The sequence below is a fragment of the Mus musculus genome, chromosome 18 (assembly GCF_000001635.26).
Source record: "Mus musculus strain C57BL/6J chromosome 18, GRCm38.p6 C57BL/6J".
NCBI lineage: Eukaryota > Metazoa > Chordata > Mammalia > Rodentia > Muridae > Mus > Mus musculus.
Genome location: NC_000084.6, coordinates 54,416,369 through 54,488,457, shown reverse-complemented (window position 1 = coordinate 54,488,457; position 72,089 = coordinate 54,416,369). Strand labels below are relative to the sequence as shown.

Here is a 72,089-nt window from a genome sequence, read left to right as displayed (position 1 = left end):
CAAGTCCCCTTTCTATATTTTTTATCCTTTTTAAAGATTCTATACTTCAAGTTCACTAAGTTTCTCTTCTGTCATATCTAATTTGCCTGTAGGTGTCTGTATTATATTCTTTTATGCTTTTGTATTTTACCATGAAAATACTCATATATATACAAGTAGAAAGAATTTTATATGAACAATCACATACCTACCAACCAGACCACAGTAGTCATTTTGTAATACTTATATTTGTATTATCATGTACCCATACATCTGGTCATTTGTCACTCAATCTTACTTTTTGATGTATTTCCAATTATATTGCTAACATTGAATCGCTTCTCGCAAAATACTTCAGTACCATCTGAAATCCGATATTTCTATTAAGGAGTTGATTTTTTTTCAACATGACATTTTTATTGATTCTCTATGAATTTCACATCATGCACCCCTCTCTTCTTAGTTCTTCCATGTCTGCTTCCCCTACCCTTGTGACCTCCCCCCCTAAAAATAGAAAGAAAAGAGAGAAAAATAAAACTAAGCAAGTCTACTTTGTGTTATCTATAGACTCAATTGGAGAATGATCAAAGTCTCAGCAGCCTGCCAGTTAAATAGAACTGAGTCCCCATCCCTGTCCTCCCCAAAGCTCTCAACTCTGGAGCATCTTCAGTATCTCTATCACACTTTCTAAAAGTTCTCTTTGGTGGCCTTTTTAGGTTGTTTCTGGGGTGGGATGGGGTTGCATAAGCCTTCCATGTCCCTTCTCTCAACTGCGTGCAGTCATCCATATCACAGCAAAAGTAAGCTACTTGCTCTTCACAGTTAGCAGGAAAATGGATTATGGGCCTCCACATGTTCTCTGATGCTTGTTTAGACTCCAAACACAACCCCAGGGGTCAGTAGGACCATGGATCCCAACATGTCTCTCAGCAGCAGCAAGGGCCCAGACATCACCATGGCCCAGACATCACGGACCACAGGCATCCACATGACCTTCATTGGTAACACAGGCCAGCAACCCTGACCCTGAATGCAGTAGAACCACAGACCCATACATGGTGGCCCATGGCAGCAGCACAGGACTAGATATCATCATGGCTCATTTGGCAGTGGAGGCCACTCAAATCAGTATGGCTCCCCTCAACCGCATGACACACAGACATCATCGTAGCTTCAGGCAGCAGCACAGACTACGGACAGGACCTCCACACAGCCCTCAGTGGCAGCATAGGCCACAGACATAAACAGGGCCCGCAGTGGGGTGAGTGAGGGCCAGGCTGGCTTCTTGTGCTTGCCCAACAGAGTAGATTTTTTATTTAAAGGGAGAATTTACATACACTAAAATACATAGCTCCTAGTTTTCACTTTCAGAAGTTTGAAAATGCAAAAACGTGTGTATGTGCACCTTTTTCTGTGAGGACACTACGGAAACTTTAATAATAGAAGCCTTTGCACATAGAACTGAATCATTACATAGGCTTCCTTTCCTTAACCAATCACAATGTCTATACCCACCATGACTTCTTGCCCACAGAATACTTTAGTTTTTCTTGTAAAGTATATCACAGGTGGACATTCTCCCATGGAAGATGTGTTTACTTAATGTTATGCCTTTGGAATGGATTTGTGTTATTAAACACCTAGGTAGCTGCTCTGCTTTCTCAAAGTGTTTAAAACAGAGAATCACAAACTGGGCCAGCAGAGTATCAAAATCATTAGAAATCTGTTCCCCAAGGCTATAGGCCAGAAGCCTAAAATCAAGGTGTGAGTAAGACACTCTTTTCATCTTCTAGATTCTGGTATTTGCCATCACCCTTGGCATTGCTTGAGTTGTACAGTTGCATCATGGCCTATTCCCTGAATTCTACTTTCTATTTGCTCTATATCTATTGTTTGGTCTAAATTTCTATTTTTTTTTCTGCTTTGTTATTTCTATTGGGGATGTTTCTTTGGTTGTTGGTTTTGTTTGGAAATGGGTTTAAACTGAGGTGCAATTCCGACTTTTTATAGAGACATGGGTTTTAATGGCTTAAGACCTACCCCATAAGTGTCGGTCCTCATCAGCTGGTGTCGTTCTAGCTTCCTCCCTAGCAAGCAGGCTGGTAACTTATTGAAGTTCAACTGAATGTACGTGAATTTTATCTGAAGCCCATTCATATTTTAATTGAATTTTCAATTTCTCTGGGATCAGGCAACTCTCAAAATTCCTTAGAGTCTTACTCTCAGAGTGGCTTCTTGCTTTGCCCCTCCACCTTCAAACCTGCACTACTTGCTGGTGGGTGTGGGGGTGCACCTGTGTCATTTCTTCGAGCGTTTCTTACCAAAATCTTGGTCTGTCCAGCCTTGAGATTTATAAGATATGGATAATTAAAATATCTGAGGAAGATACAATGAATGAAACATAGACGAATTAAGATTCTACTGCGATCTAACTTGTGGATTATTCTTTAGTATAATCTTTTTTTGAAGTGATGTTGTAGTAAGTATGTATATCTTATGTTCACCCTGAGAACAAACAGAAAAGTAAGTACTGCTACAATGCCAACTAAGTACATAATATTGGAAAGTAAATATGGAATATAAATATTTATTAGCATAATATATAGATCCCCAAAGACGAGAGGCATGGATGAATACTGGAACAAATAATTGGTGGGAAACATAGAGAACAAATACCAATATATTAGGCTTAAATGGAACTTAATAAAGCCATGATTACCTTTAATATAAATGTTAAGCAGCTCGTTTGAAAGAAATTATAATTGAATAAAAAGGAAGATGCATCTACTTGCTGTTTATAAGAAATCTTCTATGACATCTAAACACACCAATAAATTAAATATAAGGTAGAAAAGCATGCACCATGCACAAAGCTAGTAATAAATGAAATATTCATCTAACCTCAGTATAATCTATTCAAATTGGAGGTATTCAGCTGGGAGAAATTAAAGCATATGTCCATAGGAAAACATAGATAATAATGGTCATAGCAAATCTTATCCTTCATATCAAAATATGAAAACAGTCAGGAGGTTTATTAGTGGAAAAGTAGGTAAGGAATTTGAATACTACACCACAATGAAAAGAAAGACATTTTGAAGATTTATTTTTTTATTTTACTTTATGTATACTAGTGTTTTTCCTGCATGGATTTGTGTGCACCAGAAGAATGCTTGGAGTCGGTGAAAAGGGAAACTGATGATCTGGAATTGGAATGGCAGATGGTTGTGAGCCACCATATGGATGCTCAGAACTGAACCTGGGCTCTCTGCAAGAGCATCAAGTGCTCTTAACCATTTGCACCATCTCAGCGACCCCAAAGCTATGATGTGTAAGCCACTTAATATCAAGAGTATTCATCCCTTAGAATCAAACTTTATTACAAAGGTAAAAATATTTCAATTAACTCATTTAATGATACATGATTGAAGTCTAAATATTAACTTAATCATTTAAACATTTTCTGATTATAGTAAAAGGAGTAAGATTTCACATATCACTTATCCCTGAATATATTTGTTATTTTTTATACTAAATATCAGTTTGGATGAAAAGGTGATTACACTTTAAATTTTTGTTTGACATACACAATTCAGTGTAAAGGTACAGAGAAGAAAACTGAACTCAGTGTAGGGATATGATTGGATATTTGATTAGAATAACTATCATACTTTAATATTAAGCTAAATATCTTACCTGAATAGAAGGGGTTTGAAATCGTAGCCCACTGGTCCATGGGCTATAGCTTTTAATGGCTCCTTTTTTAAAAGCATTCTCATGATTAACACTATTTCAGTATCTTTAATTTTTGAATAGCAAAAAATGCATAATTTTATATCTGAGTGCTTTTGATAGTTACACAAACTTCAGTGCTTGTGGCTTGAGCCTACATGTTTGAGTTGGAATGGTGATCTTCCAAATAAAATCTCAGTAAAATAACTGAGTTGGGGGTACATGTTCACATCACTGTACTTTCTCAAGTTTCCACCAGGGATGCTTGGCAAATTCCCATCACTGATGCTCTGCACCATTCAGGACAGAACTGGGGGCTTCAGTGTGAGCTGTTTTCCTGCTATCCCCAAACTCAGCACCACTCTCCAGACCAGAAACACCTTCTCAAAGTTTCCAGTGCTCTTCAGAAAGATGTCTAGCTTTTTGACCTGTCAGAACCTCTGAAGAGTTGCTGACCCATCCCTGTACCATTGATCTTGCTTCTTCCTCTCTGTACCCTGATCTTGGCCACACACACACACACACACACACACATACACATACACACACACACACACACACACACACACCAAAGTCATTCTGGAACTCACATCTTTTGAGCATGGTTTTCACAAGATTACAAGACTAGATGTTTCATAGTCCGATCTCCACTCAAATATGACTTCATTAGCGAAAAAAAAATCTCTAGAAGTTTCCTATAATGTGGCCCCTTTTTGATGCATAGTTATTGTTCTCAAAAAACAGTTGCGACTGGTATAAATTCAATACCCATGATTCCAGGGTACCCTGTATACCCTGGGCCATGTAGATAGTAATCTAGTTTATGGTACCATCTCTTACTTATGCCCCAGTGCAGTGCCTGGCACACAGGAGGTGCACCCAAAATATTGTTGGAAAACACAATCTGAGACTGTGATGAGACCCAAAGAATGTATTGGAGCTATAATATTTCCTACTTCCATTGCTTGGGTGACTTCTTAGGAGCGAAAACCTACAGAGAAAATGACTGAAGTCTTCATATGGAGACAAGCATCAATCACTTAAGGGAATTGCTTAAGACAGCAATGGCGGGAGCAGGACGTGCCCAGGTTATGAACACTTTAATTTTAATGGCTGCAGGAGGAATCTACATCTTTATCACTTCAATTAACACGCGGATCTGCATTTATGCATTAATCTTGAATAACTAATAGTTTACCAGTAGAGTGGGGTACCCATGTTTATAAATCTTTTGGGATAAGACCAATTTCTCAGATCATGTTTCATAGTAATTCGCAAGAGAAGAATATTCCCTGTTTTCAAATGTTAAATGTGCTACATTTAATGGTACATTTAAAAACAAAACTATGGCATTTCCTTAGAAAAATCTAAGCAAAACATAAAAAACCCCCATGTAGATAAGTGAAAAATCTGGATTTGTGAGCTAAATTTTGAAATAGGCAGAATTACAAAAATCTAAAATAGATTCTCTATTATGTGGCATACAGTTATCCACAGTCAGCACACTGATCCTGAATAAAATCCTTTCCCTTTCCAACGCTTCTAAGAAGCATTTAAGCTCTGTGGTATTACAGTTTTTCATTCTGACTTATCGTGAGACTCAGATATGAGTGGACACGATAGTCTCTGTCAAATTAGGGAGTACATGCTCTATCTGATCAGTGACTGAGCACACATTCATCTGTCCTGTTCCTTGGAATTGATGGGAACCATGGAGAGAGAGAGAGAGAGAGAGAGAGAGAGAGAGAGAGAGAGGGAGGAGAGAGACAACTCCTTTGCCTTCCAAAGCCATGTACAAAACATAAACGCTGCAGCTAGTGTGTTATAAAAAAAAAAAAAAAGCATCGCATTACACCATTACACCAGGGCCCCGCCTCCTTTTCTCCATGGTATCATTTGAAGTCTGCTTTTTAAAACAGAAGTTGAACAAATGAATCCTTCTGTCCTCACTTTCAGTTGTCAGCAGTGTTTCAGCATGAGATGAAGTGAATTGCCAAGCCCTTTCATCTTCTATAATCAGCTCTGCACAGCTGAGTACACCCACAGCCCTGCAGCCGCCTCTGCCAGCCTGGATTCTGTGCCGAACAGGAAGTCTTTGTTAGCGCCACGTTTCCACCGCTCTACCCTGGACAGGGTTTCCTTGGGTTCTCTCCTTCCTTTCTTGCTCCTAGGAGTCTTCAGCCTCCAAACCCTGTGCTGTGCATCTAGAGTATTTGATTTCCTGTAGAAAATAAGTGTTTAAGGGATAACATTATAAAAGAGTATATGCCTTATGTCTGGGTGTCTCCTTGCCTGTGTCGCAATCATCATTACCCCAGTCAGATTCACATCCACAAGATCTTTAAGTTGGAAATTGAAGTCACAAGCCACACCTCTTTCATGCCAGCGCACTTGAGTTATAAACGAAGGAAGCAAGTTGGAGTGTCCACAGAGGTTTATATCACTTCAATCCATGACACATACCACCTAGTGAAGAAGTCTTTAGACTCTATTAGAGGACAGAGGCAGAGCATGGTCGGTTGACCTAGAGCAGGAAAGCCTGCTGGTTAGTGCTGAGGTCTGCTGTTAACTGTTCTACCACATCCATTGAGTTCCTTCCAGACTAGTTTTCATTTACTCTTACCCCTATCAGGGTCATCCATCTCTCTTCTTATCATCTTCTGTCTCCTCACACCCTTACTCCAAATCCTCATGACCACGAAGGCTTGCTGAGGTGCTAAAGGGTGAACATTGTTCAGTACGTCTTACATGTACTAACTCAATAATTTCATGCAAAAATGATTATAAATTATGTGCAATTTATTGTTGCTAGGTAGCCCAGCTGACCTTGAACTGACAAGCCTCTTGTCTCAGCCTCCTGAGTGCTGAGGTTATAGATATGTATCACTAAGTCTGTCTTTAATTAGTCATTCTCTCCACTTCCCAGATTAAGAAATCAAAGCTGATTGGTTAGCTTCGTGTCACATGAGTAAGAGAGAAAAGAAAGAGCCACATCTGGGCACAGAGACTCCGGGATTTGTCTGCTGCAAGTCCTCACTAGAGTGCGGCTCTCTAGGTAAGAAACAGGCCTCTCACACAGTTCTCTCCACACAGAAGTTAGGACACGTGTCCCGCGAGAAGGAATTAGGGACCAGCAGAGAGGAGCACATTAAGAATCCCAGGATATCAGGGAGACAGTGTTCCTATGATTCACAGAGTGGAGCTCTGATGACATATTTTGAGTTCTGGTAAACCTGCCCCAGAATCCAATTTATCTCAATAGTTTTTTTTTTTTAAGTTTTAAAAGTTATTATTGTTTTATTCTATGCATATGAATGTTTTACTTATACATATGTCTGTGCACCACATTTGTGCCTGGCAACAGTGGCTAGTATAGGTGTCAAGGTTACTGGGTTTGGAGCTATGGATAGTTGTAAACCACCAGGTGGGTGCTGGGAATTGAACCTGGGTCTTCTGGAAAAGCAGCCAGTGCTCTTATCTGCTGAGCCATCTCTCCACCCCTTATTTTTAATGTACGCCTATAATTCTCCTTTGTTTACTCAAGCCAGCTGCATTTGGATCCATGCCGCAGAGAGAGGCAAAGTTAGTATTAAGGGAAAAAAGCAAATTTAAACAATTCCAAAGTCCCTCTTCAACCTGTGCCTGCTGTCAGGCAGTATTCAAAGGCAATTATCATTGTAAAACTGGTAGTGTGATTTAGCAAGCCACTGGCCTTCTAAAAATTAAAAAATAACAGCTTTTTTTTTAAAGATGAAAAGATATGTTGGCCTAGAAATGTATATGGATCTTTTAAATTTGAGCACATCAATTCAAATTTCATCTCAAGCAGGAAGGAGCAAGAAAGGAATTATTGTTTTCCAGCCACTTTCTGGTGAGAGGGATCAACAATACTTGAAAACCAATTACAACCACAACAGACTACAGAAAGCAATTCCCAGCGCCTGTTCTCCTCTGAGGGGCTGCTGGCCTTCAGATGAGAAGTTATTTCTCCTTAAGCTGTTATTCAAATTAATCCCTTCTTTAAGACCAAATTCTTCCCATTCCGAAAGCAACAAAAAAATCACACATCCATGCTACACAAATGGTTGGTACAAATCTGAAGTCTAAAATATGCATCCCGTGTCACTCCCTTTTAGCGGTAAGGCAGCTGGGATGGTGGGAAGGACCACATTCGAATCTCTTGCCTGACAGGCAGTTACATCATCTTCAGGGAGGGGATTGTGTTGTTCTCATCCTGAAAGCCCAACACCCAAACTGTCTGTCAGATCATAGTAAATTAGTGGACTGTCATTAGACATTTCTGTCTGACGCCTTTTAAAGGTCATTTGTGTGAGGTGTCTTCTTTAAGCTTATTTTGTCCTTTGTGATGGAATAACATCCCCATTTTTTAGATGAGAACATTGAGGCACACAGCTATGAACTAACTACAGTTATCACTTAGGCACGAAGTCAGCGAAACAAATGTATTAGGTATTCTGTTTACCTTTGCCTGGCTTTGTTAATCTTCTGGGGTGCGCCTACTAAATTGTGGGTGCCTGCCTTAAAGTTGTCGGATTTACATGTGGCCAGGCTTGCAAGAAAAGAGACCTTATGTGTGATAAAGATGTACATTATAACTCCAGGCTGTAAGAAGCAGACACTCAAAATTACCCAATCTCCTGAGGCATTGATTATGCCCAGATAACCTAAGGCTACAGAACTAGTTTGTCCCCAGCATAAATAATAAAATATTTCTTATGAAAATGAATGTGTTTAGAATGTTTAGCACGGGGCTGGCCATCAGTAGCTCCGTTCTTCACTGCAGGCCTCATGTGCTGCTCTACAGCTTGAAAACATCCTAACAGCTAATAACCTCGCTCCATAGATCCTGGCAGTTTTCAGATTTTGAAATTATAGCCGAAGACACCATTAATCATTCCTAAATTACGGAACTGCTTACTGCTGACCTCGAAGTTGTCTGGCTGATATTTACATTTGGGAAAAAGAATAAACACTTCCCCAGAGAGCTTTTTCTATACATAGCAGGTATGCACTGTACACTTGTGTATGCATTGGACACAGATTGCTGCATGATAAAAATTAAATCAACCATTACTACATGGTATATCTACATGGGGCTAGAGCTATGTACCTAGATAACTTGGGGGGAATTGTGAAGCAGACCCAAATAATGGCAGGATTCAATACTGACCCTGAATAGATAGATAATCAACATTTGAAAATACTGTTTATTTTATTTTTAAGTATTATATATTGAGAGATAGATGTCTAATTATGCATTCCTAGCAGTAAAATGTGCAGAATGATAGACTCTGGAATGAACCTCTATCTCAACTTGGGCTTTCCTTCAAAATATATATTAAAATAAGACAAAGTGGAAGATCCTCAAAAACTGTGAAAGGCGTTGTCGCCGCTCCATGTAAATGCATGGGAGAATGCCCTGAGCTCTCAGGGTAGAGGAGGATGGCATCAAATTTGCCTTTCTCAGACATTTGAATATGTCCACACTGCTGTGCGTGAAGTATTGGCTGACCTCAGTTTATGCAGAAATTGGGTCGCTCTGGTATCTTCTTCTGAGGTTACTTCTATGATTTTTAAAACCAGACTAAATATATGTATTTTTATCTGGCTAAATCTATATACTTGGAAAATCTCATGACCACTTTTATGACTCCTTTAAATTTAGTAGACTAAACATTACCAATGCCAGTTCCCTGCAAGTCGCTCTGCTCCGTGCTTTGAAGACTCAAAGGCAATTGGACATGGATTTTTCTGACTTGGGATTTTAACCAGGGAGGCAGACATGGATGGGCTCAATCATGAAACTTGTACATTCACAAAAGAGGTGAAAAGTCTGTTGGCAGCAAGGCTCTGGTATGGTTGCTCATGGATATGGCTAGAGTGTGTCATGTGTCATAACTGGATAGTCTCAGTCCTTGGAACTTTAGGTATGCACGATCCAATCTATGAATTCCAGGCTTATTCCCTCAAACTCGCCCACTCTCCTGCCCTGACATCTTGTAGTGTGATAGTGGGTCTGTAGATGAAGCAACTCCGAACCTGAAAGAAGGATTCAACAATGAATGTAGCCTTCCTTCTCCTGTGTCAAAGATGGACCCTGTTTCTACTCACAGTATATTTTAACTCAACGCTATTTTAGGCACAGTCTTTGTCTAACTTAGCAACTAGGCTAGTTTTTACTTTACCCAAGAATACTAAGATGCATGTAATTTAGTATGTTTAATCCATAACTACTATAAATACCTATTAGACCATTACAGTACTAATTTTATTTCCTATCAATGAGATAAAAAATGTAGGCATTGCAGAGGAACTTGGGCAGATACCTCTAGGTTTGTTGGTTTTCATTGCCTGGCTCTTTTGCTCTCCCAATTTTAAGACTCCAAAGATTCATTGTCCTTTGGGAAATTTTGTGTTTGTCCTATAGAGTTATGCTTTTCAACCTCTCACATAAAATTAGATTATTGAAACAATTGCTTTCATGAGAGTTTTATATCTATAATCTATATTTCTATATTATATATAGTCTATAATCTATATTTTTCATTGTAAAAATATATAATAGATAATATAATAGATATTTAATCTGCATAATCTATAATATGTATAATATAATCTAAATGTAATATATGTAATATATAATCTATATTTTCCATTGTAAAACTTTTCTAATAAATTATTGTTTATGCCTGGTGTGGTGGCTCACATCTGTCATCTTAATATCTGCCATCTTAGCACTCAGTGGTCAGAGGCAGGAGGATAATTTCAAGTTCAAGGTCAGATTGGTCTTTATATCAAGTACTCATCCTGGCAAGGCTAAAGGGTGAGACCTTATCTTAAATAAAATGTACACATTATTTATTTTATCAATAGAAGTGAATTTTGTTATTGGCACCAAAAAATAGTTTATAATAATAATAACAATAATAATAATAAATAATAGCTCATTGAAACTGGTGGAAGCACATCTGAATCCTTCCGTAGTCATCCTTCTAAGCATTAATCAGAAGGCCCAATTTTCCTGGTTATCTTGGAAGGCAACCTTACAGTTCTGCCGATAGCTTCATTTGCCACAGTAGAAGATAGGCCAAAGATGCGAGAAGATGCTCTGAGTTGAGTGTTCTGCCTCCAAACAGGGTAACAGTGATATATACTGAATCTTGCTATATGGGTAGGGCTACATCCAGGTGGAAAAGCTACAGCATTCGAATCTTGACTCTACACAAACAACACTAACTGTGTCTTTTATAACTTCCACACATGGTTCAGGAGGACTGATTAATACTTAGTGGGAAAAGTTAAACACAGCCCCTCATAATTAAGCAGCCCTTTATTTTAACATATTTTTCAATTAAATTAGTATGATCAGATAGTATGATCAGAGGAGAACATTTTTTTTTGTAATTCTTAATGTAGTCCCAAAAACACAGTTGAGAAAAACACTTACATGCCCACAGTTTCCTGTGACTTGTCCTTTCTGTGACTCTCTGAACCCACCTTTGTAGATTTCCAGCAGACAGTGGACCACACTTTCGAGATTCACATTTCTTAGCTGTCTTTGAATTATGGCAGCGTGCCTAGACGTTGGTACTTCACAACCACAGAAATGTATCTGCTTGCAATCTCATAAGTGAAAATATCTCAGGCAGCCAGTTTCCACTTCACTGCCTGGCACTGGATGAAAGTTTCACATCCACGCTGGAGACCTGCATTCAAAGACAGGAGCTACTTCAACGCTCACATTCACCCCACTTAACTAAAAATAACAGCAGAGGAATGCAGGGTGATGTGGGTTCCTGGAGGCATATCCTTTGTTGACACTTGGTCTTGGTTGTGCCCACCAGCCTGTCTGGAGTCCTTGGAGATATTTTGAAGAGCCTCTACAGATTGTAACATAATTAGAAGTCTAAAAACAAAAATCGCTGAAAAAAAAAACTGAACTGGTTGAACATAACAAAAGCTGTATTTGTTCAAAATTAAAGCAACCGAGTAAGAGAACAAATGTATAAAACATTGGAAATATAGAGTTATTTAGTACATTTTACTGCAATGTTCTTCAATTTTTTTTAAAGCCATCCTGGAGTGAGGGATATAAAGTCAACTACACAAATTAATAATTTGATATAACAAGAGTGTATACAACTGTCAGAAAGTTATGCACATACCCACCATCTCCACAAGTCACCTTTTGGGGGCGTGGAATGTGAGGAGCGGAAGCGGTCACCGCCCCAAGATGGCGCCTGGGATGGCTGCCAGGTCTTATGACCTGCGCCTGACTTCCTCATTACCTCAGACTTAGCCATATCCCAGCCACCTGCACTGCCTGACCCTGAGCCTCATCAGCTTGCCTGAGGTGTGAACCAATGGACTGCCATTACGTGACTGGGGTGATTGGGAGGAGTCAGTAGGGTATTTAAGGCACGCCCCCAGGGTTGTTCGGGGGGATTCCCGTTCCTGCATTGTAATATGAAGTGTTCCTGAATAAACCTGCTTGAAGAAGGACAACGTGGTGTTGCGTCTTTCCTGCTGGTCGAGGTGGATGCGAGTGGAATGCTTGTTATGTCCCCTTCTGCTCTATGGCCTCCCTTTCTCTGCTTCTCCAGAAACCAGCAACCTGCTTTCTGTCTGGACACTTTAGTCTATACATCCTAACATGCTATATAATAGAACAAAACGCATAGACCTTTATTGTTTGGTTGGTTTCTTGTGTTTTGTTTTGTTGTGTTGTGTTGTGTTGTGTTTTGTTTTGTTTTGTTTTGTTTGTTTTGTTTTGTTTTGTTTTGACACAGGGCTTCTCTGTGTAGCCCTGGCTGTCCTGGAACTCACTCTGTAGACCAGTCTGGCCTTGAACTCAGAGCCTCAGATATCCACCTGTCTCTGCATCCCAAGTGCTTGGATTAAAGGCGTGCGCCACCATTGCCCAGCACACATAAACCTTTTTGAGTACAGGCTTGGCTTCTTTCACTCAGCACAACTGCTTTGTAATTTATCGGTGTTGTAATAGGTATCACTGAACATAAGAAAAGGCTAATGTCTCTCATCTAAATACTATGTCACTCTTAGTATGGATTGTATGTTTACATTGGTATAAGCCATGCATATTAGTCTTACTTAAGCAATAATGAGCTGCAGGATCTTAAATGATGAGAAAAAAACCCCTGTATTTATATATTTCTAGTTTCTTTATTTGTTTAGCTATCTATTTTCATCAGCACTATTTTTTCTGCACCTACCTACAGATATCTCCTTAATGTTTTGGTGATTCCAGGAGGCAAGTATGAAGTCATTCAACTAAATTTCATTTTAAAGCTCTATTTCACCCATATTCTTTCAGGGTTTATTATTGAGTATTTATATACTTAGTTATTTGCACATACCAGTCCTTTTTCGGCCATGTAGCTTGCAAATATTGTCTCACGCTTTTTAGCTTTTGTTCCAAAATATCTCTGTGTACTTAGCACTTTTCGTGAACCACTTCAAATTCTAAAAATGAACTTATCATTTTTTTTATGAATCATGCTTTTAGTTGTAAGTTTTAAAACTCTTTTCCTAGCTATAAATCTGGAACATATTTTACAGGGTTTTTTTTTTTTTCTAAAAGTTTAACCACTTCTCATGTTATATTTTATCTAATTTTTGAATGATCTGTGATATGTAGGCTGACCAGCCCTTGTACTTTGCTTGTGGATACCTTACCACCCTGGCACAATGCTGGAAAGTCTATCCTTTGGCTGAATTACATTTGTACTTTTTATTTATTTATTTTTTAATGATCAGTTGTGGAAATTTATGTGAGCTTATTTATGGACTCTCATTGTGATTCTGCTCAGTGACTTACTATAACTATCTCTCTCTTGACAAATACCATTTAATTGTTGTTGCTATGGTGATATAAGGACTCAAGAAGAATCCTGTGTACTTTATTCTATTTTTCAATGGTTATAGCCATTATAAATAATTTGCTTCTCTCAATGAATCATAATAACTTTTCTGTTTCTATATAAAGTTTTACCTGATTTTTAGAGAAATTTGTGGTTCAATTTAAGAAGCATGCATTTTCTATCATTTACATCTAAATGCTCTGTTTGCATGCTTTCTTGTGTCTTCATGTTTATTGCTACATTACACAAGCATAATTGACTTTTGCGTGTTTATCTTGAGATCTTGTTAGTTCTTGAAATTTTCCTTTGCTTTGATTTTGTTTCTAACTCAAGACGACATCTAGAAAATTTGGGACACTATGGAAATAAAAACCTAGGAATAATAGATACAGAATAGGGTGAAAAATCCCAGTCCAAAGTTCCAGAAAATATCTTCAACAAAATCACAGAGGAAAACTTCTCAAACCTAAGGAAAGAAATGGCTATAAATGTATAAGAAGCTTACAAAACACCAAATAGATTTGACTAGAAAAGAAAATCTGCCCACCATATAATTATCAAAACACTAAATGTACAGAACAAAGAAAAAATATTAAAAAGTTTCAAGAGGAAAAGGCCAAGTAACATATGAAGGCAGACCTTTCAGAATTACACCTGACTTCTCAGCAGAGACTCTAAATGCCAGGAGATCCTGGACAGATGTCTTGCATACCCTAACAGACCACAGATGTCAGCCCAGACTCAGCAAGACACTCAATCACTATAGATGGAGAAATCAAGATCTTCCATGACAAAACCAAATTTAAATGACACCTTTCTACTAACTAGCTAAACAAGAATACTAGAAGGAAAATTCCAACAGAAGAATAATAAAGTAACTACACCTAAGAAAACACAAGAAATTAATCATCCCACAGCAAAACCAAAAAAAAAAAATCGCACACACACACACACACACACACACAGAGAGAGAGAGAGAGAGAGAGAGAGAGAGAGAGAGAGCAATACCTCCAACATCAAAGTATATGGAACTAATAGTCATTGGTTATTAATATCTCTCAACATCAATGAGTTCAATTCACCAATAAAAAGACACAGGCTAACAGACAGGATATATAAACAGGATCCATCATCATTCTGCTGCAAGAAACACACCTCAGCAACAAAGTTAGGTACTACCTTTGAGTAAAAGTCTGGAAAAAGGTTTTCCAAGCAAACAAACACAAGAAACAAGCCAGAGTAGCTATTCTAATACCCAATAAAATAGACTTTTAACCAAATGAAATGAAAAGAGATGGGAAAGGGCACTTCATACACATCAAAGGAAAAAATCCACCAAGATGATGTCTTAATTCTGAACACCTATGCCCCAAATGTAAAGGCACCCACATTCATCAAAGAAACTTTACTAAAACTCAAATCATACTTTGATCCCCACACAATAATAGTGGGAGACTTCAACACCCCACTCTGCAGTGAACAGGGTCATTGAAACAGAAAATAAACAGATAAACAATGAATCTAATAGAGGTTATTAACTAAATGAATTTAACAGATATCTACTGAACCTTTAAGCCCCAAACAAAAGAATATACCTTCTCTCAGCACCACACAGAACCTTTTGAAAACTGACCATATAGCTGGCCACAAAGCAAGCCTCAACAGACAGAAGAAGATTGAAATAACCCCTTGCATCATATCAGATCACTACAGATTAAGGCTGGACTTCGACAACAACAGAAACAACAGAAAGCCCATGGAAACTGAACAATTCCATACTCAATAATAACTTAGGGAAGAAATAAAGAAGAAATAAAAGACTGTCTAGGATTCAATGAAAATGAAGACACAACATACCCAAACTTATGGGATACAATGAAAGCAGTGCTAAGAGAAAAATTCATAGCACTAAATGCCTTCAAAAAAAAATTGGAAAGTTCTTATACTAACAACTTCACAGCACACCTGAAAACTCTAGGACAAAAAAACAAAACAAAACAAAACCTATAAAACAAAACAAAACAAAACCAAAACAAACAAAAAACAACAACAACAAAAACCTCTAAGATCAACAATTAATAAATGTGACCTCATGGATCTGCAAAGCTTATCCAGACAAAGGACACTTACTTAATAAGACAAAATATCAGCCTACAGAATGAGAAAATGTCTTCACTAACACTACAGCTGACAGAGGGCTAACATCCAAAATATATAAAGAACTCAAGAAGGTAGACTTCAATGAACCAAATAACCAAATAAAAAAATGGGGCACAGAGATAAACAGAATTCTTAACAAAGAAATTTCAAATGACCAAGAACCACTTAAACATCCTTAGTCATCAGAGAAATGCAGATCAAAATGACCTTGAGGTTCCATCTTAAACCAATCAAAATGGCAAAGACCAATAACTTTAGTGACAGAACATGCTAGCAAGGATATAGAGAAAGAAAAACACTCCTCCACTGCTGGCGGTATTGCAAACTTGTACAATCACTTTGGAAATCAATCTGGCAGTTTCTCAGAAAATTGGAAATGGTTCTACCTGACGACCCAGATGTATCACTCTCAGGCATATACCCAAAAGATGCTCTACTGTAAAACAAGACACATGCTACACTACATTCATATCATCTTTATTAATAATTGCTAGAAACTGGAAACAACCCAGATGTCCCTCAACTAAAGAATTGATCAGAAAATGTGTTTCATTTACACAATGGAATACTATTCAGGTATTTAAAACAAGAACATGATGAACTTTTCAGGCAAATGGATGGAACTAGAAAATATCATCCTGAGTGAGGTAACCCAGACCCAAAAGTATATGCATGGTACATATTCACTGAAAAGTGGATATTAATCAAAATGTATACAGAATATCTGTTATATAACCCACATATCTAAAGAGGTTAAACAAGAAAGACACCACAAGTGAGGATGCTTGAATCTCATTTAGACGGGGGAATAAAATAGTCATAAGAGGCAGAAGAAGGAAGGCAAGCTGAGTGAGAGGGGAGATGGGGGTGGGAGGTACAGAATTGGGTATGTGGAGGGACAATAGAGAGGGCCAGGGGAATAAGAAAAAGAATGAAAATCTGCAGCTGCTGGAGGTTTGGGGGTGGGGGTTAAGGTGAATCATCTAGTAAGCCCCCAGAGACCTGGGATGGGAGATGTCCCCAGGAGTCAAAGTGAATGACCTTAGCCTAACAGTGGGATGTGACACCAGTAGAGGCTACCTCCTGTAAGTAGGAAGGACCCAGTGGAGGAATAAAGACACAAATCCATCCACAAAGCCTTCGACCCAAAATTTGTCCTAGCTAAAGGCAATGCAGCAACAAGGATTGAGCAGAGACTGAAAGAATGGCCAACCAATAACTGGACCAACTTGAGACCCATCCCACTGGCAAGCATCAATCCCTGACACTATTAGTGATATTCTGTTATGCTTACAGACAAGAGCCTAGCATGGCTGTCCTCTGGGAAGCTCTATCCAGGGGCTAATACAGATACAGATACCCAAGGCCAAACATTAGATGGAGGTTGAGGACTCTTATGGAGAAGTTAGAGGAAGGATTGAAGGATCTGAGGGGAACGGGATCTTCATTGGAGGACCAGCAGAGTCAACTAGTCGGGACCCTTGGCAGCTCTCAGAGCCTGGGATGCCATCCAAAGAGCATACATGGGCTGGACAGAGTCCAACATAACATAAAGCTGACTTGTCAGGTCACAGTAGAAGATGTGTCTGGCCCTGAAGAGTCTTGGTGGGCCAGCGTAGGGGGATGAGGAAAGAGACTCATGGGGGGGGGGGGGGAGGCTGAGATGAGGAACAGCGTTTGAGATATGAATGAATAAATAAATTAAAAAAATGCTCAGGTCAGCCAGGCAGAGGTGGCACACGCCTTTAATCCCAGCACTTGGGAAGCAGAGGCAGGCGGATTCCTGAGTTCAAGGCCAGCCTGGTCTACAGAGTGAGTTCCAGGACAGCCAGGGCTACACAGAAAAACCCTGTCTAGAAAAAAAAAAAAAAAAAAAAAAAAGCAAAAAAAAAAAAAAAAAAAAGCTCAAATCAGACAAAAATAACTGTTTTTCTCTGATTTATTACAGATATTGGTCTGTCGTCTTATTGCTGTCATTATCTACTTTTGATAATGGGGTTAAAATTTGTTTTACAGTTTGAATCACAAGGGAACTTCTTTCATTTTCTGGGAAAGACTATATAGTGCCCTTAATTCTTCATTGACCATTTACAGTCCTCCAGTGAAATTTTCTAGGCCTAGAGATTTCTTCTTTAGGTTTAAGATTGTATATTTAGGGCCTGGTAGATCATCAGACAAAAGGTGTTTGTATGTAGACTGACAGCCTAAGTTTAAACCCATATCAGAAGGTAGAAGAGATTCCAAGAGTTGTCCTGACCATGACACAACCACATATGTGGGATGGCATGTCCTGATATTGATAATCATTTTTTTCTTTACCTCTCCTTTTCTGTATTTGTCTTGATGGAGATACCATTTGCTAAGCTTCAGCCATTTTTTCCTTGAGCATCAACTGTGACTTTTTCTCCCATTCTTCAGGGACCTGAGTGTTAGGTCTTCAGTGGCTGAGGGATTTCCATTCCGAATTTTTAGACTATTTTCCTTTGTAATCTAGATTATATAATTTCTATCTTCTAGTCTGCTGATTTAAAAAAAATCATCTATTCTACTTTTGATCTTATTACTAGATGTATTTCAGTTCTAAAGCATTATCTTTCTTTAAATTTATTTCCTTAGTGAAACTTTCTATTTGAGGAGTAATGGTTTCTGATTTTTTTCACTGGTAGTAAGTTTTTTTTTTTTCTTTTAAACCATCTAGAAAGATGGTTCAAGGATGAAGAGTAAGAGTGTCCATTGCTCTTCCTGGGAAACCATGCCTGGTTCCCAACACCTAGACTGTTCCTAAGAGCCTGCAATTTCAGTCTTTCAAGATCTGATAGCCTCTTCTGGCCTGTGTGGGGCATTCACACACATGTTCAAACATACATATACAAACACACACATATGAAAAATAAAACAGATTTGTGAATCTATTTGTAATTGATACCCAAGGGGAAAAAGAAACTAAGTTTTCTTCAATGAGACATCTCTGGGTACATTGCCCACAGTCCAGGGCAGGCCCCATGCCCAGGAGTAGTTGACCAAAACAAAACAGACTCTATGACTTGGTGAATGTGTTTTTGTTTTATTTTTGTGTTTGTGTTTGTTTGGTTTCCTTGTTTTTCTTTTTCTTTCCATTTTCATTTCTTTTGTTTACTTTTAGAGGAAGAAGAAGATGTTGAGTGGGTAGACAGGTTTGATAGATCTGGGCATAGTTCAGGGAGAAGAAAAAATATCATTAAAGTACATTGTCTGAAAACTTTTAAATAAAACTATTTTCATCTAGAGTACTTTATAATCTTACCTAGATAATTTACTCCCATTAGCATGCTATGATTTCCTTAACTTCATTCAACTGACAATTGTTCTTAGTGATTTTCAGTTAAAATTTGGATTTCTCATGTTGTTAGATTTTGATCATTATTTAAAGCTCCTGTTTTTTTGATGCTTTCTTTGGCACCCATCTGGCAGGAACCATACTACATCACCACCTGGGGAAGTGGGCTGTGTGGCTCTTCATTGTCTCTACTGATAATGTGGGGACATGGAGACTCATAACTAGTTTGCACTGATAAAGACGTGGCATTCTTCTTATCCTTTTCTGACACAACCACACAGCAATCTTGTGTAATAGCAAAGTCTCACAGGGGAAGAAATAAGGCTCCCTAAATGCTCTTTGCTGGAGTCAGGGTGAGGCTACGCTTTTATTCTGTGATGTCTGGCTCAAGTGTAATTGCCCTTTGCCAAGCATTTTCCATCTTGCTTTGCTACGTCCTCCCTGGTTCTTTAGACAGAGCAGGCTTTTGTTGCCACCATAGATTGATTTTTTTTTTTTTTTGCTTGCTTGTTCAGCTGCAAGTCTGGGATATATCAGACAAAGAGAACCCAGGAAACTCACCAATATATTATTCATTGAATCCTGAGGTCCTTAAGTGGTCTGCCATCCTCTCTGCCTTTTAGTCCCTGTATAAATGTTCTGTATATAAAGCCCAAGGTTTGTAATTGTCCACAGCAGGAGTAATGGGAAAAAGCCTATACAAGCTTTCATTGACTGTTTCTTATTATGGGTTATATTTTCCTGCTTCTTGATAATGCCTATTGCTTTATGTGCAGATGCCATAGAAATCATTCGGTGATTTCTAACCTCATGGCTGCCAGATACATTGCATTCTTGTTCTTATTCTTAAGCTTTGTCCTGGGACTTAGTTAAGCTGCTTTGAAAGAGTTTTAGTCTTTTTGGGTATTGCTTTCAAAATATTTTGGGCAGGAAGAGAGAGCTGCTTAGCCTAAGCTAATTACTTTATACTTGTGAGGAAGGCATTTTCTGTGTACTCTACCCACTGCCCATTAATTTTGATTTTTTTTCCCCTGTTCAAGCTCATGAGAAAGAGTTTAGTTCTGAGCTTTGTCTAAGTCTGTGTATTATTCTTTCTTATTCTTTTAGGTATTCTTTTCCCTAGCATTAGGCGGTTTCTTAATGTGCATGTATAGATAGTATTCAGTTATACTTTGGGGAATCTTATTCTGATCTCCAAAGTTCTATGTCTGTGCGCATTTTTATCTCATACTCTGGTCATCTTGACCTTGAAACTCTGCACTTACAGATCAAGAGTTCTGTGGTTTGACTGGGCTTCCCCTCTCTGCCTGGAACTCTTGTGAGGCAGGAAGGCTCTGTAAGCAAAGCTCACTTCTCATGGTTGCTCCTTTTTCATTGACTAATATCATAGTGAAAATTATTATTTTATATATTTCAAAATTAGTTTTAGCTGAGAGAGCAAACTGGGTTCCAGTCACCCTTTTATGGCTGGAAATTCATTTTATGTTTTTGATGTCTGCAAAATTATGTGACTGGAATAAACCACCTCTCTACCTTCTACCTCTAGAAGAAAATTATAGAAAAAAAACCCTCTGTAATTTGAAGTTCAAAGCTGTTGAGTGGTCATGATTTCACCTTCCTATATATGGAACACTTAGTCACAGGGCAGTCTTTTAAAAGCTAATACTTAAAGAGAATTGCTAAATGCTAGTTCGTGTTCAGAGTCCATAATCCCTTATCTGAAACTCTGGGAGACAATTTTGTGTTTTCCTGTTTTAGAAAGGTATATTATGCCCGTTATAGCTGTACATCCCATTATGCCCATTATAACTATATACATCCCAAGTCCAGTCTATGAGAACACTCTGAAATCAAATACATTTTATATTTCTGTAGCAAAACTATGAATATTAATACTTAGTATGTTAAACAAGGATTCTGCACAGCTTTATTTCAGTTCAGCTTTTGCTGCCAAATAGTTTGTCAGTTCATATCTACATAAGAGTGCAGAAACCCTTTCTACTTTCAACAGTTTTTGCTTAAGAGTTTTGCATGAGCGATTACATGAACATATTTTTTTCAGGCCTCCTAATCAACTTGAAATAGGCAAAACAATGAGGACCATTTTTCAAATGTGGAAATAAAGCACAGGAAGTTAACCAAGGGGCTGGGGCAATGGCTCAGTTGTTAAGCATATGCCCTTCAAGTTTGAGGGACCTGAGTTCAATCACCAGAACCCATGTAAATATCCTGGGTATGACAGCATAGGCTTGTAATCCCAACACTAAGGAGATGGAGACAGGAAGATTCCTTGGACTTACTGCCCAACCAATCTAGTCAAATCAAGCTCCAGGCCAATGAGAGATCCTATCTAAAAGGATCATTATTATTGGGGCTCATTCTTGAGGCTGTCCTCAGGCCTTTGCACTCATATTTTCCAACACATAGTCCCAAAATCATATGAACATACACGTGTACATAATACATGCCTGAACATATCCGTGCACAAAGAAGAGAAGAAAGTCAACTAAGTCATGCAACGTCTTGCAGTTGATAAGGGGCAAGTCTGGTGTTCTGTTGCCAATCTGGCCTTAGAATCCGAATTCTCATCCTTTGAGGCATTCTGCCTCTCATTGAGGAACCTCCAGACAGGACAGTCAAGGAAATCTAACTTGACCTTGTGTTTTTCGTGTCAAATGGCTTCTTTAGGAATAAGCTGGCTTTCCTGTTAATCTCTCTATGCTATCATCATTTGGATGTGTATATGTATCTGGCTTGATTCCTTGATAAATTCTTGCCTTCAGGGTGAAAAGTCCTCTATGATCTTCAGTTAAAAAGCAGGGTGCCATCACTGGAAAGAGAGGCCTATTGGACACGCAAACTGTATATGCCCCAGTACAGGGGAACGCCAGGGCCAAAAAAATGGGAATGGGTGGGTAGGGAAGTGGGGGAGAGGGTATGGGGGACTTTTGGGATAGCATTGGAAATGTAATTGAGGAAAATATGTAATAAAAATATTTTAAAAAAAGAAAAAAAAAGCAGGGTGCTGAAGGTTTTTGTGGTGGTTTGAATAGGCTTGGCCCACAGTAAATGCTATTATTAGGAGGTGTGACCTTGTTGGAGAAAGTTTATCACTGTGGGGGTGGGATTTTAGGCCCTGTGCTCAAGTTCCACCGAGTGCAGAAGAGGCCCTTCTCCTGTGAAAGGAGAGTCTTCTTTTGGCTGCCTTCAAGTCAAGATGTAGAACTTTCAACTCCTTCAGCACCATGTCTGCCTGCATGCTGCCATGCTTCCCTCCATGATGATAATGGACTAAACTTCTGAAACTGTAAGCCAACCCTAATTAAATGTTTGCTTTATAAGAGTTGCCTTGGTCATGGTGTCACTTCACAGCAATAAAACCCTAAGTAAAACAGTAGTCTAATGTCATCTGAACCTAAGTCTGACAAAGTCTCAGCTCTGTGTGTAATGTGCCAGATTACCTATTTGCTGTCTAACATGGAAGTAAGATACTTTAAATGGGTTTTCAGTATATTTTATTTGGAAGCTGGCTCCTGATTATCTGTAGTAAAGGTCCTGTTTGTCATCAATGGTATTTCAGATTCCCCTTTGAAATATACTCCTTTTCAAGTATACTCTTGGTTGAACAAGTTATATTCTATGGAGAATCTATGACTGACTGGTAGACTAATTATGAGCCAGAATTCTTTCACCCCAGAAATTGCTTGCAAGTACCCTCTAATGTACAAAACACTGACTATTGTGGAAAAGAAGTGGAACTTTACTGTAGTACCAGTACAAGAAGCTCATGAGTGATATATGGTTGATCCCATATTTGTCTGTTCTACGCCTACATTTTGGATGAAATTTTATGTGCCTCAACGAAAGCTCATAAAGAAAGCCCAAGCCCAAGGTGACTATTTTTAGAGAGTGTAAGGATGTAATGAGAGCTACATAAGATAATGAGGATGGGATTCTAATCTGACAGAACTGGTGTCCTTAAAAATAGGGAAATGAGATATTAAATTTATTCTCTTTTTGAGGAATCAGAGAGGATAGAGAGAGTAAAAGAGCAGCCCTCAGTTACTGAAGGCCTCACTGAAATCAACTTTGTCAACACCTTAGCCATTAGCTTTAGCCTTCAGAACTATAAACCTGCTTCAGAAATGCCCAGTTGGTGGTATTGTGTTACAGCCATCTGAGAATGCCGTTGTACACAGCTACCATGGAGGCAAGGTAGAATTACGCTGGCAGCAATTTCCCAAATACCTGCTGTCTGAGCACAAGAAATGTGGCAAAGTAAGAAAACTGTAAAAATTGTCCTATTTTCTTTTTAAAAATTGTCCTAATCAAGCTTATTTTGTGTCTTCTTTTATACTTGCTTTAAAAAAAAATCAAAGTAAACGTCAAGAAGAGTCTCATGTGACTTATTTCCGAAGGCCTAGGGCATTAATTACACTTTGTTGCTGCGATAAAATACCATGAGTGGAAGTGACTTCTGTAAGACATAGTTTATTGTGGCGTATGCTGAGTCCACAGTGGGAGAGGCATGGCAGCAAGTATCTGGAACAGGAAACTGAGAGAAGAAATCTTCAACAACAGACTCTGAGTAGGGAGAGTTAACTGGAAATGGATCAAGTCTATAAAACCCCAGAGCTCATCCCCAGAGAAATACTTCCTGCAGCAAGACCCCATTCCCTGGTGACCAAGTGTTCAAATACCAGAGCTAATGAGGCTCGTTTTACATTCAATCCACCACACCCATCTTCTCCACCAAGTTCTGGAACCTATTAATCACATTATTAGTTGCTAAAGCAAAAAGCACAGAAAATGTGGAAACAGCTACAATTTGTTTTTCTTTAGTGAGCTATTTTTACAAGTAACAGGTTTGGGGGAGCAATCTTTTCTTACTCATCTTTCAACGTTTTGAGTTATATCTCAGCACCTGTTGACCTTTCTCCTTCTACCACTGCTCAGAAATCTCTATTAGGCACCAGTTTTTGTTTTTTGTTTTCCATAGTTCTATGTTTATAGCCCACTTTCTTCCATCTAATCCCAGTTTTGTGTTGTTTATTCAGCAAATACGTATTTCTTATAATAGTCCGTTTTAGTAGTGCCTTTAAGTCCCATCCCTCTATCTTTCCTTTTGTTGTCTCTATGGCCATGCTGGGGTTGAGTCCAAGATCATGCATGTACTAAGTCAGTGTTCCATATAGAACTCTACTTGAGCTTTGTTTTCTGCAGGCTTCTCTCCTTCTAAGGTGGGAATGGATTACCAGGTAAAATTTGTCTTATTGTGGAATGGTCATAATCCCATATGCTATCCCCAAAGACCACATCATGTTCTTAGTAGAATTCTAGGTCTCCCCTCCCAGTTTGGACTTGATCCCTAAAGTCAGACCTGTCAGAACATTTACAGAATAAAGAAATATGGTGTGTGTTACACAGTGCCAGTGATAGCCAACAGTTTCAGTTAGAATGATCAGTTCTCATTGTCTTTATTTTACAACTTATTTGGAAAAGGTCTGTAGTGATTTGAAAAAAAAATTTTCTATAGTTTCAGGCATGTGAACACTTGGTCCCCAGTTGGTGGCATTGCTTGGGGAGGTTTAGGAGGTGTGGCCTTGCTGAAGAAAGTATATCAATGGGGGTGGGATTTGAGAGGTAACTCCTTGAATCACTTCCAATGTGCTCTTTCTGACTCACATTTATGAATCAAGAAGTAAGATATCAGCTTGCTCTTATAGCCCCCATGGTTGCTGCCTGCTGCCATACCCCCAACCAGGGACTCTAACTCTCTGAAACCTAAAGTCCAAAAAACTTCTTTCTTTCATAAGTTGCCTTGGTCATGGTGCTTTATCACAGCAATAGAAAAGTAATTAATACACAACTCTTAATAAAAATACTGAGGTGATGGTACCTTATTCAGCTATCATTAGAGAGGTGTCCTCCTGTAGCTTATGGGAACAACTACAGAAATCCACAGCCAGACATTATGCAAAGAGAGAAAGCCTATAACAGACAGCTCTAAATGAGATGTCTCCACCAAATCCCTTCCCTCAGAGCTCAGAGAACCCTGAGAAGAGGAGGCAGAAGGATTGGGAAGGCCAGAGATAAAAGATACCAGGACAACAAGGTTCTTTAAAACAACCGAGCAAAGCTCATATGAACTCAGAGACTGAACCAGCAACCACAGGGTCTACAAGGGCCTGTGCCTGGTCCTCTGCATATATACCACAGCTTCTAGTTTAGTACTGTTATGAGACTACTGAGTGTGTGAACTAGTGGATCTCTGATTCTTGTACCTTCTCCTGGGGATTTTTTTAATTTTTCATGTTGGCTTATCTTCTCCAAATTCAATATGATGGTTTTTTTCTTTTATCTTATTTATTTTATGCTATACTTTGTTGAGAGATGGAAAGGGAATAGAACGGGAGGAACTGGGAAGGGGTAGAGGGAGGGGAAACTGTACTCAGATTATATTGTATGGGAAAAGAATCCATATTTAATAAAAAGGGAAAACATACTAATTTGAGAGGTTGAGGACTTAGCTCACCACTAGAGTCCTTGTAGAGCAAATCCCTGATTTTAGTTCCCAGCCTAAAGACATGCAAAAATAACCAAGTAAAAAGGCAACAGATAGTTTAGCTGATCTGCCAAATGGCTGCAAGTTAAACCTAGCTTCCTAGGGTGACTGTCTTCCAGCTCAGGAGTATGGTGTCTTTGTGTTCTTCATAGCTCAATAAGCTAGGGAACAAGGCTTATAAATGTTTGAATTCCCTCTTGATGCATTAACGTGTAACTATTAGATACCACTAGTTAACGTAGTTTCTGAATTAACGTACTTTTATGATTTTTGTTGTCTTCAGGCTGAGCATTAGAGGTCTGTGAACTGCAGTCCTATGTAATTTGAACTGGAAAACATCCTTCATACTTTGCCACTATTGACAATGACAAAGAAATTTGCCTCTCTTTAATATGTTAGCATGGTAAGTGCAAGTGTTTGGGGGGCGGGAACAAACAGTTCTCTCTTCTAGACAACAATGTCTTGCCATAACCTTGACATGATGCACATTAATTTTACATTATGCCCTGTAGTCACAGAGAAAATTAAAGCTCCTGCTATTATCTCCCCAAAAGGGCTGATAACCTTCTGGCGCAGGTTCAGGCATGCCAAGCCTGTGCCTTCATCATCCGTCTCCTATTGATCTATGAACCATAGGGCCAGCACTTGAATTACAAAGCCCTAGCATATTTATCTCCATTTTAATGCCTGCTATTTAATGAGCATTTCTTTAGCTTTGGGTTATGGAACATTTCAGTAAAATCAGGGCTGAGAGACCCAGTTCTGGCTTAAACCTTATGACTTCTTAAATGCAGTCTCACATATGTCTAGGTTTAATTATAACTTAGGAAGCACACTGTAGGAAAAACCTGAGAAATCACAATGACCAGATTTCTAAGGTTCAGACTAAATTAATCAACTTTAAGAAAAAGAAAAGTTGATTAAGCTATGCTTAATTCACCAGAAACCAAAATACTAAAAAATGAAGGTAATCAGTATTTTTATCACACAAACCTAAGTCCAGGTGTGTATTGGAAAATAGCAACAGACACTGTTTAAAGAGAAACAGTTGATATTTTACAAAACCCCCAAATAATCAGTAGTTAAGAACATTATTGTGTGATGTAGTTTCCTCCACCCCATTATTCAAATTAGGCTTTCTTTGAGTGCCTGTTAGGATTCAAGTATTTCTGAATGGAACATGACATTTTACATGAACAGCCTAGTAATTTCTCTCAATGAAAGAGAAGTTTAAAAATATGGGCATTATGCAAACCATGTTTATCTGACTGATTCCAGTTGCAGGTTATGTGACAACCACATTTCTTTTGTCCTGTGTGTGTGTGTGTGTGTGTGTGTGTATTTGTGTTTGTGTATATATATGTATTTGTGTGCGTGTGTGTGTCTGTGTATTGGATGTTTGAATTTTAAATATGTACAGAAGTGTTGTATAATCTACCCAGGGGCCATGAGTTATAAGCATGACCAAAAGTGTTAGCCAAGGGGATTTTTGTTGTGTTTTTAGATTGAAAACAAGCCTAATGAAATGTACACCAAAAGAAACAAATGTAGTCTCTGCCTCAGAATGTAGTTCAGCCCTGGTGAGGTTCCTGGAGACACTTTATAGAGCGGAATCCTTTTTCCCATGGAAAGGCGTTCTTCCACTCCTTTTCTCAGCCTGAGGAGGTTGTTTGTGTCTGCACTGGATGTGCCAGATGGAAAGGTTTACTCATTAGAGGCAGCTGTTTTAGCAAATTACCTCACTGCAGCATAATGACAGAGCTCTAGAAGACCACTGAAGAAAAGCCTTTCTCTTCCCAGTGAGATCATGAAAACGAGAAACAATTTCAATGAGATTTTTTATTTACTTTGGAAAAGGTTCAGTTGGACACATGGGTGATAGGACCAGGTATTTTCCACATAGATTTCATTCAATATTTATACAGAACAGCAAAAAAAAAAACAAAAACAAAAACAAAAACCATAAGCTATAGATTGACAATTTGATTTCTCTTTCAACTAATGGATTCATTATCTTTGGCGGATGATCTCATTAGTTTCTTAACTATGAACAATTCTGCTGGGGAAGGTTTGCCCCTTTATAACACCCCATTTCAAATATCTGTATGTCCCATACTTGATTATAGAGGCACTGTTCATTTTGAAGCCACACAGCTATAGCACGCCTTCCTAAGATGCCGAGGGGAGCTCTCCCACTTTGTTTGCTCTCTTTAGAGAAAATTTCCTCAGCAAGATGCAATCAAGACACACTTGATAAAAATCCCTCTGCTACATGTGCAGAATTTGAGGATGCATATATGCCTGTATGCCTTTATAAGCATGTGTAATATACAATTTATAAAGCCTTCAATGTATGTATATGTGTATGTGTATATGTATAATATATATATATATATGTGTGTGTGTGTGTGTGTGTATACACACCTTATGCACATGGAATAATTATTCCCATTTAATAAGTAATATTTCAAGTTCATAAATATTTAACAATTCTTTAGATTAGGAAGTTTTAGATAGTAATCCTGGGGTGTCTTTTACAAATAACAATGCCTAGAGGCTTCTGATCTGGTTATAATACTTGGAAACATACAGCAGAAGTATGACATCCTAGAGCAAAACGAGGTACACATGTTGCTCCTGTGGGTATCAGGAAGACGGTACTTATAAGTATTCATGATTACAGTCCCTTTTTACTTCTACATCATCTTTTGGATGTCTGTGAGTAATAGTAACAAAGTTTAGAGGAGGACCTAAGGTCCTTGTGCCTTCCCTGAACAACTATTCTTCCCTTTTTCACGTGTAACACAGATTATACTTGTGACTTTTTGACTGAAATATAAATGGAAGATCATTATTCCTCCCCTAGTTCAATTACTATTGTAATGACTTAAGACTCTAACTTTAGTTACTATCTATGCTGGTATTTGGACAATGATAAATTTATAGATCATGTTTTGAGAAAAACTAAGTTTGTCTGATTGCCTTGGCTGGGGTTTTATTGCTACAGTGAAACACCATGACCAAAAAGCAAGTTGTGGAGGAAAGGGTTTATTCAGCTGCATCTATGTCATAGTTCATTGTCAAAGACACCAGGAAGGAACTCAGACACGGCAGGAACCAGGAGGCAGGAGCTGATGCAGAAGCCATGGAGGGGTTCTAGTCTCTGGGTTTCTCCACATGTCTTACTCAGCCTGCTTTGTTACAGCACTCAAGATCACTAGCTTAGAGGTGACCTCACCCACAATTGTCTGGGCTCTTGCCCATGACTCACTAGTTAAGAACATGACCTACGGGCTTGCCTACAGCCCTACCTTAGACAGTCATCTTCTTAACCTAGGTTTCTTCCTCTCAGGTGGCTTTGGCTTTCATAAAGTTGACATAAAACTGTAGCATTGTTATCGCTCTATAAAAATAACACAGCTAACAAGTTTTCATCTTTGTGGTCTCATCTCCTATAAGACTGTATGTATGTATATATGTATATGTATGCATATATACATATAAAATGCTAGGCAGAACATTTCTGCCTCTCTGCTATTTACAAGGTAGGAACTCTAATCTCTACTGGTATTTGGTGAATGGGTCTTTGTATTTTTATTAGGTAAAAAGAGTGAAGACCCCCTGATGGAATTGGTACCTTTATGAGAACAAACTGGAAAAAGACTGCTCTCTCTCTCTCTCTCTCTCTCTCTCTCTCTCTCTCTCTCTCTCTCTCTCTCTCCTTTCCAAGAGAGCAGGCTATTAACCCAATCATACTGGCATTTCACTTTCACGTTCCTGGCTTTTAGAACCATAAGAAACCAACGACTATGTTTAAGTTAAACAGTCTTCTTATAGAATCTTGACCTGACAAAAACTACATATGTCATGCAATGCAGTGTGTGTGTGTATGCATGCACTTGTATGCATTTGCATGTGAATACACACATGTAACCATATACAGTCTAAAGAACTGAAAGATGGGAGTGTTAAAATTCTATTATTTTTCCATTAATCTTTTCAATTCCTTTGTAAAGAAATAATTGGTGTTGTCCAGAAAGTACAGATCTCTTGCCATAACACACTGTCCAGGCTGTCAGCAATTAGAAGCAAGATTGGCTCACTGTACCTAGAGAAGCACAGGGGATCTGGCCACAGATGCTCTGAAAAGCAGATATGAGCAAGAGATCCCTACTCACTTCTGAATACTGCTTCTCCTGTATCATCTTCTCTTTCTAGACTTTAATATTTTCTTAAAATCCCAAATGTCTCTTAGCAAACAGTGTCAGGAGCCCACGGTGCTGTAATAAGGCCATTGCTGTACTTTATCTGCAACTGAGTGGAACAAAGAAAGAAAAGTGGCTTGTAGACCCGATGATCCCTAAGGTTAATAAAGGACAGTGGCATTCCTGCCCCTGTTGGCAAATGTTGGAGCTTGGGCCATGTTATGGTTTAGGTATGAAGAGCCCTCAAATGCTCTGGTGTTGAAGAGGCACTATTGAGAGGTGAGTGGATCATGACTGTGTTACCTTCATGATGAGTTCGTAGTGGGGTAGGATATGAAGAGTCGGGCCTAGGTGGAGCTAGTAGGTCACTGGGGTTTGCCTTTGAAGGGTGCATCTTGTCTCTGCTCCATCCTGGCTCCCACCTGACACTAGTGAGTATCCATGCTCCATCCTTTGCTTCAACCTTGATGTTCGGCCTCACCTTCCCTCACTCAGAAGTGACAAAGCCATGGTCGGAAACCTCTAAAATCGTGAACTAAGTCATCTTCCACTTTGAGTGGATTTCTCACGCATTTGGCTCCAGCAGCAGAATAAGTGATTAATGTTTCACATGTGGTTACACATTTGGGATTTTTTTTTTAAAGGAAAATCTCAAATGAAACGGAACCAAGTGGGTCATCCAATTCCTTGGTTCGAAATAGCTTAGAAATGTTAAGTGAACAGGAGCACACCTCTGAAGGCTTTTAGCCACATCTGGTTCCAGATACCACACGCCTAGGCACAAATTAGGAAAGCCAGAGGGATAAATTATGAGTTTGAGAGAGTCCCACGTGAGGGGAAAACTACAAGAAAATTGTCATGGAGAAGAGGCAATAGACACGGAGGCTTGGAAAAGTCTGGTCACAGCATCACTGGAACTGTTTTGTTTTTTTTTTCCCTATTCCAGATTGAGTACGTATTAATTTAGTACTGGCTGATTAACAAAATTATTCACAGCAATGCTCAGAGTCCTTAATCAAATTTAGTCTGCTCTTGAATATTCATAAAAAGATTCTTCCTGAATTAATGTGCTATCTCATTCTTTCTTTTCTTTCTGTTCTTTCTTCCTTTTAGAACCCAAGACGGTTCAATGTATCTTAGCTATTGTTTCTCTTCTTCATTTTCACAATTTTTTTTTCTAATCTTAGTTTGAGACATGGTTTTCTTAGGTTATCTTTCTACGGCAATCCACCATCTTCCTTAATCTTTCAATTTTGTCATCGACAAATTCAACTACTTGTCACCCTATCCATCTTCCAGTTTGTTAATAAATACACCAGACAATAGGAGCAGCAGTATTGATTGATCCCAAGAGTACCCTTCCATTAATCACTTCAATCTAAAAGTTGACCATTTATCCCTTTTTCTTATGTTCTCCTGACTAACTCTTCTGTATGTGGATTTTAAATATCCATCTCACAGGAATTTATTAAAAAAACAAAACAAAACAAAACAAAACAAAAACCTACTTAAACACTTCTTCTGACCTAGGGCATCTACAGTTGATTCTCATCCTGGGGTCTGAAATTATGCCTGTGTAGACTGGTTGACCTCCATGGCTTTATTCTAACATTCTCGGGTCTATTTTTGTCTCGGTGCATTATCAAACAAGTGCCTGGTCCCATCACAGAGAAGACTAATTAACGGCTCCATTAACTTAGGTGCCATTAACACATTTAGTGCTCATTCTAATCACAGGTAACAGAGCTCTACTCTCTGAAGTGACTGGTAGTAACTGGTAGCAGACTTGACTTGACATCCATCACACCCGCTGAGGGATAAGCCTTAGTCCTCTTTCACAGAGCACTCAGAAAACAAGTTGAAGGTTCTAAGCTGGCTGGTCAAAAATATGTACAAACAATAGAATCGCACAGCATGGAATTAAGGCATTTGGTGTTGCTGGGTTTGGTAAGTTCAAGTGTGGACTGTCTACTCGGTACTTTGCTTTTTTGGTTTGTCTGTTTTTTTATCTCATTTTTATTAATTAATTAATTAATTAATCAATCTAGAAGTACTTATTAAAGTACTTCTTTATTAGTGTCCCTGTAGAAGGGCAAGCTTCTTTGTAGTATTGGCACAGATCTTCAGAGAGACCAAATGCACACGTTAATAGAAGGTTAAGCCTGCTTTCCTATGCTCTATTTAGAGGCTTCTGCATAAAAGTCACATTGTTGCCAAGATGCACAAGAACTTTGTGCTATGGTGAAGCTATGACTTCCATCTGCAGAGATTCTCTGCTCCTGAGCCCCGGGGCCATAAGAAGCACAAATCAGAACTTCTGTTACTCAGCCAAGGAACAAGGGATCTCTTTGATCCAGGAGGTGTCATAGAGATTGCAAGAGTCAAAATATTGAAGGGTGGCTGGGGCCATGTGTGTTTGCAGTTCTGACCTGTTTATAATCTGAATAATATTCTATCCACTAACAGTAGCATTTGTGGTACTTTCAGTAAGTATGATAAATGCATCTGCTTGCCCTGATCTGCTCTGGATGGTCGGGCACCGTCTGCAGATGCCCCATAGTTATCCCGCTACAAAATCAAGAGCGGGTTTTATTACCTTGATATGAATCATCATAAAATATTGAGGTTTATGGGTCAGGCTTCTGGATATAAATTAAATATTACTAATAACAACTACATAAGCAAAGTTTTGATATTCTCATTATTTGCACTTGAGTCTAGGGAGGAATGGGAAGATTTATTAATGCATGCAAGGGCTGAACAATAGTTCTTGGTGGGGTGGGGCTGGAAGACACTGGACACTCTGTTCTTTTTGTTTGTTTGTTTGTTTTTTGTTTGTTTGTTTGTTTTTGTTTTTTTGAGACATGGTTTCTCTGTGTAACCCTGGCTGTCCTGGAACTTACTTTGTAGACCAGGCTGGCCTCGAACTCAGAAATCCGCCTGCCTCTGCCTCCCAAGTGCTAGGATTAAAGGCGTGCACCACCACCACCACCTGGCGGTCACTCTGTTCTTAAGTCATTCTAGGTAGAAAAGCCATTGACCTACTTTGAACTTTTAGAAAAATAAGAATTGATGAGATATAAGAAGCAGTATTGTTCATCTTTTCTTTCTGAACATATGATTAGAAAAGATGGCTGGCTGGAAGTTTCTAAAATATAGGACATACTGTCTTGTATCATGGAGCCAGCACTTCTCAGGACTTCCCCACAAACCTTTCTCCAGGCCTGCTGGAGAACATGGCTTTGAGACTAGCAAAATCTGGGCTTTGAAGCTAAGCTTACTGACTTACCCCTGGTGTGACCTGGACCAAGGATTTAACCTCCTGGAATCTCAATTCACTTATCTGTGGAAACTGGAAACAATGCGAGCAGTTCTGTGATGCTATTCTGACAAAGAAAGGAGATGATGTATGTCAAGCCCCAAGATGAAAATAACAATTACTCTCCATTATTGTCAATCTGAGCTACAGTGATTATTTCCATTTGCCTTATGGATTCTTTTGTTCTGAGACAGCAATACAAAGAATGTGCTTAAGTGTCTGGTGCCAGAAGTGGTCATGCTGAAATAGACAGTTGCTGATTGTTGGGCTGTCTGCTGAGTGGAAGCATCACCCACCCAGCAGAAAACGGGCAAGATTGCCCCTGGCTTCACCTACCCTCCAGCCTCATGTAGACAGCTTGGCCTAGAGGCAGCTGAAGAATTTCAGCCAAGACACTCAGGGCCTTGGGCTCCTCAATACACAGGTCATCTATGCAAAAACTTCAGGACCTACTATCCCTTCATAGGGATAGATCTGAGAGAGAGAGAGAGAGAGAGAGAGAGAGAGAGAGAGAGAGAGAGAGAGAGAGAGAGAGAGAGACTGGGGACCCGAGCAGAGTGTTCAGGTTTACGGTAGGCTTCTGAATCCATTAGGTCACCAATTCCTCCTGCTGCCCGAAGAGAGGATAGTGATCATTGCTCAAGTTGTATAACTGCAAAGAGGTACTTCAGGAACGGCAGGAGGGTCACTCTAAGCATTTCTATGATCTGTCCGTGTGGCTTGGGGTAAGAGACCATGTGTCACTTTCTTATGTTACAAAATGAGCAGAGCTGGATTGTGTCACTGCCTTGGGAGGAGAACATATACATAGGAGTACAAAAAAAAAAAAAAACAAAAAAAAAAAACAAAAAAAAACTCTAAAAATCATAATGCAGAGATCGTGCACGCCTCTAATTTCTTATGCTCCCTATTAGCACTGCCGTTTATTGCTGGGGTAGTTTCCTCAACTGTATTTTACAGGGTAAGAAAGAGAATCACAAGAATTTCAACGATTTGCTCAGGGTTGCATGAAGACTAAAGCTAGGGAACCCTGTTCAGTAGCAGCCATGTCTTAAACGGGAGGCTCTGCTTGCTCTGGCCGGAGCTTTGGAGGCCCCTGCGAACCCAGCCTTGCACCTCCAGTCACCTGGCCTGCTCCCTGTGGCCCCTTCCAGGGCATTCAGCTCCTTTGTGCTGCTAATGGGAGCCATTGCCCACACATATGTCTCTGTGAATCTCGCTGGGGACCTGTGCTGTCGCCCTCCCCTGATCTTTCATAAATAGCACCATGTCTGGATGTAATTGCCAGACCCTAACAGTCTCTTTGACTGTTGTATCTTCCCCTGTGTTAGCCTCTCTTTCCCACAGGGCACATGGTGGGAAAACCCACAGGTGACCTGCCTATGAGGCTATAGATAGCAGCAAGGTAATGGTTTGATTGCTTAACTCTCCCCCAGACACTCTCCAACTCATCTGTACTTCTTCTGTGAACGACACATTTTCACTTAATTTTAAAAAAAAAAATTTTTTTTTTTTGGAGAAGTTTTAGGTTCACGGTAAAACTGAACGGAAAGTACAGAGTTCCTATCTACCTTTACTCCGGTGTAGCCATCTTCTTCTTTTTTCTTTTTCTTTTTTTAGGCTTTTAATAAGGCTTTCCCAGATTTTTCTCTATGAGCTGCTACTTCTCAGTTGGATGGCCTGAGTGCCACACAATAAAGAATCTGTGACAATCGCTGCGGCACTGTACATTGCTATTCTAATCGTATATTTTATTGGACGCCGCGAGTACCTCTTCAAGCCGGCATTTCATTTGCCTTCCCTCGCCTTCTAGAAAAGCCTGCCGCTGTGAAGATGGGCGGAAGTAGAGCTAATGGGCTTTTCCAAATTCCTTCTGAGATTCAGAGCGAGAAAGAAGGTGTGAAAGAGAGAGTGAGAGCGAAATCACACAGTCATTTCCAGCCATTTGTGTTAAAACACAAAGAAAACAAGGCACATTCAAAACTGCTATGCCGGGCAGCCTCCATTAATATTTATTTTGGCATTAATATTGATAAGCAAGTACTTTGTAGCTGGGCTTTGTTGCCTCCCCCAATGTCCTTACACTCCCTGTTATTCAAGCTGGTGGCCATTAGCCTGCGTCTTTCTCTGCACCCGGAGCCTCAAAGGGGCTTGGCAGGTCTCCAGCTCACTTATGCTTAAATGGACACTCGAGCGCCGACAGACACACAGCTAAATAGAGGCCAATAATTCAATACAGTACGACTGTACTGGTGCTGCTAGTAAATCCATCAAGCAGTAAATATCATCTGAAGCCAATGCAAGCTTTTATCTTTCCAATTTTTTTTTTTTTTGAATGTCTGAGCGAGGCCCAAGCATTCGGCGAATCATGTAATTTATTCTGCAGTGCCGAGCCTGGGCTGTCTCAGACATCATATTGACTTTTTTTTTTTTTTCTTTCCATCTGTCAGGGGCCGTCAGCAGCTCAGCTATTGTGGGAACGCATCGCATTACATCTATTTATTTATTTATTTCCGCTGCTTCTTTGTAGCATGATTGGGCAAGAACACATTATCTCAGATCAACGGATACCAAGAAAAGCGACTGAACAGCCTCACGACAGCATGTTAAACATTTGTCCTCTCCAGTTTGTTAAATCAGCAAATGCATTCCGAGCAAATGCTTGTAATTGTTGTGAAAGGGCTCCCCACTGCAGGCTTTTACCAAGCTGAAAATATGGCCTGTTATTTTCTTCAGCTCTTTAGGTCAGTGGTGAAGCCAATATATTGTAAATAATGCTGAGCAGCTGGCGTGTTGACTTGATGGTTCTGGGAGCACAGCTCTCTGCACTCAGCAACGCACCTAGCAGTGGCTTTGAATATTGCATGTGCAGTTTGTGTGCGGGGCAATTGTTGTGTAGGTCCATTTAAAAAGAATGGCTTTCTGTGGACTAACTTCAGAGTCACTAACTACATTATACTTCACAATAGTTCGCCTCCAACTCAGTTAAGACTCTGAAGACTGGCAGCAGAGCTCTTTTTACTGCTGTTGTCTGTTTGAAGAGTTAAAAGGTATAGACCCCAGGTTTAAGCACTATTTGTGACTCTCTTGCTCTTCCCGCTATGTGAGTTTCCTGAGGAAGAATTTCCCCAAAGTCCTTGGCAAAGGAACTTGAGACTGCCATGGCCATGGTCAGACACACACTTTGCATTTTGAAGACATCCCCCAGGACATTAGCCAAAGCCGCCCGCCCTTTCTGAGAAGAAACCTGTATTCCCGGCATTTAGCGTGACTCTGAGCTCGCAAAATCAGAACTTGCTTAGCATCCCACGCTGAAAGCATACATTATGGAGTGAGTTTAGATGTAACTTTTCTCCTTTAAATACCCAGTAGATAAGCATTTGCGTATAATGTGTGAAGGGAGGGGGCTATGACCTACAGTCATCCTTGCCATTTGTTTAATGCATTAGAAACTGTGGTTAACGTTAAGTCGCAGCTTTCAATACATGGCTTTAAGTGAGGCTGTTAATGGTTCAAAAGGAAACAGAATCAACATTGTCTGAGGAACCTGATTTCTCTCTGTGCTGCATTAGTTTTTAAACTAATAGGGCCCCGTTTACTTGGGAGAATCGATTCTCTCTTGCAATAGATGACTTTTGGGTTCTATGGCACACGCAGCATCTTCCTACAGATGGATGACGGCATCTCATTCTTCATTATCAGTGATCCCTCTGAATGCATCCAGTGGGTTTCCACAGTGTTGGTCTGACCAGGAGAATCTGGGTGCGCATGATATTTTTTGAGGACTGGATGAAAATGTAGTTGGCATTCTGGGTGTAGAGTGAGGCTCATTCTTCCCTCCTATGAGGTGAAAAGCATCAATGCCTATGTTCAGTTTCACTTCATTAACCGCCCCCCCCCCGCCCCCACCCGTTAGAAAGTCCCACACAGTATGCACTGCTTTTAGAATTCCAAAGAGCAGCCACACTGTGTTTCTAAAGAAGCACATTGAAAAGCAGCTCACTGAGCCACTTTCTAACACCTGAGAGCAATTAATGTAGGCAAAGACAGGAAACATCATCAATTATTTAAAATAAAATGAATATGTAATGTTGACCTTCTCCAACGGCTGTCAGTTCCGTTCTTCCACCTGAATAAACTCACAACACACCCCTGTATTGCACTCTGTGGAGTCAGGCACTGACTGGCCACTCAGAGAAACTGCCTGGTGATTTCAGCTCAGCACTGAGTTGGAGGAGGGGACATCCTAGCTCCTGATGAAAAGAGGCGGGGTCCTGACTCCAGGAACACATCTTCACCTGTGACCAGCAGCTTCAAAGATGACCACTCACCCTAGTCTTTCCCAATTACTTTTACTTATTTCTAATTAGTTTATTTATTTTGTATTCTTTCCATCATAAGCAAAAGGGTTGACATTCTTGTCATCACAATCCTGAATGTTTATGTGTGTCTTATTTTTTTATGTCATATTTTATCTACTTATTGGTTTAAAGTCATTACCTTTCTTTCTCCTTATTTAGGGTTAGCCTTCTCAATCCTGGGGGAGGAGGCAGGATGGTGAATATAGGCCACAGTTGTGTGGAAAACACCAAAAGATGTGGTGAGACAGCTATGTTGTGGGAAATATTAAAAAGAACTCCATGTTCCCGCTCTACCACCAGGCATTGGCAACTCTGCCCAGTGGGGATGGCTGGCCATGCACTGGCAGACAATAGCCATCCTGTTATCTCATTTAGACTCGCTGGCCCAGAACTCCTGAAATGTCTTCACCCAGCTCCCTAAGTTCCCACTGGCTGCCCCATGCTTCAGTGCTTCAAATCCCTCACAGCCTTTGTGGTACACATCAGGCAAACTCAAGCTTTGCCGCCATACCTTTCTCTCTTGAACCCAAACCAACCACCACGTGAAGGAAACACAAACTTAGTTCAGAAACGATGGTAACTCAAACTCTGGGCACAGCAACTAAAATCCTAATCTTATAAGTCTTATTAAATCTAAATCCTCCTGATGGATCCACCACTGAAACTGGGAGACACTTGTAGCTATATTTGTCCTCAAACTATCCTCATCCAAAAAGGGGCCTAACTCTCTCCTGCTTCCTCTCTTCCTCTGTGCAACCCAGAAGTCCCGCCTACTCACCCAGTGATTGGTTCCTTCTGTCATTAGGTGATTGGTTAACAAGAAGTCATCTGAGTACATGTGACTCACGAGTCATCTGCCTTGTGAATAGAAGGCTTTCTAACAAATATAAAAGCTTGGGCATCATCTGTGGACAATGTCACCAACAGAACTTGGAGGATGTTTACTTGATAATGTAACTCTGTGTAGGACACAAGGCATGAAACAGAACAGAGGCACCAAGTGGTCCAAGGTTTTCAGAGCAAAGAAAAGGCACAAAGTATCAAGTCCTCTGTGACCATTCAAGTCAGGCACAGCTGAAATGCTGGTGTCTATTTCCTCCCTGACTTGAGTTAGTGATCCTGACCTCATGCAGGATGGGACAATCTTCCGGCCAGGTCATTCTTTCAGGGTCCTCCCAAGATAATCCAAAGGCTCAGCCAATGAATAGTCACTGTAGGGCCTCCATCAAGCCTGCAAAAGCAAAGTCATGGTTAAATTGTACAACTAGAGTTACCAGAGAGATATCCTCAGGCTGTGACTGAGACATATTCTGGCTCTACCATAAAGCTAATAAGTCCCTTTTTGAGGACTGTGTATATTCAAATTAGCTGGCTTCATTTAAGATGCTAACAAAAAAAAAAAAAAAAAAGACAACAGAGATGGATGATTAATTACAAAAAAAAGAAAGAAAAAAGCAATAAGCTCTTTATGTCTTCTCTCTCTCTCTCTCTCTCTCTCTCTCTCTCTGTGTGTGTGTGTGTGTGTGTGTGTGTTTCTGAGTCAGTGCCTTACTATGTGGGCCAGAACGTCCCTCAAATTCCTAATTCCCCTGCCTCAGTCTTCTCGATATTTGGATCACAGGCATGTGCCAACCCACCCGACCCATTTGCTCCTGCAACATGGCATTATATAGCTTGATCTTTAATATAATAAGCAATTGCCTTCAGAGGAAAAGCCAATTTGAAGAGTGCTTTCTTCACTCCTTGCATAACGACTACCATCCCACACAAAGGAAGGATGTTAGGTTTAAGAAACCCATGCCACGGTATGGGTATGTACTCACTAGGAAGTGGATATTAGCCAAAAAAAAAGTACAGAATACCCAAGATACAGTCCACAGAACTCAAAAAGTTCAACAAGCTGAAGTGCCCAAGTGAGGATGACTTAGTCCCACTTGGGAGAGAGAAGAAAGCAATCACAAGTAGAGAGGGAGGGAGGAACCTGGGAGGGACTGGGGTGGGGGGAAGTGGGAGGGAACCTGATCTGGGTATTGGGTGCAGGGGGGTAGAGGGGGGGAGGACTGAAGCTCTGAGGGCCAGCAGAAAGAATGTAAACAGGCAACCTCAGGAAGTAGGAGGTTGGGGGAGGGACCCCAGAATGTACCAGAGACCTGAGAGGTGAGAGACTCCCAGGACTCAAAGGGAGGGACCTTAGATGAAGTGCCTGACCATAGACAGAGGGAATTTATAGAACCTGCCTCCAGCAGTAAGACAGGACATCAAGTGCAGGATGGGGTTATCATCCCATAGTCACAACTCTGACCCATAATTGTTCTTGTCTGAAAGAATTACAGGGATGGAAATGGGGAGAAACCTGTGGAAATGAAGGTCCAGTGACAGGCCCAAAGTGGGATCCAGCTCAAGGGGAGGTCCCAAGGCCTGACACTATTCCTGAGGCTATGGAGCGCTTACATAAAGGGACCTATCTCAACTGCCCTCTGAGAGACTCAACAAGAAGCTGAAAGAGTCAGATGCAGATATTTGCACCCAACCAATGGACAGAAGCAGCTGACCCCTGTTGTTGAATTAGGAAAGGCTAAAAGAAGCTGAGGAGAAGGGCAATTCTGTCGGAGGAGCAGCAGTCTCAATGAACCTGGACCCCCAAGATCTCTCAAACACCAGACCACCAAACAGACAGCATACACCAGCTGATATGAAGCCCCCAATACACATACAGTAGAGGACTTCCGGGTCTGTCTTTATTCAGAGATGATGCACCTAACCTTCAAAAGACTGGAGGCCCCAGGGAGTTTAGAGGTCAGGTGGGGTGGGGTGTGGGGGCATCCAAGTGGAGACAGGGTGGGGTAGGAAGGAGGTGTGGGATGTGGAGCAGTCAGAGGGTGGATGGGGGCAGGGAATGGAATACGGAATATAAAAAATAAATTAAAAATAAGGAATAAAGAAACCCATGCCAAAAAGCAAAGCTAGGAGAGGGCAAGGACAATTCGCAGACAGCGCAGAACTCACTCTCTTCTCATCCAGAATTCCAGATTAATTAGCCATCTGTGCACCCAAGAAGGCAGGGATGCCTCCACGGCTGCGTGACTCACCACTGTCATGGGAGGAAGCACAGCTGGAGAGCAAGCAGTGGACTCTTGCACGTTATAAATTCACTTATTCCAGTGATAAATAGATGACAGTGTCCACAGTTGGATTTGAATGGTTAAAAAGAAGCTAAAACGCTAGGCTATTTGGGTTGGAAAGTAGAGAACAATTCGATGTGGTGTAAATATGTCAGAAAAAGGACAATAAACCTCATGATTCTGGGAAGTTAGGGACATTTTATTCAGGATAAACAAACCAGGAAGCCATACTGCTATCCAAGAGCCAGAAGCTAAGATAAAATTCTCTTATGGATTGTCCGTCCCTTAGAACAGCAGAGCCCCCTGAGATCCCAAACATGCCAATATATATGTATAGAGAAAGATGAACATTTCCCAAATCACAAAATCCCAACCACAGTTGTAAGAGCATATTAAACAAGGGCTTAGAGTCTAAATTTCTGCCACAAAAATCTCTGCAGAAACCATTATTAAGCAAAATACAGCCCCAGACATTTTTCCCTGGAGTCAACTTAGAGCAACTGTACAAAGGGATGGCTGAGGGTTTTTATTTATGCTTGCTAGGGTTGCCAGCATGGGGACAGCATATGGATCAGAGCATAACAAGGAATGGGTCAGAGGATGGAGAGCACCAGTGTGAGACATGGGTCTTTTCCTTTGCCACTTCAGGAAAGGCTTTTCCATAAAGAGAAGTTCTCGCTGAAAATGTCTTGTCATGTAGAGTGAAGACTTATCTTGGTCTAATATTAGAGGAATTCAAACTGGGTAGTTGGGATGGTGAACCAAGGGGGGGGGGATTATCTCAGAGATCAAGGGGGCTTCCTGTAATTGCAGAAAATCTGAATTCAGTCCCCAGAACTCCCATTGTTTAAGTGGCTCACAAACTGCCTGCAACTTTAGCTCAAGAGGCTCAGATGCCCTCTTCTGGCCTCCAGAGGTACAAGAACACACATGGTGTACACACAGGGGCAGACATATATACACAGACATACTAAGAATTGAAAATGAATACATTTTATTTTCAAAAAATATTAGGGACTAAGAGCTTGAGTAATGACTTAGTAGTTAAAAACACCTATTACTCCTGCAGCGGACTTTGGTTTCCTTCCTAGCACCCATGTGGTGGCTTACAACCACCTGTAACCCCACTTTCAGAATGATTGAATACCCTCTTCTGGCCTCCGAGGACACCAGGTACAAATTGGGTACATATAAATACATCCAAGCAAACAGTCATACCATAAGATAAAAAAATAAATGAATGTTAAAAAGGGAAGGGCTAGAGAAATGGCTCAGTAGTTGAAAGCACTTGTTCTTGCAGAGTTCCTGGGTTCATATTCCAGTACCAACACAGTGGTCCAAACCCATCTGTAAGGCAGGCAAACACTCATAAACATAACAATAAAATGAGTCAGTCAAAAAAAAAAAAGAGTAGGGAAGGAGTGTATGTATTAGGGATGGAAGAGTCACATGCTTGGCATTCATGGTGCACTCGGTGCATTCAAAGAAAAGGTGGCACACACTTTATCTCTCCCCGTGTTGTGGCAGGGCTCTTGAGTGTCCATTCAGTTCTGGTTTATGCTGCATTTCCATCATGGTTTTTGTATCTCATTGTATTTGTCCTTTGTTTGGGGGGAAAATACATTTGGAAAATATAACTAGACTCCTTAATAATAGCTCTGTCCAAGACTGCACAGCTCCCAAACTATTCTCATTTGAAAAGTGACCAAAATACTCATCACTTATAAGAACAGTTTCAGGAGAAATGCTAAAATATGTAAAGGTTCCACAAGGTATCATGTTCCAAAAATCACAGAGCTCAGGAGTACTGTCAGTCTTCCTTGAGTTTCTATTTCTGTTTATTTGGGATCTGTGGTCTTCTGGGACTGCTGTTCTGATAGCTTTCGCAACAATTTTATGTTGTATAGGATAGACCATCTCCCTAGGTGTCTACAAATAGGCGACAAATATCCAGAGAAGGTGGCATATTTCAGCACTTCAGAGGCTGAGGCACGAGACTTGCAAGCTTGGGGTCAGCCTGAGCTCAAGGGCAGCTAGACTACACAGTGAGTCCTTGTTTCACAACAAGAAAGAGATTGCTCAGTGTGTAGCTTTTTCTGGGCAAATACAATGACCAGAGTTCAGATCCTCAGCATCCACTTAAAGGCTGTGTGTGGCTACAAACACCTATGAGATAAGCTCTTGAAAGCAGACTCAGGCAACTACTAGGGTCTAACTTATAGCCAGGGAAGCCCATCAGCAAACTCCACATTCATCCAGAGACTGTCACAAAAAACCAAGTACAGAGAAATAGAAGACATTCATCATTTGATTCTGGCCCCCACGTGTGGATTCATGGTACACACATCTACACACGTGTGGATTCATGGTACACACATCTACACCCACACACATACACAACACACACACATATATAATAAACACACATACATAACACACACACATACACACAAGTATCAAACAGCCTTGCATTTTTACAAGATACTTCCTAAAATAAGTTTTCAATTTTAGTGAAGATAAGGCAGCATGTAGAGGTTTCTAATATTTTCAAAAGAGGGATTTAGATATAGGCACACATAAAAATCCTATTCCATGCAATATAACTGCTAACAAATTGAAGAGCTAGCTTCCAAAAATAAATGTATCTCTTTCCTCTTTGCTGAAATGGTCCTTTTAGAACCAGAGACAGAGAGCATGGATAATCTGAAAATTAGATAATCCATTATAGTACAATCACGAAATGAGTGTATAAGCAAATACTTAGGATTTTATACATCATTACCCATCAAAGCTCTTATTCTTTGAGCTTTTAAGTATATGAGCTCTCTTCTAAACACACACTCCCAGGAAAGTACAGACTCCCATGAGAATCCGGTAAATACTTCTCACAGAAGCATAGAGTGAAGTTTACAGGAAACTTATTTCTATGACTGAGAGAGAGAGCAGAGGATACCACAGTTAGCAGTTGTAAAGGGTGCCTTAGTGGTCAACGCTGCACACAGCAAGCTGCTGCCTTGCCTCCACTTATTACTGAATTTAGGCTTTAGAACCTGGTCCGTGATACAGCTCTCAGTATACCAATCTACATTTGTATTCATCTGTCACATGATTGGTTTTATCTGAAGACCTTTGGCAGACTGTAGGTTATCTCTTAGTAGTATTCAAATACCTTTTAATAGGCTCTTGGATATTTTGGACAAACCTGCCTGTCCTGTTTTATCCTCAGGTTTAGTCATGTTTACCCTCAAATATTTGTGCAGCTGAGTTAGCCTCTTATGTCCCCAGCCTGTCCATATGATAACTGGTTGGTGTTGACTTTAATATTATAAAACTGTGGGGTTGGCAGTGGCTGAGTTGGTAGAATGATTCACACACCAGTATGATGACTTGAGTTTGACTCTCAGCACCTGGTACATCAGCATGCACTGGTAACTTTAACACTGGGGAGGTAAAGAATCAACGAGGCTTCAGTGAGAGATCCTTCTTAGAAAAGCAAGATAGCAATTCAGAAAGATACCTGGCATAAGACATAAAGAAGGAGATAGAAGAGAGATGGATATATATATATATATATATATATATATATATATATATATTGAGAGAGACAGAGAGAGACAGAGACAGAGGCAGAGACAGAGACAGAGACAGAAAGAAAGAAAGACAGAGAGACAGACAGAGACAGAGAACACAATAATGATTTTAGGATTTCAATATTACTGGGTTATAGCCAGAGCATCACTCTTTGCTCAAATTATGTGAGGAAGTCTGGAGTTATCTTTGTATTTATTTCCAGCCCATTTTTCCCATGTCGCCTTAACTAAAAAACAAGTAGAAACATTGGTATTTTATTCAAAAACATTATAACAATGAGATATAGAGAGATCGACAGGCAGGTGATAGATAGATAGATAGATGGATAGATAGATAGATAGATTAGATTAGATTAGATTAGATTAGATTAGATTAGATTAGATTAGATTGACAGATAGATAGACTTTTCCCTTGTCTTCCACTCTCTAAACTTTTAAGTTTCTGGTACCCTTGCCCTTAGGAATTCTATGAGCAAACATTTTATTTCAAGCTTTGGGAAATTCCAAACCCATAGGAGGAATCCTATGCTATCAGTATATCAGAGGGAGGGGTTTATATTGACTGGCTGGCTAGTTTTATATCGACTTGACCCAAGTGAGTCTCTTGTGCTGAAATATGAACTTGGTATTGTAAGAGTCACCCAGGTAGTACAGGTTTTCACGGCATGAAGGAGTCAATATTTTGGAGGTACCAGTACCATGGGAGGACCACCAAGAACAGCAGCAGCAGCTGCGTGGAGCCAGTTGGAGCCTAGAAGAGAAGCCATGTGTTATGCAGAGGGTGAAGCTGGACAAGTGACCTAAACTTTTTGGAGGAACACAGAGGGTTATGAAGGGATGTCAGATGTTGGATACTGAGTTATTTACAGTTAGAGTTTGGTTTGGATTAGTTCAGAATGTGTCTGTACTCGGGTTCTTTCAACTTGAAGTAAGAAAGCATTTAACTTTTTTTTTGTTTTGTTTTGTTTTTGTTTTATATGAGCTCACAGTTGAGAGACACTAGATTTTAAGACTTTAGACTTTTTAAAGGAGACTGAATATTTTAAAGAAAGTGAAATTGTAAGTGTTTGAACTTTGAAAGGCTATGGGACTTTTTAAGTTTGTAAGATATTTTATGTTGTCATTTCAATATTAATGTTTGATATTTAGGGTGAACAAACACAAGGAAAGGTTATGGTTTAACAGTGAGATATTTGTGTGTTAAGTTGGCAAGGATTCATCTGTGCTGCCTAGTTTTACTTGACACAAACTTGAATCATTTGAGAAGAGCCTTGTACTGGCTGGTTTTGTGTGTCAACTTGACATAAGCTGGAGTTATCACAGAGAAAGGAGCCTCCTTTGAGATCCAGCTGTAAGGCACTTTCTCAATTAGTGATCAAGGATGGGAGGGCCCATTGTGGATGGCGCCACCCTTAGGCTGGTAGTTCTGGGTTCTACCAGAAGGTAAACCAAGCAAGCCAGGGGAAGCAAGCCAGTAAGTAACATTTGTCCATGGCCTCTGCATCAACTCCTGCTTCCTTACCTGCTTGAGTTCCAGTCATGACTTCCTTTGGTGATGAACAGCAATGTACAAATGTAAATGGAATAAACCCTTTCCTCCCCTACTTACTTCTTGGTCATGATGTTTTGTGCAGGAATAGAAACCCTGACTAAGACAAGCCTTTATTGAGAAAATAACTCCATTAAGTTAGGCAAGCCTGTAGGGCGTTTTACTTTCCTTAATTAGTGATTGATATGGGAGGGCCCAGTTGGATAAAATGGAATATTGAGGACAGCTAAAATGAAAGGCCATTTGAGGGGTCATATGAAACCCTACTACAGTAGAAGATTTTTAAGATATGTGCATACATTGAAGAAATCAAAATGGAATCATCAAGTAATAAGAAAGACAAAGCTACAACTGGACATCTCTTGCCACCAAATGAAGCTTGGGTTACATATAGTTCAGTCATTGGTCAAAAGTGTTCTATGTTGGCTAGTTTTATGACAACTTGACCCAAGCAAGAATCAGTCTGAGAGGAGGGAGTCACAATTGAGAAAATACCTCTATAAAGTTTAGCTATAGGCAAGCTGTCATGGCATGTCCATATTTAGTGAATGACGAGGATGAGTCCAGTTCACTGTGGGTAGAGCCATCCCTGAGCTGGTAGTCATGGGTTCTATGAGAAAGCAGACTAAGTCACGGGAAGAAAGCCAGTAAGCAGCACCCCTCCATGGCCTCTGCATCAGCTCCTGCCTTCAGATTCCTGCCCTGCTTGAGTTCCTGTCCTGACTTCCTTTAGTGATGAATGGCAATGCATGTGGAAACAGAAGCAAAATAAAGCCTTTTCTCCCAACTTGCTTTTGACTGTGGTGTTTCATCTCAGCAATAGTAACTCAAGCTAAGACAAGGGCGTGCTTCTGTTCATTTCTTATGTGAAAAATGCTGTTTCTATTACAGTGTTCATCCCTAAGACCACTGGCCATGAACCTTTCCTTATGCACCTGTGGTGGTTTGTAAATACTTAACCCAGGGAGTGGCACTGTTAGAAAAGTATGGCCCTGTTGGAGTAGGTGTATCACTGTGGGTGTGGGCTTTAAGACCTTCATCTTAACTGCCTGGAAGCAAGTATTCTGCTAGCAGTCTTCAGACAAAGATGTAGAACTCTCGGCTCCAGCTGTACCATGCCTACCTGCATGCTGCCATGTTCCTGCCTTAATGATAATAGACTGAACCTCTGAACCTGTAAGCCAACCCCAATTAAATGTTGTCCTTATGAGAGCTGCCTTCATCTTGGTGTCTGTTCACAGCAGTAAAACCCTAAGACAGCATCCCACACAGTTAATCTTCTAGCCTGTAGCTGGATTTTATTAGTCCAGCCATTCTTCCCCATGGTCCATTTCTTAACACAATGTAAAGTATCTTCAAAAAATACTATCATTTTGTTCAATGTGTGTGTGTGTGTGTGTGTGTGAGAGAGAGAGAGAGAGAGAGAGAGAGAGACAGAGACAGAGACAGAGACAGAGAAACAGAGACAGACAGAGACAGAGACAGAGACAGACAGACAGAGAGAGACACAGAGAGAGACACAGAGAGAGAAAGAGACAGCGACAGACAGAGAGAGACACAGAGAGTCAGAGACAGAGACATACAGACACACACACACACACACACACACACAGAGAGAGAGAGAGAGAGAGAGAGAGAGAGAGAGAGTCATAATCTGCAAGAATTGTTTTTCTTCTTCCATATCAGGGTCCTGGGGGGGGGGGGGGGAGTGTAAATTGATGTTGTCCAGGTTAACAGCAAGCACATTTATCCTCTGAGTCCCCTTGCCAGCCCATGAGTTGTCTTATATTTTATCTTAGCATAACTGTTTCTTCTAGTAAAGCCTAAAACCCTGAACCACTACAATTGTATTTAGTTGTAGGGGACAAAATCCCCTACACAGAAACTTAAATATAGCAAGATTACACAGCTCAGACAACATGAAATCTGAGGTAAATAGCTCATGTGTGAGTTGTGCCACAGCATTGAAATCAGACCACGGGGCTTAAAAACGTTCTTCTCCATTGTCCTCATGTTTTGACTTGTCTCTGCATTGAATCAAGATGGCTTTCATGCCTCCAAACACTGAGTACTTACAACGCAGGGAAAATGAGAAAGAATGCAAGGAAAAGACATATCATCTAGCAAGCAAAGGGTTTCCTTCTTTAGTTCATAGGGGACATTTGTCATAAGGTTTCCTGAGAAACTGGCCAAGGCTGTGGTTTCTGCCTCCTCCTTGATGCAGCATGCTCTGGGAGATGACTGTGTCAATCTTTGAGGCTGCTCAGTAGAAGGAGGCGAAGTGAAGAGAACCATGAGTTGCTCTTTACTAACCAGCCGGGGCATGTGCAACGGTGAGTGGCTCTGATCCTTCCCAGTACTGACCTCTTCTTCAGCTATGCGGAGACCCAGGCAAGCCTCTGAGATCACATTAATACCTGTTAATTAAATGTTTAGCCAAGGGCAATCCAAGTACTCCATTCCTGTCTGGAGGAAATATGTTCTAATTTCCCAAATTATATCATCCCAGGATACTTCCTACTTGCTGACCTGGTTTGGTTTATGTTTGAGCTAAAAGGACTCTAAATGACATAAGCGAGTTTTATTAAGTGCCTTGTGGAGACAGTATGTAGAGGTGGCCAGTGTTTGCTCAGTCACCCCATGGGGCTCAGCCATGAACTGTCCTGGCCAGAAATCTCTGACTGAAGTGCTAGTCTGGGAGATCCTCGGCTCTTGGTATTCATAGTTACCTCAGCTCCTGCACACTGGAATGTTAGTCTTTTATCCCTCGGATCCCATCTCAGAAAGTCCCCCTTCCTCATGAGATAATCAGATCTTGTGAGCTTTGCGTCTTGCTATCAAGAACCCTGGATGATCCTTAGGCAAAGCCAGTCCGCTGCTGTCCACTGTGCTGTCTGCCTGCTTTGTCTTGGGCCCAAGCTTGTCCTTTACGGAAATAGGAGGAAGATGTACTTAGGAAGGGAGGCAAAGCTGCCTTTGAGTCAGTCATGTGATTCCTAAGAAAGGCAGCCATCTCTCTCCGTCTCCCTAGAGCTGGTTTCTTAGAATTGTGAGCAAGAAGTGGCTGTTTCTTCTTTGAAAGCCCCAGATCCTTTGGGGAGGCATGACAGAGACTTCATTTCCTATCTTCACAGATACTTGAGTATGTAATTGAGAGCAAATTGGCCAGATGTTACCCCAAACTTGGCCCTTTCAGGCTGAGAAGTCCTTGTCTGCAATGGCTTGGAGCCAGGAGTGTTTCCAAGTTCCCAGATTTAAGTGTTTTCCTGCTATGACATAAACATCTCTGATCACTCATACTTGCAGCAGCTCTTTGGTCTGCTTTTCAGACCCATTTCACAGGCAAGGAAGGCAAGGTTCAGAGATAGTAACATAACTTACAAAAGTAAGAATTATGGGCAGTTGACATGTTAACCACAGAGACTCAATTAATTTGAATTAATTTATTAGCATACATTAATTATGCATAAGGACAGTTTCATTATAATATCTTATCCATGTATATGACATCACCATTTTCTCCCCCTACCCCCCCCCCACCCCGTTATCCTCCTACCTCTCTCCCACTTCCGCTGGTCCTCAGCCTCTTCCAACACTAGTTTAAAAAAAAATCTTTTGGACTATTTTAATGTGCATAATGAGATATCTTCAAGAAGATATTCAAGTTTATACATCAAAATCTTTAAGTTTTGTAAATGCCTGGGCAGCCTGAATGCAATTCATGTGAATTTTTACTGCATCTGCATTTATGACTTCAGCCTATCCCAGAAAGCCAGATGTGCTGTATTTCTGGTATCATACTGGCACTCAGAAGATTTCATATTTTAGAGTTTTAGATTATATTACTGTGCAGTGTATTGCTTATTTTGGCATCCAAAACAACTGCCATAGCTGAAAATTATTTATTATTATTCTATGTATGTGCCCCTCCCTTTGTGGCAGAAAGGATACTACATATTCCACAAAACATTAATTTCTCATAAGCAATGTAAGGATATATTTAGTAGATATGTTTTTAAACAGACTGCATAGTTTATTTTCGTTTTCTCTACAATGAGATATCCAATAAGTACAAGCCCTCAATATTGTTGGAATACACTGTGACTTACAAATTTTATGTACATATGTGTGTATGTGTGTGTGCATACATGCAATCTGTGTGCACATGTATATGCAGCGTGTACCCAGACGGAGGACAGAGTGGATCGAGGGCATCCTTCTCCTATGGTCTCTGCCTTGTAGGTTTGAGTCTTACTAACCTGGAAATCTGCATTTAGATGAGAGTCCAGTGAGCTCTTAGGATTTCCCTATCTCAATGCCTATGTCTCATTTCTCAGTGCTAAAGCTATAGGCATATGCAGCTAGCCTGTCTTTTACATGGTTGCTAGGGATTTGAATTCGGATCTCCAAGCTTACAGAGCAAATACTATTACCCATGAAAACACCTTCCCATCCTCTTGCCCTATGAGCATCCACTATATAAACTGTTTCTGGATTTATTGGTAGTCCCTAAAAGTAGCTCTAAAACTCACAAAATAGATTTGCTATTCCAATGTCTTTTTTACATGACTTGATATTCTGCCCTTCTGGGCCATAATTCTTTGGGATTTTTGAACACCCAATACAGTAGTATTTTCCCTCTGTGAATCTTGTAGCATGTTTATAAATTGTGAACATTTTGATGATCGTGTTCCAAGAGCTGTTCATTAAAAGTCACTTGACAGCTAAGAAGCAAAAGTTATTTTCTTCCAGAAAGCTGGAGTTTAGCCAAAGCTAACCTTTTAGGCTGAAAACTGTAGTAATACCTTCTACCTAGAAGCTCACACCATTGTCCTGCCCATTAAGAGATGGGACTGCTCAACTTTCCTATGTAGGGAGACAGAGTGTACCAGGGAGCACATGAGTACTGGTAACAAGCAATTCTACAGCCACGTTCCTGTGTGACACAGACACAGCACTTTGGTTTTAGAGCTGGGGCCTCTTTACCCATCTGCTGAGAGCTGTGTGGGCTGGATGATAAATAGTTTTATCTTAAAGCAACTCTTCAGTAACTCTCGGGCACAGAATGGTGTCTCTGACAGTTCCCCCCTTTTCTTACTATCTGGTGAAAAACAAACTCTACAGTAGTGTCACTCGATTCAACAGTGTGGTTTTATTGTGGAGAGGCTTTGGTGTCAAAAACAAAGAAAACAAAATACAGGGTTACCAAACAAAATTCCAATCCTCCCCTGTAAGTAGAGTCATCACATCTGTGTTTGATATCATAATTAAGGCCTTCCATTAAAAAAATATAAAGTAGTTGCTTCAATAGAAAAAAGCATTTCTAGGAGGAGTGAAGAAAAATGTGCAGTTGCATGAAAACAGTGACATATTATTCAATTGTTTGTGTAAAGACCGCAATCCACTGCTTGTCATACCATGCAGTGCTTGGACCCGCTTTCCCTCTCTCTTCTTGCTCCTTGTCTCTCCCCCTCCCATTCCCCCATCTCCCTCCTCTGTTGGTTTTTGTTGTATTTTAAGCAAGCAGAGGTTTGGAGAATTCTAGCAATATTCCTAAGAGGAAAGATACTCTCCTGAGTGACGATCTGCCTCTGCAATAAAGCTCTTACCTGCCGCTTTAATCTATGGTGGATCTAACCAGCCTGCATATAGGCTCGTGTGGTGACCTTAGACAGAACACAGGTACCACTCATGGCTCTGTACAGTGCTTTGAGCCTCAGACATTTTACATTGGGGTTGTTCAGGTGGTCTCACATGTGCCACTGGGGTCAGATCCTGGGTCAAAATGTTTTGTGTTTTATTACTGTCTTTCTGTTTCCTACTTCTGATATCCAAAGGAAAATAGCCCCTCAGAAGTCTTCATTCCTCTCAATATAACTGCCTTTGCTACCCACTCTTTGATGCCCAGAACACTGTGTGCTGACTTTACCAGAGCAATTATATGTATAGTATGCATTGTCTGTATTCCTACTACACTCTGATACTGAAAAAGGCAGAACATGACTATGTTTTTCATCATCGTCTTTTCTCCTCCTCTTCCTCCTCCTCCTCCTCCGTCTCCTCCTTGAGAAGACATCATTATATTGCCTTAGGTGGCCTGGGAGTCACTGTAGATTCAGATATCATTCAACTTATGATAAGCCTCATGTCTCTGTCTCTTAATCATTGGTTTTACAGGTGTTAACCCCCATGCCTGGCCCCTTCTACTGCTATCTTCTTGGCCTATGGGAAGATAATTACCAGCATAAGTGCTTCTCACATGGCTCCTAGCATTTTCTCTCAGACTTTGAATATCTGAATGTCTAGACTTCCAAAGACTGGATGCGGAGGGGAGTGGGTGCAGAGCGGGAGGGGAAAGGGGGTAAGTGGTGGCAGAAGCAACTGGAAGAGGTGAAGGCTAGGGAACCTAGAGTGTCTGGCCTGGAACAATGGAGATGGGTCATGAGTTCTTTATTAACTGACTGTGCTGGGAACCATGTTTTGTCTCTTCAGAAGGAACCCCCTGAGGGTTGAGAGATATTTTCAGTTGGTCCTTATGTTCATAGGGACTCGGGACACAATGAAGCCAGTGAATTTTTCATTTCCTACCTGGGTGCCTCTCAATACGTTGATTTAGAACCTTAATTAAATTGGCTATACTTTGCAAAGGAGTCACCAGAGACAACATACTTTGGCTTACAGGGGTCCTTACTGGTCTATGTGCAAGTTAAACTATTGACTTTCTCTGGAAGAGACTGCATTCTCAATTTCTCAGTTTACCCACTTATAAAATAGTAATATCTACAGTTAAGTTGTGCAAATCTGATTCACTGTTGGCAGAATACTCATAAAAACTTCTGACAGATTCATTTAAAAAATGAATAACATTTCACTGATTTGATTGCAATTTAGCAGATACATACTTAACACTTCAATTATATTAATCAAAATGAAGTTTTTTTTTCATATGACAGCTTCAAGCCAACAGTCTAAGTCTTCAAACCTATTTCACCCTCTTCATGGGAGCATCAGGCGTGACAAATGCTTAGTTTTAATACGAAGCCAGAGAACTCGGTTCAGGGGCATTTATTTGCTTAACAGCTCAGGCATCCCCTACAATTGGATGAACATTATAGATTTGTTCATGAAGAATGATTCTCTTGCTCACCTTTGCCAACCTTCTCCCTCTGTGTATACTTACGAGACACACTTACCTGTTTAACTTACTTAGAAGTTTCTCAAGGCCAATGACAGTGGTAAGATTTTAAAGTCCATTCCTTCACTAGAATCAAATCTGTAAGGTCATCACACTACTGTGGTTCTTCAGTGCTTACATCCAGACCACCATCAATCCTTGTCTCCCCACACATACCTTTGAACAAAGTGGCCATCAGTCCTGCCTCACATGTATTTCACTTCCTTACAACAAAACCTTCCTACTGTCTCCAAGGCAATGGCGACAGCTTCTTAGCTGCTTTTCCTTGTTCCATGTTTATTTTACTTGATGGTTTTCTGAATTGTGTGTGTGTGTGTGTGTGTGTGTGTGTGTGTGTGTGAGTGAGTATGTGTGTGACTGCAGGCATGCATGTGTGCATGTTTGCCTGCATACCTCTGTGTGTGTGTGTGTGTGTGTGTGTGTGTGTGTGTGTGTGTGTGTGTGTGTGTGTTTGTGTGTGTGTATGTGCGGGAGTTAAATAAAAGTTTCTAGAATGAAGGTTTTATCATCCAGTTTTCTAGGCTGGCAAACCACACTGTCCCATGGGCGTGGCTCTAATCTCTTAGACAACCTCTCAATCACACTAGACTTCCATTCTTACTCAGCTCTGTCATTCTCCTTCCAAATGCTTGAGAGATCTTGTGCACCTTCTTTTCCCTCATTTTTCCTTCCTTCCACCATTATGGCTACATGTCATGTCTTTCAGAAGGCTTCTGCCATTTACCACCCACAGAGCCACATTAGGAAATGTCAGCCAGACAGTTCCCAACACAGGTGTGTGCTGTTGTCCACACTCGCCAGAGTATGTTGAAGGAGAGAAGTGATAACATGAGTCTCCCTCCATCTGTACATTTTTCCTACAGACCCAGACCCCAGACTTATTCCCCCTGTATCCTCAGTGCCTTTCTGAATAAATGGTGAAACAAATAGGATTTACTATTCATGAAGGGTAGGGTAATACATAAAGCAATTATTTAATTACTATGACATTTTTAGGATTTCAAGTTCTTGCATAAGTTGAAGAAGAGCTATCTTGTAACATTGAACTATCTTTTTACCTTTAATGGGCATTCAGGATAGACCACCCCTTGTTAGGATAATTTGAGAATAGAATAGTATTTCCCACCCTACAGTGTTTTGGGTCTAGGAGCATTCTACATTGGAGGGCTCTATAACCACTTGTGTTTAGCATTAAGAGCAGCACTGAGAAAGCAGCCAGAAAAGACGACCTGCACAAGGTGGTCTTCCCTCCCTAGTCCTCCGTGGACCACCCCTTCATCACAGCTCTTCACTGCTCTTCAGGCCTATTTATCTTCTTGTCTCATGCCCAGCCCTGAACACACCTATCCCTTCAAGAGATTCTCAGTCTTTCTCCTCAGGCTTCCCGCAACCCTACACAGGAGCAGTTCCATATCCTAAATCTGGGCAGCCAATAAGGCACAAGATGGACATCAAATATGGCAAATCTTGGCCTGGGCACATAGCTCTGGGTCAAAAGAACCCTTGCCTGGAATGCAGAAGATCCTGGATTGAGTCTTCCAAACCACAATAAAGATGCATCTGAGACATGGTATACCCTGAATGCAACGCTTCCTCTCCTTTGTCGCTGTGTTTGTGAATGGGGCTTAGGCATCTCGGGCAGAGCCTGAGTGTCCTTGCCTTGTCTCATATGCTATACAAAATTCATTTAAGGCCCCTTGACACTATCTCTTTAGCACATTATTTCTTTACTGTCTTATTATGTCAATGGCTGTAACTGGCAATTTTTGGCTATATCCAGCTTCTGGCTATGCCAAGTTTAAGCTGAAATGTGAATGTGTTCAGGCAGGCATAAGCGATCCAACTTGCAGTGAGGTCATCTGCTGCTTCATCTAGATTTTCCCTCACTGACTCTCACCTTCTCTCTTTTAGAGGCCTGACCGTCTCTGCTCAGCAACAGAATGATTGGATTTGCTCCTACTTAAAAGCCATCAAAGGCCTCCTACTGTTCTGAACAGATGGTCTCAATGATCCATTCTGTACATCTGGATTATCTGGGCAGCTAGAGAAAATTACCACTCTCTTATCAATTTCCTCCCACTCTCAAGTGTAGAACAAAAGGCTCTATATTTTCACATGTTTCAAAGTCATCCTAATTTTCAGCCAGGACTCACAGAATTTAGTCTAACCTGTTAAAAAGAAACTTACAATTGCAAACTATTACAGTCAAAATTTTAAGTGTTCTCTCAAAGACATATGCTAAAGGATTTGGGGCCAGCCTGTGGCACTACTGGGACACATGGAACCTTTAGAAGATGGGTGATAGTGGAGAGAAGTTAGATTGAAAATTTGAAGTTCAAAAAAAAGGGTGAACTTTTGAAGGGCTTATTAAGATGCTACCCACTCTGTTTCTGTTTCTGTCTCTGTCTCTCCATCTCTCTCTCTTCTCTCTTTCTGCTTCTCAGTCACCTTGGGGTGAGCAGTTTCTTTACTAACTATACCAAGACACAATCCCATGTGTCACTGTAGACCTCAATCAATAGAACCAATTGACATGGACTGAGACCTCTATATAATATTCTATATAATACCAACCAAAAGATGCTCCAACATAAAATAAGGACACATGCTCCACTATGTTTATAGCAGCCTTATTTATAATAGCCAGAAGTGGAAAGAACCCAGAAATCTTTCAACAGAGGACTGGATACAGAAAATGTGGAGTTTTACACAATGGAGTACTACTCAGCTATTAAAAACAATGAATTAATAAAATTCTTAGACAAATGGATGGAACTAGAAAATATCATCTGAGTGAGGTAACCCAAGCACAAAAGAACACATACAGTATGCACTATTGATAAGTAGATATTAGCCCAAAAGCTTGGAATAACCAAGATATAATTTACAGATCACATGAAGTTCAAGAAGAAGGGAGACCAAAGTGTGGATGCTTTAGTCCTTCTTAGAAGTGGGAACAAAATACTCATGGGAGCAAATTCAGAGACAGAGTGTGGAGCAAAGACTGAAGCGAAGGCCATCCAGAGACTGTACCACCTGGGGATCCATCCCATATACAGTCACCAACACACTATTGTGGATGCCAAGACATACTTGCTGACAGGAGCCTGATATGGCTGTCTCCTGAGAGGTTCTGCCAGAGCCTGACAAATGCAGAGGTGGACGCTCACAGCCAACCATTGTACTGAGCACTGGGTCCCCAATGGAGGAGTTAGAAAAAGGACTGAAGGAGATGAATGGGTTTGCAACCCCATAGGAAGAACAATATCAACCAACCAGACTGCCCCCAGAGCTCCCAGGGACTCAAGCAACCACAGAGTACATATGGAAGGACCCATGGCTCCAGCCACATATGTAGCAGAGGATGGCCTTTACGGGCATCAGTGGGAGAAGAGGTCCTTGGTCCTGTGACGGGAATGTAAAGGTGGGGAGGCAGGAGTGGGTGGGTGGGTGAGAGGAGGAGAACCCTCATGGAAGCAGGGGGAGGGGTGATAGGATTGAGGGTTTCCAATAGGGGAAACTTTTGAAATGTAAATAAAGAAACTATCTAATAAAAAAAGAAACTAAAGAACAATAAAAAATTTAAAGACAAGCTGAGACTAATAATATGTTAATATTAATGATAATAATAATAATAATAAAGAGTCAAAATAAACATTTCGAACTTGTAACTTGTCTGTTATAGGCATTTTATCACAGTGACAGGGTGACAACATGCTGACCTGAAGGACAGTGAGAAGCATGTCTGTATGTGTGCTCTAGTTTCTGCTCAGGTCATTCCACACTGACTTCCCTATGGCCTCCTCAAACATGAAGGTTTGAGATCTTTACAACTATTGCTGCTTCTGCAGCCTTTCTCATAGGCTGCCTCTTCTTTTCACTTTCGTGTCAAACATATATATGTTTAATAAAGCCCAGTGAACCTGTCCTGAAGTATCTCTTTCCTCTGCTGAACCATACACACAATTCCTTGGTTTTCCATGGAGGGGGCACACCCAATAGTCCATCACATCAGGCTTCTCAGACTTTCCTGTGCACACAAATGCCTAGTTGTTAAGTGCAGATTGAGGTTAGTTAAGAGTAAGAACTGACATTGTGCCTTCTTAACAAGCTCCTAGGTGAATCACACATTGATTACAAGGCTTTAGAGCACTTAACTTGCTTTTCTGTCTGTGGTAGGTTGATTCCTATCGATGTGATAAACATCAAAAACAAAAGCAACTTGGGGAGGAAAGCTTTCATTTCCTGTTACAAATTAAGGTTCATCCCTGAGGGAAGCCAAGGCAGGATCTTGAAACAGAAACCACAGAGGGCGGAGGTTTACCAGCTTGCTGACTCAGGTTCACCTCTCTTAGAAAGCCCAGGCCCACCTGCCTAGGAACAGCACCGCCCACAGTGGGCGGGACTTCCTACTTCAATTAGCAGTCCAGAAAATACCCCACAGGCATGTCCACAGGCCAGTGTGATGGAGGCAATTCTTCAACTGAGGCTCACTCTTGCCAACTCTGTCAAGTTAATAATCAAGATTAGCCAGCCACCACAGCATCTGTAGTTTTTGCTTTGTATACAAGAATCAATAATGACTTGTATTATAGACATATTTTTATCTGAGCTCAATACTTGACACACAATAGTCAGCTGCTAGCTAATTGCTGCATAAATGAGAAAATGTTTTATGAACAATCGAGCAAACAAAAGAAGAAATGAAGGAAGAGGAAGCAAGAAGGAAGCCAGGAAGGACTACAGGGACGAATGAACACATTATTACGACTGTCTCTCAATTCACCATTTGCGTGAAAAAATGTACCACATCATCAAAAGACAAATTTTGCATACATTTCAGAAATATTTGACAACCACGCCAGAATGATATCTCTTTGAAAGCCTTTTGCTCCCCTTCAAAGGAGAGAGTGGCAGCATTTCTAAAAAGTAGCCCAGATTATGGAAATAAGAGGAACATAGCAGGAGGTGCTTCATGGCTCTGGAGGAGAAGTTCACAGTGCAGGAGAGCATGACCAGCAACAAGCCCTTGATAAGTCAAAGGCAGCCGGCTTCGTGCCAGCGGTGACCAGGCCACGGTTCCCCTTTCCCTGGGATAGTTATATACCTTTATTATGTTTATATGGTTAGACGGGAGGCAGTGAGTGAGGTCATTGAAGCCACCATCTTTGGTGCCTCCGTGTGATATTTTTCATTCAGCGAATTATGAGCTTCCTGCCTCTGAGCAGTGTTACCTCTCCAAGGTATAGCTTCTTTGAGTGCGTAGCAAATAGTGTAAAGTCAATATAAAAGAATGCAGTAAGAGCCAAATGTGCTATCAAATGGGAAAGACCGGCATGGTGCTGTACACATCTTTAAATGTGGAAAGCAAAACAGCAAATAAACAGTGGTGACGATGAGGATCCAGTCCAATTCCTATCTTAGGTGGACAGCTTGGGAGCATACTTCAATCAAAGGACAAGCATCAGGGCCAGGCAAGTCCAACTTCAAATGTTATTTATCTGTTGTCTGAATGCAAAAATTACTTACATTTTAAATCATCTGAAAATTAGATAAAATTACATTGATTTTGTTGACTTTCTGTTTAAATTAGCAATATAAACATTTGCCCCTTGTTGGTGATATTTGTATATATGTAATACATATGCATGTGTGGGGATGCACATGTGTGTGCAAATTTGTGTATGCATGTGGAGACCAGGAGCTGACACTATATCTCTTAATTTTCTTAGGCAGGGTCTTGTACTGGAGTTGGAGGAGTCCAATTAGATGAATCCAGCTAGTTAGCTTGCTCCAGAGATCCCCTGTCTCTTCCTACTGAGCATTAAGATTATAGGCAAGCTACCATGCTGACCTGGCATTCATATATGTTCTAGTGATCTACATTCTTGTCTCCTTGTTTCTACAGCCACTGAGCCACGTTTCCAGCCTTAGCTTTGATTTTTTTTTAAATCAGGCTCGAAGTTCTGTTGGAAAAGTTTATGTTCATTTTTTTTTCTATCCACAAAGAAACAACCAGAAGAATAAATGCTCTTTGAGCTACAATTACATACTCTAATGTACTGTAGCATACAGTCAGGTACTGTCACAGTATCTTGCAAGCCTCTTAGTACAGGGCCAGCCATTCTGCCAGTTGAAAAATTAACAATATCTCCATCAATACCTCTCATCCCCGAAGGCAGGAACCAGGAAACTATAACCCAAACACCCAGATCTAGTCTCATGCCTATTTTTGTAAATAGTTACTGAAATATAACTATAGTTATTCATGTCGGTATTACCAACAGCTACCTTTTCTCTAAAAGGAGAGGCTGAAAACTTATGTCATATATGTCCCATTGTCCACCATATGAGTTGCACATATACAAGAAAAATTGTAGGAAAAGTTTTTGGTCTCTGTTATAAATTAATAAAGTACATAGAAATATCCCTTTAATAAGAAAAGTTATGAATTATAAACATGATAAGATTAAGACATTTTTTAAAAGCCATCTCATCCCATAGAGGCGATTGCAACTCTTGTGAGCAGGTATGTGTGCCAGTGATCAAGAGGGAGAAACTCTAAGGAGAAGGGCACAGAAGTGGGGCGTGTTAAGTGCTTCAAGGGTTTAGAATAGCTTGGTCTTTTATACACAGTGAGCAGGTATATAAACTGCTGTGCTTGCTTTAGGAAATATGTTTCCTGTGCAGTTGAATACACATCACTTACAACCTGGCCATTGCACACCTACTTACACACGCTAAAGAAAACACATGCATATGTGGAATGAAAGAAAATATGTGACACCAGTGTTTGTTCACACTGGGGGGAATTTAACCCAACAGTAACTCAAACAGGACAAGGTAAATGAAAACAATTGTGTGTAGAATTTGTAGCTTGCAGAACAAATAAAACACTGCATCATGAAAAAAAGACACCTCAACAACACAGTGAACAGCTTGAAGGATAATATTTTTTAAGAGATAAGATTAAAACAAATCCACAGAGGAAAGGTGAGGGATGGGTATGAAGGTGTTCAAAGTGACATTCACTTCCAGCTCAACGGCCACGGAAGATGGCCATCACTCCGTGGTTTAATTCAGACTATTGTCAAGACCTTAGCTTTTGATTTAAATAGTAAGAATAGAGATGTTTATTTCTTGAATTAAATAAATAAAAGACCAATTAAGTAAAAGCCATCCATTACATGACTGGAAACCAAGATTGTGTTGCTAGTCAAAACTTATAGATTCTCCTACTGTGTCAAATAAAACAAGTCAGGAATCAATAAGAACATTGTTATCTGTTGAGGGTGCTAGAAATAAAACAAAAAACTAGAATTGTTCGCAGATCACATAGTGTTGGCCTCAGGCTCCACAAATAGCAGCTTGCACACTTGCCAGCTGAAGCTTTCGCCAAAGTATGAAACATTTTATATCTGCACTTTAACAGTTGTTTCCTCACACCTTTTACCACCTTTTGGAAAAAGACAAAACAACAACAACAACAACAAAAAAAAAACAAAAAAAAACAAAACAAAAAGAAAAACATAAACATCCCTGATAAGCTCTCAAGTTCATGGGATTCAGGCCACACCCTGTTAACTCTTATGACTACATTTGAAAGTATTCCTAAGAACCTAAATTAATGATGACCCAGGGAGCAGTCTCTCAAATTCCCAACCTCTTTCAGATGCATATCTCAAGGGGAATATGTCAAAATGTCAGTTTAACAGCTGTCACCTCAATCAAGAGTAAGTCTAGAATACATTGTATGGTTTGATAGCTCTTAGATAGTGGCAGGGCACCCATAAGGAACCAATTTACCTGGAGAGACATCAGTGAACGCTTCTCACATTATCTGAATTAAACAGTATAGCTATTTTTTTTAAGTAACAAAATAATATTCTAAATGTCCTCAGCTTGAGTTGGGTGGGCATTTTAACAATACTCCCCTCAAGCATTTGTGATCCCTATTAATGTGGTAGTATGTTGTGTTTTTACTTTACTACACAAAAACATATCAGTAACATGCACAGCAATGTCACTGGCTGTTAAAGTAAATTGAAAACATCCTCATTAAACCAGATTTAAAGGCGAAATTGTGAATCATTGGCGTGAGCAATGAGTCTGCAGTCAGCTTGAGCAAGGCAGATACCATCTTTTCGTGGGACCCTGCTATTTCATTGTCTACCCGGATTCTTTAAAATTGCATAATAATGGAGGTACCTCCACCTTGTCAGATTAGTGTGAGAATTACATGAATACAGACTGATCTCCCTATATGTGCACGTATCTGTAACTACATGTATGTATCTGTATTTTCATTTTGTAGTGGATTCTCTGTAAAAATGTCTTTAATGTTATTATTAAATATATGCTTCCGTTAGCGTTAGAAGTATAAACCGAACTAGAAACTTAAGGATGATGAAGTATGTCTGTCTGTCTTGAGATCCACTAGGAAACCAATGATAATATAGGGCTGAGGAAAGAATTTTTTATTCATTAGTGATCTCCCAGCTGGGTTTGGTTGCGCATACTTGTTATCCCGGTCCTGAAGCTGGAGGATCATAAGTCAGAACTCCATGATGAGTTTGATTGCAAAATGAGACACCTTTCTCAACAACAAAACGCACACAGTTGCAGCTTAGAGAACATTGTGATGTAATAGGTCATTTATAGCACATGGTGGTGTCTAATTGCCATTACTAACTTGTAAAATTTTATTTCCATTGTGTAAATGGAATAAATGGATGCTAGATAGGCAAGGCATGGACTTACTAAATGGTGTCATTAGAATTTTATGACCCTAACAAGCAGACAATTAAATTAAACGTCAATATTGCTTTTTTATAAATTACTTCAGTCACATTGTCAGCATCACAAATAAATATAATTGAATAGCACTTGAGCCCAGGGTTTCTGATGTCCATCAAGCCTGTGTTTGTACTACAGAGATGGATGAACTGGGAAAGTGGTCCATTTTTCTGAACCTGCTTCCTCGTTTTTAAACAGGGCTACTAACAGCACCCAATTTGTAAGGTTGCTGTAGGTATGGAATGCAATCCATACTTTATAAATTTTTATACTTTATACTTTATAAATCATATTTATAAAGCTTTTATCGTAGAACTTGTCATGTAAACAATATCAAGTATATTGTACTACTCACTCATGAGCATTATTTCTGCAGCTTCATTACTTAACTAAGCTGCAACTCGAATTATATGTATATGTATGCATGTACGCAGATACACACACACACACACACACACACACACACACAACACACACACTAACCCCTTCTATCTGGAGGGGAAAATATCATAAGCTATTAAATACAAAGACCTTAAGCTTTTATGAAATACTGAGACAGTGCTCAACAGAGCCCTGGTACCAACTACTAAACACTAAAATCCTAGCTCTATTAAATCTGAGAGTTGCTTATATCCAAATATCGACCTAAAATGGTCAAAATTCTTTTCCTTATATTTTTCGGTTGTGAGTCTAGCCTTTAACAGCTGAGCCATCTCTCCAGCCCCCAAATTCTTTTTCTTTGGGAGATTATTTTAGATTTTGGGATAGCAGAAAAGATAACCCAGAGATATTCAAAATACATTTTCCCCTGATGTTCCTTGCTTAGAATACATATAAGCTTGGCGCAGTTGTCAAAGAAGCTAACATTGATATCCTGTCACTAATTTATCCATATGCTCCTTGTTGATTCATTTAAACTAATATCACTATTGACTGTCCCTAGATCCAACCCAGGAGACCTTGCTGAATTAATACAGTTGATTTTAAGTAAGCCAAGCTCTTCTTCCTTCCCCCTAGTAAATTTCCACCTTTCTGAAAGAGAGAATTCCCATTGCAAGATTAGAAAGCAGCACACCTTTAAACTGCAGAGGCCTCCCTTGTAGCAAGTCACTACATGTCATGGGAGCACCTTTCCTATAGACTTTTACAGTGATGTGCTTTAAAAAAGTCTAGCCTATGGTTGAAACATGAGGTAAGAAGAAATACCATACTGAGTAGGGCTCGGTTTTTCTGTGTGTATTTTACAAGATAGCCATTAAATGATCCAAGCAAGAAAACATGTGTGTTACTGACTACTAGAAGTACTGACTCAAATATCAAATTCTAACAGTCTCAGCTTGCTATAACAAGTGATACTATATCTTCTTACAAATTCCAGGGGGGAAAATATGAGCTTACTTCATTCTGACTGCTGTAGCAGAAAATAGTCTATACCCACAAGAGTTGCTCAGATGTGTCTGTCTAGAGGCAGACAGAGCATATTTTACGAATTACTAAAATGTATTTGTAGCAAACCTATGAACATCTGTAGGCCATAGTATGCAGCAAGAAAATACAATGTAAATCTAAACGTATCTGGTAGAGAAATTGGTTTTTTGTTTTGTTTTGTTTTTTGTTTTTGTTTTTTGTTTTTTGTTTTTTCGAGACAGGGTTTCTCTATGAAGTCCTGGCTGTCCTGGAACTCAGAAATCTGCCTGCCTCTGCCTCCCAAGTGCTGGGATTAAAGGCGTGCGCCAAAACTGAAGTTCTTCACTTTCTCATTAGAACTAAGGCTTTTCATGAGACTAAAACTACAGAAAAGGGCAAATCACAGGTTATCCATGGCCCTCAGCTATTAAGATCCGACAGAAAAGTAATGTGAAGTGTGATTTTGAATATAAGAAAGAACGTAGCCCTGAATAAAATTGTGCATAGGCATTTAGACTAAAAGGTTTCAAGTTTTTTCCTTCCAAAGTGAGAAGACTTGCAGTGTGTGTGTGTGTGTGTGTGTGTGTGTGTGCCATGTGTGCCAGTTCAAAATGTACACTTACATGATCATTGGTCCCATGTACTGAGTGTGTGATACACTAATGTATTGCAACAAAAGTATCCTGTGGCTCAATTTTTATCTTCATCTTGGTGGTATCTACCTGCATTTTAAAAATCATATTTCATTCACTAGTTTTATTACATGGCATACATGACTTTATTCTGCATTTCTGCTATGAGTTGCAAGGGTAGAGCTCAGGTTGTCAGAGTTGCATGGCACATACCCTTACCCACTGAGTCATCTTGCCAACTCTCAGTTTCCTGTTTATTTGGCTTTTTGTTTTTATTGTTGTTTTTGTTTGTTTGTTTGTTTTTTGTTTTGTTTTGCATTTTTTTGTTTTACCTGCTTACATATATGGCTACACACAGATCTACTGAGTATCCATCTTAAAATGCAAATAAAACTGTCTATGGCCACCACTGGTTGTCATTAATATATTCAAAGACCTACCCAAGGAAATATGGAAACAATATAGACTTATTGCTATCAGAACAAAAGAGAATAAACTTGGACTTTGCACACAATTAACTATAGGCTTACATGACCCAAAATGTTGGGGGCAAGAAACTAAATTTGCAATAAAAGAGGAAGTTAGTAATTTCTCGCTGTTTAACAGTTTCCTCCAAGATTAAAACCTTCCATTTTGTACTGAAACATCTTATTTAAGACATTATGTTTTCAAGGAAATAAAACAACATGTTGTCTTAAGGGGAGGTGAAATACTAGAGGAAAAGCTATTAAGACAAGAAGTAAACAACTCACAAATAACTTCAGGAAGTCCCTAAAACTGACTATATTTGCTACACCTCCTGCCTCTGCCCTCCCCACTCCGTATAGCAACCTCATTTCCAAAGAGTATATAAATAGTAAAACCTGCCTGGAACAAGCTGGGCTGCCTGGGAGAGACTCAGAACAACTGGGCCACTGGGACAGGATTCTCTCTAACTAGTGAGCTGTCTCAGGCTGTGCAGTGTGCTTCAGGTTTCTAGCTATTATGAACTGTCACCTGTACTTGAGCAGGACCCTTGAGCCAGGTGTCTGCCTGCAATCCCAGCCTGTAAGAAGAGCCTATATGAGTCAAGAAGTTAGAGGATTAGATTATATAATGAGACCTTGTGTCACAAAGAGAGAGGAGGGGTGGGGAAGAGAGAAAAATAAGTGAGGAAGACAGAAGAGAGAAGGAGAAACGAGAAAATGAATATCAACTGCTTTCCAAGAATAACCAATTAAAATGTGATGAAAAGGAATCCGCAAAAACATCTATGAAATATATATGAATAACTCTAACAAGAAATGTCAAACATACTGAAAGAATAATGAGGAAATCTAACACATTGAAGTGTTTATCCTTTTAAATATTCATTTCTACAAAAAGCTATACATCTAATGCAATCCTAACCAAAGTTCCAAAAAGTTTTATGTAGATATTAATAAATTAATAAGTTCATATCTTAGAAAAGCCAAATATCATTAGTTCAAAGACATTTAAAAAACTAAACCAAGAAAGAACAAATAATCTTTGAACTATCAAAAATACCTTAATATTACCGTATGCTCTTGGTGCATATGTAAACGCATGGCTCATAATCATAATGGGCAGCCTGGGAGCAGGCTGTGTATGGGAACAATTTTATGATAAATGTGGCATTTCAAATGACAGAAACGTGACAAAGATTCAAAAAAAAGCAACAAATGGATAACAGAATTATACTTTTACTTAACATTTCTATAAAGGTCTGATGGATAGAAGAACAAATTATGGGAGAGTTTAAAACTATAAGAATATCTTGGATTTTTAAAAAAATTTAAGATGATTTTTAAAAACAGGAAATATAGGCTAGGGATAGAGCTCAATGGTAGGATATTTATCTACTGTGCATTTTGCCTATGTTCAGTCTCTAGAAATACACACGCACACACACACACACACACACACACACACACACACACAATTTAACATGATAAAAGTTTTAAAATTCTTTACAACCAAGACATCATCAGAGACTTATGAGACAAAACTCTGGGAGACAAATAATGCCCAAACATTTAACAATGTATGGATACAATTGCTACTTACCGGTTTCCAAAATTATCAAGTAGAAAAAGGTAAAACAGTAGTAACAACCTTGAGAGAATGTGAACAACCCATGGCAGAGCAGAAGAAAATCCAAATCTGGAAACAGTGTTTCAATTTTATGAAGAACCTGCAGTGCAACTGAAGTTGTGCTAGGCTAATACCACCAAGACATTAGGCCAGAGCATGAAAAAAATGAGAAGAAGCAGTGAGAAGAAGAGCTCCACCACCCCTGAGTGGAGACACTAAGCCACTTGAGAAAGCAGTCTTCAGGAAGCTGGGTGTGGTGTCATATATCTTTCATCCCATCCCTGGGGGTTGGGGGGGGGGGGGAGTGGCGGGAGGAGGGAGGCAAAGGCAAGAAGGATTTCTGAGAGTTCAAGATAAGCCTGGTCTATGTGGCAGGAGCTCTAGGCTAACCAGGCAGACACTGTGAGACGTAATCTCAAATTAAAAAAAAAAAAAAGGAAGAAAGAGAGAGACAGAGACACACAGAGAGAGAGAGACAGAGACAGAGACAGATACAGAGAGGAAGAAAGAGAGGAAGGCGGTGAGAAATGTGTCATTGGTGCCTAATAATTGCATATTGTGACCATCAAATCTCTTCTAAGTTACCAAGAGATGGACACAAAGATATCCAGAAACTGTTACCTGAACGCTCAGAAACATCACTTGTGCTGGCAAAGATTAGAAATACAAGAACAACTTCCAAGGAGAACTAAATATAATATCTTACACTGCAACATTTTATATGTCTTTTTCCATATGTTTACCTGTGTGAATAGTGTTTCCCTATGAAAATAATGGAAAGATAGGAAAATAACTTCTAAAATGAATAGCAATTGAGGAACGTAGACTGCAGAACTGAAGGGCACTTTCAGTTGCAGACATGCCAGGAGGGCACTTCTGCAACTGGACTTTAGACAGTTCACCAAACACTTTCTCAAGCCGCATTTGCCCCAAAACTAATAGAAAGAAAACTATTCTCATAACCCTTGGTTAAGCCAAAGGATTTCCAGAAAGATGATGGGCGAAAGGAAGGAGAAGACTGTTTGTCTCTTTCCTCTTGTTTGCAGAAATTATGAATTCATGTTAACATCCATGGACAAGCTTTTATTTTAATTAGTTTGTATTTTTATTACATGTATGGTGCACATGATGCATGAGGAGGGCACACCGGACCATGGTGAAGGCATAGAGATCAGAGGACTCTCCCCTTCCACCTCCCTTCCACATCGATGGTTACTAATCCACACTGGTGGCATGCATAGCACCTCCCAGCATGATGGGCACTGATCACTAAGGGTGGAGCTTCTAGTTCAGCACCAGGTAGATTTCTCAAGTACAGTGACCTGTGTGGTGTCTTCGGCAACAGGGCTGTACCGGCGGGTTGTAGAGAATAATCAAAGTAACTAAGAGCACTGGCAATAGCTTAGAATGCTGAGAGAGGCTATGGGAATGCTTTCATCAATAACTCCAAAAAGACAACGTATTCCTGCTATTAGGAGCTTTATTTGATAACATATGATGTCTAGTTGGGACATTTTCTTTCTCATTATATGGTGACCCTGTTTACATACTATTTTTTGTGTGTATACTTTAGGTAGCTTGCATGTTATAGGTTTTCATATGGATTTTCAAAATGTCTTTATAGTGTTTATTATCCCTCTACATATCCATTTCTTGACCCTGTCCTCCCCTCTCCATCCCCACTTAGTTATCCTCTACTAATTTCTCCATTATCTCTTTCTAAAACTGTCTTCTATTTCTTCCTCCTCAGAATATCACTTCCCCCTATCTTGGTGCCTTACAGCTATCTACCTGTCTTGATAGTCTAAATGAAACACGTTTATAAAGCTCACTATATGCTTCTACATATGACAGAAAACATGCAGCATTTGTCTTTCTGGGTTTGGGAGACCTCACTCACGATGAATGTTCCTAACTCCATCTATTTACCTCAAAATTTCATTTTTCTTAACATCTGAATAGTGTTCTACTGTGTAAGTGTACCACATACTTTATTATCCACTCATCAGATAATGTATATCTGGTCTGTTTACAACGCCTGACTTTTATGAATAGAAGAACAATGAGTGTGGCTGAGCTAGTGTCTCTGTAGAAAGATGTGGGTCCTTTGGATATATGTTGAAGAGTAATGTAGATGTATCTTGTGGCAGGTCTGTTCTCAGCATTTTTGAGAAAACTCCAGACTGGTTTCCATTGTGGCTGTATCAGTCCGTACTCCCTTCAGCGATGAATGAGTGCTCTCCTTTCCCAATTTCCTCATGAGCATGAGCTGCCATTTGTTTTGTTGACCTTGGCCATAAGTGGAGTAAAATTAAATCGCAAAATTGTTTTTAAACTTGCATTTTCTTGATGACTAAGAATACCTCATCTTTCAAAAACTGTTTAACTCCTTACTCCATTTTTAAATTGAGCTGTTTTTTCAATGTTCAGTTTCAGTTTTTAGTTCTTTGAACCATTTAGATACTAACCATCTGATAGATTTATAATTTGAAAGATATTTTCCCCATTCTGTAGGCTGCCTCTTTGCTATAATGATAGTTGGTATTCTTTACTGAAAACAGCGTTTGAGTTTTGTGAGGCCTGTTTATTAGTTGTTGGTCTTCATGAATGTATTAATTGTGTCATGTTCAGAAAGTTCTTTCCAGAGCCAATCAGCTGAAGCCTATTCCTTACTTTCTCTTCTATCATATTCTTTAATGTTTTGGTGGAATATTGTGATATGTCTTAGGTTCACTTGGTTTACAATATTATTTAACCTCAGAATTTCTCCATTTGGTTTCTTTCTAGATGACCTGCCCATTGGTATTATAGTCGCCCACTGTCATTGTGTTAGGGTCAACATGTGATTTTGGATGTAGTAATTATTTTATGAACTTTAGTGCCTTTGTGCTTGGTATAAACATAAGTGTTTTGAGCTATAATTCATTATTTTTCTTTTAATAAGCACATAGTGTCCTCTTCATTTCTTCTGGTTAGTTTTGGTTTGAAGTCTATTTTGCCTGCTCACTTCTTTGTTCTGTTTCTTAAAACACATTTTTTCCTCATCTCTTTTACCCTAAGGTAATATCTATTCTTGATGATGAAGTGTGTATCTTGGAGGCAACAGAAAGATGGATCCTGTTCCATAATCCAATCTGTTAGTCTGTGTCACTTGGGGGGGGGGTGGATAAACTGATAATATTCAGATTTATTGTTAAGTAGTGCTTATTAATTTCTATACTTTTGTTATGGTGTCTTTTATTTTGTGGATTTGTTTATTGCTTTTTATTGTTTGTTTTTGCTCTTTTATGTATGTGGCTTTTGGTGGTATTTTTTCAGACTTATTTCATTTATCTTTCATGTAGCTATTCTGTGAATATTAATTTCTTGTGTTCTTTTGAGTGGAGTTAATCTTCCCTTATGGCTAAGTTTTCCCTTGAGTGTCATACCATCAGGTTGGTTGGCTTAAATTTGTTTTTATTGTGATTTTTGTGCACTTCTTCTTCAATTACAATTGGTTCTTTTGCTGGGTATAGTGGTCTTGACTGATATCTGTGGTCTTTAGATGTTATGTAATAGATAGAATTCAGGCCCTTCTATCTTTCAGAGTCTCCAATAAAATATCATGTTTTGGGGCTAGACAGATGTATCAATAGCTAAGAAACCTTGCTATTCCACCACAAAGCCCACATTTGGTTCTCATGACCTGTATCATATTGTAATTGTCTCCTACCCCAGCTCTAGGGCGTCTGATACCTGTAGCCTGTGTAGGCACTTACACTTATTGGTAAACACACACAGACATACACAAAAAATTAATATATTTAAAAAATATATCATGTGTTATTCTAATGGTCCTGACTTCATATGTGATTTGGTCTTTTTCTCTTGTAGTTCTTTATGCCATTTTTCTTCGTTCTGTACAATTAGAATTTTGCTTATTTTTTTCTTTTTTTTTAATTAGGTATTTTCCTCGTTTACATTTTCAATGCTATCCCAAAGGTCCCCCATACCCACCCCCCCAATCCCCTACCCACCCACTCCCCCTTTTTGGCCCTGGCATTCCCCTGTACTGGGGCATATAAAGTTTGCAAGTCCAATGGGCCTCTCTTTGCAGTGATGGCCGACTAGGCCATCTTTTGATACATATGCAGCTAAAGACAAGAGCTCCCGGGTACTGGTTAGTTCATATTGTTGTTCCACCTATAGGGTTGCAGTTCCCTTTAGCTCCTTGGGTAATTTCTCTAGCTCCTCCATTAGGGGCCGTGTGACCCATCCAATAGCTGACTGTGATCATCCACTTCTGTGTTTGCTAGGCCCCGGCATAGTCTCACAAGAGAGAGCTATCTCTGGGTCCTTTCAGCGAAATCTTGCTAGTGTATGCAATGGTGTCAGCATTTGGAAGCTGATTATGGGATGGATCCCTGCATATGGCAATCACTAGATGGTCCATCCTTCCGTCGCAGCTCCAAATTTTGTCTCTGTAACTCCTTCTATGGGTGTTTTGTTCCCATTTCTAAGAAAGGGTAAAGTGTCCACACTTTGGTCTTCGTTCTTCTTGAATTTCATGCATTTGGCAAGTTGTATCTTATATCTTGGGTATCCTAAGTTTCTGGGCTATTATCCACTTATCAGAGTACATATTGTGCTAGTTCCTTTGTGATTGGGTTACTTCACTCAGGATGATACCCTCCAGGTCCATCCATTTGCCTAGGAATTTCATAAGTTCATTTTTTTTAATAGCTGAGTAGTATTCCATTGTGTAAATGTACCACATTTTCTGTATCCATTCCTCTGTTGAGGGGCATCTGGGTTCTTTCCAGCTTCTGGCTATTATAAACAAGGCTGCTATGAACATAGTGGAGCATGTGTCCTTCTTACCGGTTGGGACATCTTCTGGATATATGCCCAGGAGAGGTATTGCGGGATCCTCCGGTAGTACTATGTCCAATTTTCTGAGGAACCGCCAGACTGATTTCCAGAGTGGTTGTACAAGCTTGCAATCCCACCAACAATGGAGGAGTGTTCCCCTTTCTCCACATCCTCGCCAGCATGTGCTGTCACCTGAGTTTTTGATCTTAGCCATTCTGACTGAAGTGAAGTGGAATCTCAGTGTTGTTTTGATTTGCATTTCCCTGATGATTAAGGATGTTGAACATTTTTTCAGGTGCTTCTCTGCCATTCGGTATTCCTCAGGTGAGAATTCTTTGTTCAGCTCTGAGCCCCATTTTTTAATGGGGTTATTTGATTTTCTGGAGTCCACCTTCTTGAGCTCTTTGTATATATTGGATATTAGTCCCCTATCAGATTTGGGATAGGTAAAGATCCTTTCCCAATCTGTTGGTGGCCTTTTTGTCTTATTGACGGTGTCTTTTGCCTTGCAGAAGCTTTGCAATTTTATGAGGTCCCATTTATCGATTCTTGATCTTACAGCACAAGCCATTGCTGTTCTATTCAGGAATTTTAGAATTTTGATTATTAACCATCATGGGAGTTTCTTTTCTGGTCCAGCTTGTTTGGCTGTTCTTCATACTTTCTATGCCTCATACTTTCTTCATACTTTCAGCTCACTTCTTTCTTTGCATTTGGAAAAAATTCTCCTATGATTTAAGGAGAGGAAAAACACCCACATGTTTCCTGTACCATTGAGTTGTTTCTTCACATCCCTCTGGTCCTATTATTCAGAGGTTTTTATCTATTCATAGTATCTCAGACTTCTCGGGTGCTCTGTGCCTGGATTTTTTGACATTCTTGGTTGGGAAACTACCCTGTAATGACTGAATCATCTTTCCCCCCATTTTACCTGGGTTTTTAATGGTTAACATTCTCTTTCAGTGAATGATTCATTTCTTTTACCTTGTCTTCAAGGCTTGAAATCTGCCTTTTACTTCATTCACTGAGTTTTTTTATTTGACTTCCCAAGTTTTTTCATTTTAGTTTGATTTTTCTCTAGAGAGTCTATTTCTTTGTTAAATCCTCTTTTCATATACTGGATTGTTTTTCATTATTACAATCAAGTGTTTGTATTTTCAAGGTCTTTATTCAGGCACTTTTCATATCCTCTTTCAAGTCCTTGAACATATTCATAATTGCTATTTTGAAGTCTTCTTGTTCTTTAGCTAAATTCTTTTCTTAGAGAATTTTACAATAGTGGTGCTGGCTTCTGAAGGAGGCATATTGACTTGC

At 39.9% G+C, this 72,089-nt stretch overlaps 2 long non-coding RNA genes and 1 pseudogene across 2 annotated transcripts in view; 1 reads left to right on the top strand and 2 right to left on the bottom strand.

Annotated features, from left to right (window-relative positions):
• Window positions 1-5,984, top strand: part of 4933434P08Rik (RIKEN cDNA 4933434P08 gene) — a 14,110-nt gene extending 8,126 nt beyond the window's left edge. Inside the window, exons 3-4 of the long non-coding RNA NR_166904.1 lie at window positions 3,114-3,366; window positions 5,668-5,984. This is a non-coding gene — a long non-coding RNA (RIKEN cDNA 4933434P08 gene). The remainder of the gene's footprint in view (window positions 1-3,113; window positions 3,367-5,667) is intronic.
• A 29,179-nt stretch (window positions 5,985-35,163) lies between these two features.
• Window positions 35,164-66,163, bottom strand: Redrum (Redrum, erythroid developmental long intergenic non-protein coding transcript). The gene is made up of 3 exons (NR_040338.1): window positions 65,898-66,163; window positions 38,664-38,770; window positions 35,164-37,018 (listed from the first exon to the last, which is right to left on the bottom strand). It is a non-coding gene; the product is annotated as a Redrum, erythroid developmental long intergenic non-protein coding transcript (long non-coding RNA).
• Gm20567 (predicted gene, 20567) lies at window positions 64,491-64,596 on the bottom strand (annotated as a pseudogene).
• Window positions 66,164-72,089: the final 5,926 nt, after the last annotated feature.